Source organism: Gopherus evgoodei, chromosome 10 (genome assembly GCF_007399415.2).
Source record: "Gopherus evgoodei ecotype Sinaloan lineage chromosome 10, rGopEvg1_v1.p, whole genome shotgun sequence".
NCBI classification, from domain to species: Eukaryota; Metazoa; Chordata; order Testudines; family Testudinidae; genus Gopherus; species Gopherus evgoodei.
The window spans coordinates 38,984,540-39,056,379 of NC_044331.1; the positions used below are offsets into that span (position 1 = coordinate 38,984,540).

The window sequence follows — 71,840 nt, forward strand, 5'->3', positions numbered from 1 at the left end:
GGGAGCTGCACAGGGCAGGATGAGCTGCTGTGGCTCCCTGGGTGCCCCGTCCCTGAGATCAGATGCTGTGCTAACTTCACCATGGCCTGTTGGGCTGGCAGTGGTGACCATTGGTGTGTGATCAGACCTGAGGGTTTGCTGCTGCTGTTGCCACTCTACACCCCAAGAGGTGGATTTTGAGGTCCTGCAGTTTTCCACCTATCTCCTCCTCTACTGCAGCTGTTGGACCAGCAGGCTAGGGGGTGAGCCAAGCATGAAAGCAGTACTGTGTTGCCATTTAAAGTGTCATTTAACAACTTGGTTTGCCAAAAATGCTTGCTAACAATCCTGAATTCAATTTCAATATTTTTTTTTAAAAAAATCAATATCTTAGCCAAAAACAGAAAATTAAGTTGTTGACAATTATTTGTGACAAGTTTGGTATGGGGAAGGGAGTGGGCCAGTTTTCATCAGAGAAACAAAAAAATGTTGACTGACTTTTCTATAGCCCTGTTACTGCTAAATAGAGCCCTCCAACAATGTAATATGCTCTTCTTCTTACTAATGTATAGAGCAGGGGTCGGCAACCTATGGCACACGTGCCAAAGGTGGCACGCGAGCTGATTTTTGATGGCACGCAGCCATGGGCTGAGCGGCTCAGCCCGCCACTGCTCTGGGGTTCTGGCTGCTGCCCCATTGCCACCCGGGGTCCCAGCCACCGGCCCCACTCAGCACCCACTGCTGGCCTGGGGACCCCCAAGGAACTTCAGGCTGGCAGCAGGCTGAGCCACTGAGCCACTCAACCCACTGTTGGCCTGGAGTTCCAGTCACTCAGCTGGTAGGTGGGCTGAGCAGGACTAAATTCAACTAAATAGGAAAACAAGAGCAACTAATGACAAAGTGCAAGAACCTAGAGCAGTGGTCCCCAACCTTTTTCATCTGGTGGTCACCAGACGAAAGACCATGGCAGTGGAGGAGCATCTGCCGAAATGCCGCTGAAATTCTGTGGCATTTCAGCGGTGACGCCTCTGGATGACGCTGCTTATCGGCGGCAAGTGGTGTCATCCAGAGGCATCGCTGCTGAAATGCCACCAATTTCTGTGGCATTTCGGCGGATGCTTGTCTGTCTGCCAGTACGCAGGTGCACTGAGAGGCCTCTGCAGGCACCATGGCACCTGCGGGCACCATGTTGGGGACCCCTGACCTAGAGAGCCTCCTGAAGCACGGCAATTGTTTTGATTTAAATGGACTTGAACTGTATGAAGAATTGAGTACATTGTCCTCAATGTTGCCACATGCAAAATCGATAATGGACATTGTACAGTTTACTCATACCAGCAAACTTGTTGACATATATCCTAATGTGTACATTGTCACTCGTATTCTACTGACAGTTCTTGTAACAGTAGCATCAGGAGAACGGAGTTTCTGAGAACTAAAGCTCATTAAAAACTATCTCCGCTCTACAATGAGTCAGGAACACTTGACTGGTCTTGCTATTCTTGCAATCAAACAAGATATCACTTTGTCTTTGTCAGACAATGACATTCTTACTGATTTTGCAGCCAAAAAAGCCAGAACGATTGCTTTTAATTAAAAACTAATCCTTGTTTCAATACCTCTTCATAGAAATTTCCAATAAAATGTTGACAAATTAAAAAAATTATATTATTTGCATCATTCTGTCAAAACAGAATTTTTTCTATAGTGCTGCTTCTTTAGTGCTAGTCCATCAGCATTACAATGTGCTTCATTAAGTTAAATTGGTTTTAATAACATGCATGTGGCAAGTTTTCTAATAGTGTAAGCTTATGTTTGTGTTGCTAAGAGCAAGACAGGCACAGGGGCACCAGTTTAATAATCCCGCCTAGAGCACCATAAATCCTAAGGACGTCCCTGCCTGCTGCTGTTAACAGCCTCTCCCCCTGCTGGGGGACACCATCAGCCCTGCAACTAGTGTTTCACACTCAGATTACAGGAGCCCAGGATTCCTACCCTGATTTGTGAGGCTTTAGTCAACAACAACAAACTCTGCTGTTGCAGGCACAGAAGCTGCCCGAGGCAAGCAACAGTGGTTCGGGCCCAGAGTGCTTAGAGCCAATAAACACACCAGGGTGGAGAAGCAAGCAAAGTTTATTTGAGATCTCAAAGCGGTGCTGAGAGACTTGACATACCTCAGATCCAGCACCCCTACACAAGCGGCTTTTCCCTTTTTATAAGTTTTTTTTCTCTTTCTTCTTTCTCCACCCCCCTTCCTCCTTCCTCCCCCTGTAGCAATTACGTAAGCGCAGGTGCATTAAGTAATCTTGGCCGTGGCAGCTCGTTAGTTTTCCTTCTGCAAATTATCTTGTCCTTCTGCTAAAGGTGCACAGGCCTCATTATTTCTGCTTTAGACCAGTTAGAACTGTTGCAACTGATAACGGCTGTTACACCTGGCCTTTTAGGTCGATTAAAGTTCAAACATGGAGGGACTCTTGTCTGCTGAGGCCTAAAAACAGGAAGGCTCCATACCCTTGTGGCCTTCCACCCTTCCGAGTTACTTAGGGTTATGCTTAGTGACACCAACACTGCTGTTATAATCTCAGCATTCTCCCAGCGTTAAAGGTGGGCCTTTCAAAAGAAGTTTGACATCTAAATTCCCAGGGGTTAGGTGCCTAACTTGTTAGATGCTGCTGCAAATCCAACCCTAACAGTCAAATTGTCTGGCTGGTTGTCAAGCTAAGCTGCCTGTCACACCTTGCAAAAATGCCCCGTCTCACTACCTGGCCTGGGTCTCCATTTTGCCCTCTGTCTCCCCATTTTACCGTCCTATCCTGCCCCTCAGTTAACTTTTTATTTCTCCAATCCTGCTTCCCACTGTACCTTTGTCCTGTCTCCCCTCCCCCCACTAATGGGATATTAGCCAACTACCTGATTTTCCACCAGCGCCCTTCACTATCATTGCACCCTATACGTCTCTGCCTGGGCTCCAGCAGGAAAGCATAGAGAGCAGAGGGGGAAAGGCAGCCAATACAACCCCTGAAGCAGCACCTGAGGGCCCAGAGTAAACAGTTGCATGGGAGCTCCTGCTACCTGCCTGCATCTCTGCTAGATGGCCTGTAAAACAGCTGGGAAGCAAGCTGATGTGATGGAACTGCCCAGTCTGTGCGCGCCATGTGAAACACCAAGCCCTTGGCAGCTCTGCTTTAGCTCCAAGAGTAGGGGCTTGAAGCAGAAGGTCCTGAGCGCTGTTCCCCATGCTATGATTTAGCTGGGATGCATATGTGTAACAACTAGGGCTTTGTCAGAGTGCTTCTACAAACAGCTGTGTTTGTTTCACCTGGAGGGGAAGCAAAGCATCCTCAGGGTGGGAGACAGAGAAATAACCAAAGTCCAAAGGCCAGGTTCTGGTCAGGCAGAGTGGATTCATGCATGCCTGTATGCTTCTGGCTTGAAGACTGTGCCTGTCTAGGTCAGGGGAATGTGTTCTGGGCATGTTCCTTCCTAAGCTCTTTCCACACTCAAAATATTTTTTGTGTCTCTCTCTTTGTGGCAAACCTTCAACCTCAAAAGACCCGTCTGCTGGGAAACAATGATGCTTTTAATTGAAGCCAGGTGCAAGATGCGTGCGCATGTATGAGGTCACAGGCAGAAAATGTTGCCATAATGATTGTGGCCAAAGTGATTGGTAGTCTCCATTTAAGACAGGCCCAGGACTGGACTAGCAGGGAGCACTGCAGGTCAGGGCTGAGGTGCAGCAGCAAAGATGTGTAGATCAGATCTGAAACAGCACAGGGCTGCCATTCATCAATAAGCAGAAGTATACGTGGGACTCATGCCTGCAACAACAAAGGTGATGGAAGAGATGCTTACGTGTCAGCCACCTTCTTGGCCAACACAGTGTGCATAAATACCGCTAACAGCTACAGCCAAGGCTACAGAGCCAGGAGCTACAACAACTCATACCCTCTGCAGACCAGCCCAGAGGTGGACTTCTACCACAAGCTGACCGGGGGGTTATATTGCATGCTTCCGCTGCTTCAAAAAAGCACATCCCAAGTATCTGACACCCACAGCAGTTTGAATCCCAGCTGAGCCCCCACTTACAGCAACCTTGGCCAAGGCTCGAACAAGGCACTTCCAGAGCTAAAAGGCACATGCCGCTCCAGCCTGAGCTAAAGCTGTGTGTGTGAAACAGCCTTAATAACTCATGTCCTCTGTGGATCAGCATGGGGAGATTTGTATCACACACTCCCCATAGGGTTACACTTGCTCAGAAAGGTCTAGAGGACATGGTAGTTAAAATGCCAGTGGCTATGCTAGGGCTCTCACCAATGCTACCACTGGAGGGGCTGCAACAGTGGGAAATTTTAAACAAAACTGCTAGAGGGGAACAAAGCTTTATAGACTCAGCTTGCCCAGGACCTTGCTCATGCCAGGAAAATGTGGTTGCCTTCTGGCCCTCAAATTGTCCTTTCTCTGTGAAGATTGGAGGAAGGGTTTTCTGGTACCTGGCTGGGGTTTGGTAGGCTCACATTAGGTTCTTTCATTGACCCCAGGATATTTGAGGTACTGCTTCTTTCTGCCATACTGTCTGCTGGGGGGAGCTGAAGAAGGATTTTCTTTGGTCTATGGGTGAGACTGGCTCAGGCTGCTACTTCCTCCACAAATCTCTGGATTTCCTGCCACATTGGGCAAGTTTTCCTCTCAGGAATCATCCTGTCACTGGGGCAGACTCTTGCTGCTAAGGAAGGAAGTGAACTCTTCCATTAGTTATCAGAAGGCTTCATAGAAGCACTGTCTTAAAACCTACTATACGTTAGGAAGGGCAGGGCAGAAACCTCGAAGCATAGAGGTTAAGGGGCATAGGCTAAACTGTGTTAGGGCCTTGTAGGGGAATAGCTAGGGGGTAATTTAGCTACAAAACAAGATATCATAGCAGAGGTAGATGTGGTTCCAATTCATTGTGTAGGAGAGGGTCAGGGCTGAATTATATACGTGAAATTGCTTGGGCGGGCCCAGACTTGAATAACAATGAGCATTGTTATCATGGCTGGGGAGGGGGGCTTGTTCTTCAACTATCTACAGGGGCATCAGCCAGAATAAAAATAACTAATTGTCAGCTGATTTTGCCATCCTGGGTTCCTTTTTCTGGCCCCACTGTAACACCAGAACTTCAGACAAGACAAGACAAAGACTTTGGGACTGATTGTAACAGAATGGCTGAGGCTCCCCTCAAGTAAGCACAAAATATCAACTCCCGTGAAGGGGCTAAAACTGCCAGCAAAAAAAATTATGAATGTCAGACTGGACAATCCCTGTTGCTCAGCAATAGCACTAATTGATTCATGACTGTTTCCTCACAAACAGCGCTAGATCGAGTCACCCTAACTTCCCCTCGTCCTAGATCCCTCTCCCAGCACCTTGGTTTTTTTAAAGCTGCTTCCAGCTGTTACAAAGAACTTTTGGTTGAAATATTTCACTCATGGTATTTGGCTGACAATATTTTAAAGAACTGGGCCATTAGCTGTTGAACGATGCAGTGGATGGGGTGGATTAAACTGTATTAAATTGGTCAATGGAGAAAGAAGTGGTGTCACACAGACATTTTGCATCAAGCCCCCTGCTGGCCATGCTCTGTATGTTGTAAGATAAAACCCAGCAGGATATCATGTGAGGTAGATGACAGCTTGGGACTTTACTCTTGCTCCTATGCAGATGGTGGTTAGTATGTGTGCCCATCTGCCTGAACACCTCCAAGAAAAAGACATCAAACTCAACTGGGGTCTTTGTGGCTTCCAGTGAGGAGTCGATGTGATACGGTCGGATACCATCCTTTTCCACTTGGCATTGGCTTCAATGCCTTGTATGGAAGCAACATACACTGGTCCAGGTTCATCTTTTCCAAAGTATCTATTTCAGACTGCAGTCACCCTGAATGCAGGGAAAGGGTTGCTCTAAAATAAGCTCAGAGATTCACACACAGCTTTGATAATACTCTTTCATCCAGAACGCCTCAGCCACTCCAAAAACTTTTCATCACCTCCTTTCCCATTTCAGCACTACCTCATTTCAACCATTCTCCTTTATATTACACACTGCCTCATGGCTGACTGCTGAAATTTGGAAGGAAACCACAAATTGCTCCAGGGGGAAATGCAGTCTTTTAGAACAAGAACTCAAATGGAGGGCCCTGGTCACATACTCGTGCCTTCCACAAACCTTGCAGAATTTGAAAGGACAGTTTCTTTCATTCTACTTGTTTTCTATGGGATGACATTGGCCCAAGCAAGACTGACCTCTAATGCAACACCATTGGATGCCATAAGGAGAGAACAAAACAATTTTTGTCCCAGTCCCACCATTCAGTCACATCTGTGTCTTAGTGACAGATACACAAGAGAGAGATTTGTTGAACAGGGAAGACCAAGCAGTTGTTAGGGGTAAGTCAAATCAGTACAAACTGCTTGTCTATCTCCATATTGATGGTTCAAAGCTACGGCTAGCTTATGCCATTTCTTCCTAAAGCAGACGGTGAAGGCAAACCCTTATTTCAGATGCCCTAGCTCTGTTTCATCTGGAGTCAGACTACATCCTCTCTGCCCTGACACTCATTGCAGAGGGTCATTTAAGGGCTTGTCTACATTAGCAGTGCTCAACCTGGGGTCTGCAGCCCCCTGGGGGTCCACAAACCCTTTCAATGGGTCCATGGGGCCCCGCAGCTGAAGGCCCGAACCTCGGCACGTCTTGCAAGGCTGAAGCCAGGAGATGTGGGACTGAATCCTGGAGCCCCGAGCCCAGTGCTCTCTGTGGGGCAGAATCCCTGAGCCCATGGGCAGAGTTAGGGATATGGAGGGCATTGCCCACCCTCCCCCTCCCCAAAAAAACTGAAGCACAATAGCATGACAGTCCCAGGGGCAGCTCCACACCTCCCTCCCCACCCATCTCCTCACCCCACCCCTGGCCAGGTGAGGTGGGAAGCTGGAGCCAGGCAGTGCGGGGCAGCTGCTGCTCTGGCTGATGCCATGGAGCAGGCAGCAACAGCCTTCCCTGCTCTCTTGCTGGTGCCCTGGGTTGAAGCTGCTCTTCAGCTCCCAGCCCCACTTTGCTCCCACGGAGGCAGCAGGTAAGAGCTCCCCGAATGGGAGACCCGGCTCTGTGGCTGGCATACCTCTCTGGGAACAGGGACTGCACCCTGAGCTATCCCCTGCCTGCACACAGCCCCTAGTTACTCCCTCCCTGCACCCTGAGCTACTCCCTGCCTGCACACAGCCCCTAGCCACCCCTTCCCTGCACCCACAGCCATCCCCTGTATGCACACAGCCCCAGCTACCGCCCCCTCCTCCCACGCACACTAAGCTGTTTTCAAACTTTTTGAACTAAGCCCCCCTACCTTTGAGTTGTAATCTTTGGTTGAATGCCCCCCCCAACCCAGACAGGCTGGGAGGCCTGCTGAGGTGAGTCAAGGGGTAGAGGTGGCACTGCCTCCCTGGACCCCCCCCCATGCAGAGGTGGCTCAAGCCCCGCTGGACCCTGCCCCCCAAAGATAGAAGTTAAACTATGCCTATACCCAAGGCCCCAGTCCTGAGGCCCTCCCTCCACCCATCCCCACTGGGCCCTTGAGTTTTTATAGCATGTCAAAGGGGGCCTCAGAGAGATAAAGGTTGAGAACCCCCCATCTACATCTGTGGCCGATGTCTAAAGGGTCCACAAAAAGTTGGCATTAACATAGAACAGTGGTTTTCAACCTTAGACTATGACTAAGATCTCCAAGGGGTCCACACCTCCATTTGAAAATTTTTAGGGGTCTGCAAATGAAAAAAAAGTTGAAAAACACTGGTCTACATGTACAATTGGACCAGAGGCAGGCACCCTATGGCACATGTGCCGCCTTCAGCATGCGAGCTGATTTTCAGTGGCACACTGTAATGTAGACCAGACCTTTGTTTCCTATCTTTACCTGGTTATTGATCCGTGAGAGGACCTTCCCTCTTATCCCATTACTGCCTACTTTGTTTAAGAGCCATTGGTGAGGGACCTTGTCATTGCATCTGAATTTTATTAGTATGCTTTGATCTAGTCCTGTTTCAAAAAGGAGTTGAGGACTACCTCCAACTGTTAGCGCTCATCAGCTGGGTGCATACTGATGGCAGGCTAGAACATGGTAGCTTCACACCCTATCTCACTCTGGTCTAATATTTTGTGTCAACAAACCCTGAGCGCTCCTGCCAGGGCTTCTTTTATCCTTGATTCTTTGAGCAGCGTGGAGCTCAGAGAACACAGGGCTACTGCTTTCCTTCCTTCAACATTGGCAGTGAAGTCTTGATTTTTAGAGGCCAGTAAGGACAAGTGCAGCTGGTACAGGTGGGCGTGTCTCTCTCTCTCTCATAGGAAGAAAAGAAGGGCTGCACAGCCACATCCCAGAGATGAAGACTAATGTATTCAAGGAGCTGGGTCTACTCCTCCTCTGTGGAATAGGCCGAGGGAGGAAACATCTTTATTCAACTGTCAGACACATGGTCGGCAACCTTTCAGAAGAGGTGTGCCGAGTCTTAATTTATTCACTCTAATTTAAGGTTTCATATGCTAGTGATACATTTTAACGTTTTTATAAGGTCTCTTTCTATAAGTCTATAATATACAATTAAACTACTGTTGTATGTAAAGTAAATAAGGATTTTAAAAATGTTTAAGAAGCTTCATTTAAAATTAAATTAAAATGCAGAGCCCCCCAGACCGGTGGCCAGGACCTGGGCAGTGTGAGTGCCACTGAAAATCAGCTTGTATGCCGCCTTCAGCACGCGTGCCATAGGTTACCTAACCCCGTGTCAGAGAAAGACCCAGGGACAGATTCTGTGCTGCACATTCTGGGAGGCACCATGCAGATGGTTCAGCTCAAAGGGGTCGGGGGAGGCAAAAGCAGGGCTTTACCCAGGTGCATATGGGCTGTTCTCATGCTCCTCCTCCCAACCTTAGCACCCGCCAACACTGAAGGCAGTAAGGGAATGGTGGAGGGCCAGGGACAGTGAGGTTAGGTTAGCATATACTAGCTTGTACAATGTAGTAAGAGCTGAATTGGCATGTGTTTTTTGCAGAGTTCTGTTGGCTCAGGCTAAGGGCATGGCTACATTTGGAATTTCAAAGCGCTGCCCCGGCAGCGCTGCGGGAGCACTGCCGCAGCAGTGCTTTGTAGTCGGAGCGGCAGCGCTGGGAGAGAGCTCTGCCAGTGCTGCATGTAAACCACATTCCTTACGGGTGTAGCATGCAGCGCTGCCGCCCTGATTACACTGACGCTTTACAGCGCTGTATCTTGCAGCGCTCAGGGGGTGTTTTTTCACACCCCTGAGCACGAAAGTTGCAGCGCTGTAAAGTGTGAGTGTAGCCATAGCCTAAGCTACTTCCCACAATAACCTCCAAAGTACAACTCAGCATTTGGCATAAAAAGATAGGAAACTTGCCAAAAATCAAGATCGATTTGTTCTACATCTATTTGTTCTACATCTTAGTACGAACTAGGGAGACACCTTCATGGACCAACAGTTGGAATGCTAATATGCGAAACAGAGATAAGGAAGGTAAAAGTACAGAATAACATGTTAAGGGACTGGGATGAACTGATGGGGTGGATTTTAGTGACGTTGAGTTTTGTAACTTGTAAAATCATCCTGTCAATGGTCTAAGCTGAAACGTGTAACTGCATTAGATGGCTTCCCGCAGACTGGTATCATCTTGAACTTTTGTCCTGTACTGCATTACTGGGTTTTAGCCATAACCCTGACTGATATTGGTTATTTGATCTCTTGAATTGATTTCATTATCAAACCAAAGTGTCATCAAGCAATTGACTATACACTTGATCAACAGTGGCCTTGTGCTGTTCTTGTGTCAGGGGAATTCTCCCCTGGCCCCTTGTAGCACTTTTGCATCCCCTCTGTACCACTGGAGCAGCACATAGCTGGAGGCTGCATATGGAGTCCTGTGATATGGTCACCTCCTCCCCAGACCTCCCCTAAGAACACAGAGGTAAGGTCAACAGCTGTGGAGTAGCAGTGGTTGAGGTCCAGCAGGCCTAAGTGCAGTTTGATTCTGTGCAACAAATTTTTCCAAAAGGGGTGAAGGCAAAGTGCAAATATAAGAAAGACCCAGTCAATACTGAAAGGCAGAACAGGATATCATAGATCTGCCCCTGCTCCCACTGCAGTCAATAACAGAACACCCTTCTGCTTCAACAGAAGCAGGATAAAACTCCACAGGTGGCTTTGTTTGTTTATGTAAGACAGACAAATATCAGACACAGGGTCAAATTCTGCTCGTTTGGTCACAGGAGCAGTCCCACTGAAGCAAACAGGATTTAGCCTATGCCACATAGTCTAATTTATAAAGGCTCTGAACTGGGCTTCTGGGGATCTGGATATTATTTCTGGCTTTGTCACGGACAGACTTCTGGCAAGTTGTTTCCCCTCCCTGTTCCTGTTTCCCCTCCCACTCTTCATCTGTCATGTCTATTTAGATTGCAGGCTCTTCAGGGCAAGTGTCATTTCATACTCTGGGTACATTCTGTACCTTACACAACAGGGCCAAGAATAGATTGGGTACTACTGTAATAACATGGATAATGAGAAATCCAGAGTATTCAAAAACAAACCAAACACTTTAATCAGGGCGAGGCACCTCTTACGGTGATATTCTTACAAAATATTAAATAACGTGAAGGACTTTCTCCCATTTCGACTCTATACAAAAAAAATTACATTATTTACAAACACTGGTCTCCGAATAGCTTTACAATGCTACTGACAGACTGCACATGGCAAGAGTGTGCACAAACAGCACAGGGAACCCCTCCTTCCAAGTCGCCTGCGGGTTCAGTAGAAGCATTTTAAAAATCAAATGATACTCAATGCAACAGCAGCAGCAGCAGCAACTGCCTCCAGAAGCAGGAAAACACCATTTTGAAAAGACTAGTCCACTAGTTTTAGTTTTGTAGGTTGAAAATAAATACTTCCTGTAGTGGAGAAAAAAAATTCTCTTAACTTGTTCCTCAGCTCCCCCGACCAGCTGAAAATACCTGTGTGTAGAGTCTGTAAAAGCCTTTGCTCTTATACATCTCTACTGCACAATAATCAGTCCCATTTGGTTGCCTGGTGGAGCACAGATGTGTCAGTTCTTAGCCATTCATTTCAGCTGATGAGAGGGAGACTTCACTATTGTGTCCGGAATCATTACAGTGTTATAGGAAGTGAAATGATCGCTGTTCTGAAGACATATGAGGTCTCTCTCCTTCTCCCCCCGCATTTTATTGTTACATTAGGATAGTCCCCATTTCCTTGTCAAGTATAAAGGATATTCACCGGTATGTGCATTCCCTAAGAACTCCTTAAAAAGACAGCGAGGAGTGAGCATCCAGGACCTGCTTTGTAATCAGGTTTAAAAAAAGAAATCAGTCTTTAAAACCCACTGAGAATGTCTCTCAGCTACGACACAAGAATCGAGCTCCTAACCGGTGACACTATCTCACTTCACCTTGATTCTGCAAAGTTAACAGGGGAATCCAAAGGTTTAAATAAAACAAACAAACGAAAAAACAAAACCTCAAGGCAGCAGCTCCTTACAAAGGTAAGTTCATAACATTTTTAAAATGTTTTCATTTAAAACAACAAAATCAGTCCTGTAACTATGGAAGTCATAAGCCCGATGGTCTGTTTAATCTCTGTAGCCCTTCACAATTAAAAAGGACAGGGAGTTAAAGCAAGAAGCTATATTTAATGAATAAAGTATGTAAAAAGAAGGAGGGAGAAGCAAATGTTGGCTGAGCGGTGGGGAGCATTGCAATGAAGATGTAGATGGCAGTTCTTAGAGCAGCTCCCCTGATGGTTAGCTTTTCTTCCTTTAGGGGCAGAAAGTAAAGGTTCTCTCCATCCCCAAAAAACTCAAAACATTGAATCAAACAACCTCTTCCCCATTTAAAAAAAAAAGGGGGGGGGGTACTTCTGCTAAGCAGATCAGATACAGGTTAGCCACTCTTGGTTGAAAGGGGAAAGGTTTACAAGATTAGCAATGAAAAACAGAGCCAGTTGCTGCTCCTGTCCCAGCCAATCAGTGCTGTACATTCTGAAGTGTTCTTAAAAGTACCCATCAGCAAGCCCACACAAACTGCTCTGGAAGCAATGAGGCCACTAACATGAGTGGGCTTAGTCTGTCTCTTGTACAGCTTCCAGCTCCACAGAAAATGCACCTTTCAAAACCCATCATAGAATATTAAACTAAAAAGGAATATTAAAAAAAAAAGAAACTGTGTGTGTTGTGGGGAGGGGGAGATGTATAAGGACCAAATTCAGAACCAGTTTAGATCCTGTGCAAGATCAAACCATCTCCAAGAGGATTGCATAGAGTGCACAAAATCACAAATTTTGACTGTAAAGAGCCAGATCCTGCTCCATGGAAAGTCATGGCCTGACTCCCACTGACTCCGTGGCAGCAGAATCAAGCCCCATGTGTTCAACTGAAACTCAGCTTCAAGGATGTTGTGTCTCCAGCAGTCACCAGCTAGACCCAGGGGGGATTGCTCATAGGGTGCATTTTGAACAGGAACCTGCACAAACTGTAAGTCAGGTGAGTGTGAAAGAGCAGAAATACATTCTATCTGAAAACAGTGGCTGGGAGGCTGTGTAAAGAGAGAGATGATCCGACAAAAATCAAGTGGGAGCAAAGGAGATTAAAAGAAAAGGTGCCTACTGGAAGAATAGAGTGACACCACTTCCCTGCTGTACTCCTGAGCTACATGTGCTTGGTGTGGTGCCCTCTATAGGCTGCTGGGGTTGTGCACGTGGAGGGCCTGTCCCCTTTGAACACTGAAGGTGGCCTCCATGTGAGAGCCCAGCCTCCAGGAAGGAGACTGCTCTCCCCGGTTGGGGGATATCCATGCCAATAAGGAACGATGGGAGGTTATGGATTAGGGGAGAATGGTCAGTCTGGGGGAAATATTGCTTTGAATAGATGCAATTATTCCTCTCCCACTGAACCAAGTCCAGTGGCCTTCCATGTGGAATTTATCTTCTGAACTTCCTGCTACAGACACAAGGCACATTGGTGCTTTGATGTCCATTCAGAAGGTGCAGGGTGAGTGGGGGAGGAGAAAGGAATGAACTCATTTCGTTATGTGGCATTTCTCCCCATCGATACCTGGGTCCATTTAGTCTATTGACTGAGATGGGACCAGGGTGGGGAAGACAATAAACAAGCCCCAGAGCTTTTTACTCTGAGTTGGAGCCATTAGTGCTGTGAGCCACCAGCGATGGCCAAGGTCCACTTTCATTCATCCACTTTCAGCCAGCCTTTCTTGTAGTCCTGCAGGATCTCCAGGTAGTACTGCCACTCAGGCTCGCTGTCATACTTCACCTCATACACGGTCTTGAGGGGGTCCTTGTGATGCTTGTGGATCCTCAGCACCACCCCCTGGTACCAGGCCTCTGTTTTGTCATTCTCCTCATACAGATGTCTGATCCGCTTGCCCACCAGTTCTGGGTACCTGGATGGCGAGGTTGGACTCTCTGTCTCGTGCCTGAAGGTCTTGCTGAGGAGGGAGCAGCCTCGCCTTGAAGCTGGACCCCTCCCCCTCATCCTGCTAGTGTCATGGAGAAGAGTCCTCTGCACTCCCCGAAGGACTCTCTGGAATTTGATCCGGACCATTGAGTTCCGGAGGTGCAGAACCCTTGAGGTACTCCTGGTCTTCCTGGATGCCTTACTGGTCAGCTTCAGCTGAAGGGTTCTACAAGACTTTTGGGTTTGGAGAAGTTTCTTCTTGGCACAAGAGGGTGGTGGGAGTCCATTTGGTTTTGAATCCAGGGAGCTGGGAACAACTTGGGAAGATGGTCTCCCATCCTTGAGCAAAGTATCCCCTCCATCAGGAAGGGAGAAGCTTCCCTGAGGCTTTTCATCAAGCGGCTGGGTTTTCTCTGGTCCCAGGGCAGCAGTACCCTCCTGGAAAGGAGATCCCTGCTTAGATGAGATCAGAAACTTTCCTTTCCTGTGCTTTCCCTTGAACAAGTTGGCCGGCATTCCGGCTCTTGCGCTTATCAGGCCCCCAGTTGCTTTTTTCTTCACGTAATCCACTGCTACTCCTTTGCCTTCATCTGTCAGAGTCCCTGTGCTAGGTTCACCTAGGTGAGAAAGAGAGGACATGGTCAGTTAAGTTAGCACCTTCACCTGCTTAAAATAAAGCTCTTGTTGCACTGTGAGGACAATACGTGAGGACGACATCTGCAGGAACTGAAGCCATAGGCACACCATACAGTTTCAACCCTAGTCTACTAGCTAAAATGCAATGGGTTCCATTTCCTCCTCCTTTGGGGCTTACTTCCGGTGACCTGAAAGGGAGCCTGGTAAAGGTCCTTTCAGATCCAGCACCTGTAGAGATGGAGCACTCCCTGCTGTATTCCTCTGACAACAGTGCCTAGGAAAATTCCATTATGCTGATGAGGCAGAAGAGAGTATACCTTGGAACTGTGGTTACCCACCAGCTTATGACTAGGATGGAGAATTTGAATTGATGCCATTAGCTACCCGTGGAGGCTCCGCCACGTGTTTTAAATGGCTGTTATGGAAGTAGTCCTCCAGATTATACTGGTTCTGGCAACTATGTTTTATGGCCAAAAACCTGAGTTTCATTGGCTCCTGCCCCTGCCCCACCCCTCACGATTTAAACAAGACCAGCTTGTTTAAATCTCTCCAGTTGCTCTGAGTCAATTACCATAAAGTTAAAAGACCAGGGTAACTTTCAGAGCTTGGATAGGAAGCCACTTCTGCACTGATCCTCCCTGTTCTAGCCCCTGCTTTTGCCTAGAGCATAAGGAAATGGAAGCTGTCATGTACCGATGAGATCTGATCTAGGATATCAGAAATGTAGGGCTGGAAGGAACCTCAAGAAGTCATCTAGTTCATTTGCCCACACTGAGAAAGGGCTAAGTATACCTTGACCATCTCTGTTTGTCTAAATTGTTCTTAAAAACTTCCAGTGCTGGGGATTCCACAACTTCTACTGGTAACCTAGTCCAGTACTTGATGGTCTTCATGGTTAGAAAGTTTTTCCCACACAATCCAACCTAAATTTCCCTTGTTGCAAACTAAGCTGATTACTTCTTGTCCAACCATGGAAAACAATTGATCACCATCCTCTTTAAAACATGCTTCTCCAATCCCCCCTAGTCTTCTCTTCTGTAAACTAAACATGCCCCCATCTTTCAGCTTTTCCTCCTAGGTAGGGCCCTTCATTTTCGGTTTTTATTTTATTTAATTTTTCCCAGGAATTTATCAGTTTTCATTACAACAAAAAACAGGGAAAATTGGTGGAAAAAAAACTATTAATATTTTTTCTGGGTAAACATCAGGTTTTATTTTGGTGGACAGAAGGACGGGGGGTAAGTATTCAGTAGATTAATGCTTTGATGAATGGGATTCAATCTGGTTTGCTGCAGAGCTAAAAACAGAACTTAATACACAATGCCACCTCTGAGTTTAAGAAAACAATATCTTTCTAATACCAAAATAAAACTTTTCACTTGAATAAACAGTTGACTGTTGCAGACTTAGAACTGTTAGCCTATAAATATTTACATGTAATAATTGGGCCACACCATTTGCAGCGCACACACTCAACTTCATCCTTTTCTCTGGTGGTTTTTTTTAAACTTCTGAATATTTCCTTGTGTTCTGAAACACACTGATACAAGTTTTCGTTTCCTTCCCATCTTTTTGTCAGATCTTTAAACTGTTATCTGCTAACAGCTTGAAATGGGTACATGGTGGGTGTGAGATTCATCAGTACGTTCATATGCGCACATGCTTCAGAATTTGTGTACCTGCCTGTTTGTTTATTATGTGTCTCTTCTAGACTAATACATAGCCTTACTTCAACAGCCAGCTCTGCCTATACACATAGACTAATGTATTATCATACATATCTCATGCAATCTCTTGTATTTTCCTAATAAATCGAGTACTTTAATATAATAGAATGCTACAAAAGTAGGGTGAAAATTGGAAAAAAAAAACCAAAATACTTTTTATAAAACCCAGGATTTTTTCAGTAAAAATCAATCAGTTTAAACTGAAAACAAAGGGGCTTACTCATAGGCTACATTTTCCAAACCTCATATACATTTTTGTTACTCTCCTCTGGAGTCTCTTCAATTTGTTCACATCTTTCTCAAAGTGCATGCTCTAGATTGGAGCTGAGGCCTCACCAGTGCTGACTAAAGTGGAACAATTATAGGATATCAGGGTTGGAAGGGACCTCAGTAGGTCATCTAGTCCAACCCTTTGCTCAAAGCAGGAACAATCGCCAGACAGATTTTTGCCCCGAATGTCCCCCTTGAAGATTGAACTCACAACCCTAGGTTTCGCAGGCCAATGCTCAAACCTCTCCTGTGTCTTAGATACAACACTCTTGTGACCTTCTGGCCTGGGAAAGGAACTGAGCAGAGGAGGAGGGAGTGGTTAGTCTGGAGCTGGCTGGGGACGAGGAGTGAAGTGCAGACATGGGAGTCTGGCTCACTGCCCCCAGAATGAACCCGGCCAAGGGGTCCGGTTCGCTGTATCTACAAGCTCTGTTTTATACCCTGTTCCTGTCATCGAATAAACCTCTGTTTTACTGGCAAAAAATCATCCTAGAATCACAATTGCCTTTTTCACTGCAGCATCACATGGTTGACATTCAATCTGAGATACAGTATAACCCCCAGATCCTTTTCACAGCACTACTGCCTAGCCAGTTATTCCCCATTTTGTATTTATTTTATTTTTTTCCTTAAGTCTAGTACTTTGCACTCGTCTTCATTGCATTTCATCCTGTTGATTTCCGACCAATTTGTCAAGACCTGTCTGAATTTTAATCCTGTCCTCCAAAGTGCTAGCATCCCCTCCCAGCATAGCATCATCCACAAATTTTGTAAGCAGAGTCTCCACTCCATCAGTTATGTTGTGAATGAAGATATTGAGTAGTAACAGACCCGAGACACACCCTTTAAATACCTCACTAGGTGCATCCTCCCAGTTTAACAATGAACCATTGAGAATTACTCTTGGAGTAGGGCTTTCAGCCCTAAGCAATTTAAAAAAGGAATTAGCAAAGATAGCCAATGTTCTCATAGAAAGTGCCGGAACTACGATACACTTAACAACCAAATAGTGTCCAATTATTTTGGGTGGGATTTTCCAAGGAGCCTAAAGGATTTCGGCACCTAACTCCCTTAAGCTCCTTTGAAAGGGATTTGTTCTGGATGGGATTTTAAAGGCCTATTGAGAGGAGGAATAGGCAGGAGTTACTTTGTCAAGAATTATTCCTGTTTTGCCAACACACTCTAGGCCAGTCATTCCCTCTCTCGTCTCCCCCAGACAGACTAACATACACAAGGGCAGATGGTAATCTACTGTCCAGTATTGTGATGGAAGGCCAGTTGCTCAGACACCAGTGCCACTTCACCTCTGTGCCCCATAAGTAACTGGGTGTTCTCCCCAACAGCATGGTTTCAACTGTTTTTAATATATTAAAAACACACACAAAGAACAAATACCTACTTGGAGGCATGCTGGCCAGCTTGTGAACTTGGACCTGTAAGAAATAAAGTTATTGGTAATCATCTGAAGCGCAGCAAAGATGACACTATTCAAAGGCTACTAGGAAGGGGCAGTTGGAACTAATTACAGTAGGATCAGGGTCTCTACTTGGAAATAAAGAGAGACTTACGCTTATTTTTTTCAGGGTGCAAACTGATCTCCTGGGGAAATCGGAGTAATCTCTTTTTCCCTAACTATTTAGAGCCCTGCGCACCCTATTGTTAAGGCTGTAGAGAGATTTCACCAGGCCAGAGAAGCTGGGAATTCCTAGCATAATCTTGGTTGATTTGCATTGTGATTGATATGGAATTGAGGTTTCGATTCCACAAGGGACAGGGCACCTCCAAACCAGCACCTTCCAGGGCCAGGATCTAAAGCATGGTGATTCCATTGAGAATAAAATGGGAATTGTAACCTCATTGTGCCAGGGGTCTGGTTTAATATGCCTCCCATGTGGGTCACTCCAAAAAAATTGCAAGAGGCGCTTCCCTTGCAGAAACACAGGTTGGGTCTGGGTGCACATGCTGGGAACACACCATATTTCTGGTAATTAAAGGCTTTCAGTGGGAAAAAAATCCAGTTAGCGCTGCACAGAATCCCACCTACATGTTCCATATAGGGATCAGACCCTTTGTTTCTGGTCAAAGTTGGCCAACTGGGTCTGCCTACACCAGACACAGCAAACTAAGTTCCCAGAGAAGTGTCACCAATGACAACACAGTAACTTTTCCATTGACTTTTTCCATTGGGGGAAAAATGGGAAGGATAGGCCTCAACACCTCATCCCAAAACTAGGGCCTCTAATGATGCTGTGCTCCTCCAGTTACTGCCTTGCAACATCAGAGAGGCAAGCGCAAATGTTCTGTGGCAGATTTATCTTTAACACTCGAGAAGAGATGCTAATGCCAGTGAAGCCATCTTCAAAGACACCTAAATGTATAGAATAGAGGGGTAAGAGCAAAGACCTCCATTCTTCTCATTAATGGAACCTAGAGATGACCAAAGCCCCTGTTCAGCAAAGCACATCGATGGACTTTACATGCTTCACGTTAAATATGTACTTAATTGCTTTGCTGAACATGGCCCTAATGACCAGAAAGACATTTTAACCGCCACAAAAGCAGATGATTGTATAGTCACAGCGGTTAAAGGTCAAAATTTCTTTAGGCTCCTTTGCCCTGTTTTTATCCTAATCCTCTGTTGTTACAGGTTCATATGTGGACAGTTAGTAGCTCAGAGCATCTATTTACAGGGCTGTTTTTGGGTGGCATTTACAGACAAGGTATGCGAAAGAAATTCAGCCACTGAGAATTTAGCTGGAGAAGCTGTCCTTCGCACAGGGACAGAATACGTCCCTTTAAAATTAAGGGACAACCCAAGAGTGTAACCACCTCCTTATGTTAAAAAAATACAGTAAGGGAACACATCTATCTACAGCGCATAGGCAGATCAGGACAATACTTCTCACTTGTACAGTCTGCTACAGGTAAAATTGGAGCAGTTTGCTACTTCCTTATGCCCCGAGCTGTGACCACATGCCCCTCTCCAGATCATAGCAAGGTCTCTGTCAACACAACACAGGGCCCATATCCAAGCAGTGATAGAAGAAGCTGAAGAAAATCAAAAGGTGCTGCTGTGAGCATATATTGCCCAGTTTGGCCCACCCTACCCCCATGCTAAATAACTGCTCAGACCCAAAAGGTAAAGCTACTTTGTTTGGATCAGAACAAACAAACGTTCTGCTTCAGGTGCTGTTTGGTTTTAAAATTCAGTTAGTTTCTTAGGCTGTAGCGAATGCTGACTGAAATGCAGCAAACTATTCCCCTCCATGATCTGCACTGGGAAAAAGGGGCCTCTAAACTGACTGCCAAGCAGTGCCTTGACCTAGGATTCTCACACGTGCTCTGCAGCACTGATCTATCTACTTGCTGTCTAAAGACTACCCATCACCATGGTATCTGGTAGCAGTGAGCAAGAACATGAATGATTGGTTAGACTGATAGAGCTCAGGGTCGCGGTACCTTGTTTCATGGGGCAGAAAGAGAAGAGTGTTAAATGCCAGAGGTAGGATTAATGGCACTCCAAGCTACACGCATTTACCTACTGTGACACTAAGCACCCCTGTATTCACACCCTGCACACTGTTGTAATAACCTTTGTACAAAATATGCCTTGTGAGGTGTGAGGTTAAGAGTCTGCATTGTTAGAGATCAAGGGAAGATGTTTGCTCAGGTCTTGTGATGTAAGCAAACAAGTCTTGTCTATTGCTATAGTTTTAATTCAAAAGATCAAAAAAGGAATGTTAACATTTATGATGATACTTGAGTGAAATAGTATTATTGTCTATGTGTCTCTTTGAAGGTTGTGGTAACCTGTATCTGAACTGTTTAATGAATAAATTACTCTGTGCTTATTGTCAGGATGTTTGGGAGAAGGAGTTAAACCTATTATTTTCTTAGGCCAAAAGGCTGCTGGAAATGTATAAGAAGCCTGGGACATGATCCTGCTTCATCTCAGATCTGCTTTGGGTTTCAAGAGGGGGAAACCTTAAGCCACAAGGATTGAGATCCCCAGTCACTGACTGGAGCCACCCTGAATATGGACATTGGACTGTAACTTATGGACTATTTCTAAAAGGACTTTTGGCAATTACAAGCTCACCTCTGCTATGCATCTGAACCTCAAGAATTGACTTCAAGTCTATATGTATATTGATCTTTTAACCAACATTCTCTCTCTTTTCTATTTTAATAAATTTTAGCTTAGTTAATAAGAATTGGCTATAGTGTGTATTTTGGCTATAGCGTGTATTTTGGGTAAGATCTAAGTTATAATTGAACCTGGGTATGTGGCTAATCCTTTGGGATTGGAAGAACCTTTTCTTTTATATGATGAGATAAGATTTTCAGGAATCATCATCATATGACAGGTATGTCTGGATGGAGGCCTACGGCTGGGTACTTTAAGGGAACTGCGTGATTTGGACTTCTAAGTGACCAGTGAGGTACTATAGAAGCTGTTTTGTACTGGTTGGTAAATCTAAGTATTGAAATAACCACCAGCATTTGGGGTTTGTCTGCCCTGTTTGTTTGCCGTTCACTCTGATTGAGTGACCTCAGCTGGCTCCCACGGGCAGCACCGTCACAGTGGCATAGTTGTGCTAGGATCCACAGAACCAGGTCAATTAAACTTTGGGTCAGAACCCCACGCTATCCAAATTTGAAATTTTGGATTGAGAGTTCGGTTGGTTAAAGAGCAGTTGCAATGGATGAGCAAAGAGCATATGAGGGTCTTGACAAAAAAGCCCTGGAAGATTTGTGTTCAGAAAAGTGCATAAGATTTAGAAAGAAAGCTACAAATCAAGAACTGAGAGAGCTGTTAATGGCCAGTGATCAGGAGGAAGGAGCACAGCCCTTACCTGATACTACAGAACCTGCAGAAGCAATTGGAATGCAAAAGAGTAGCAGTTTATCTGTTGGGAGTGGCAATGTGCCTGATGAGAAAAGTTTGGATGAGCCTAGGCAGCCTTATGAGCTAATGGCTTTGTCTAGTCAGCAGTTTGGGAAGGCAGGGATAGTGGAAAATGAGTGTCCCTATCCCTTACCTGTTTCCTATGTGGAGAAATGTGACAGTGAAGGGAATGTGCCTGTGTCTGTCAGGGGTATTGATTTGCCTATGAAGAAAGCTACCTCGGTCTCCAAGCAGTTGTCTGTGTGCTGGGACAAGGAAAGTGAAATCCCAAGCTGGATGTCTGGTAAAGGAGAATGTGTCTCCGGCTCTTCTGTGTCTGTGGAGCAGACAGAAGGTGCCTTTCAGCCTGTGATGGCTGAAAATAGTGCAGTTGTCTCACAGTTGGTTCTGGATTCAACTAAAGACCAGGAAGGGAATGGTCCTAAGTTTGTGTCTGCTGGGGAGAATGGCACTGTAATTAGGTTAGTGTCTTAGCATCCAGTTAGTGTCTTAGCAAAATCCCAGAGACTAGACAATTCTGGTGCTTGTAGTTTGCCAGTTGCTAATGTGTAGTTGGAAAAGAGTGAAGCAACTCTGTCTGATCAGGGTGATACCCTAGCCAGGGCACAAGAACAGCAGAAAGGTTATTTGATTGTGTTACCTACTGATAGTTTGACAACTTGTAGCAAGAAGGAAAAGATTCCTAAACTTGTTCATGGCCAAGGGAAGGAGAATGCTTCTAACCTGTTATCTAGAAAGTCTATAAGTTTTCCTGAAAGGGGATTGTGTAGGAATCTGCCTGATGGGCCAAAGGTGATTCTGAATGTAAGTAAAACCCAGAAAAAGACGGTTATTCACCTTTGTAACTGTTGTTCTTCGAGATGTGTTGCTCATATCCATTTCAATTAGGTGTGCATGTGCTGCGTGCATGCTCGTCCGAAGATTTTTACTCTAGCAACACTCGGTGGGTCGGCTGGGCGCCCCCTGGAGTGACGCCGCTATGGCGCTGGATATATACCCCTGCTGACCCAACAGCCCTTCAGTTCCTTCTTGCCAGCTACTCCGACAGAGGGGAAGGAGGGCGGGTTTGGAATGGATACGAGCAACATATCTTGAAGAACAACAGTTACAAAGGTGAGTAACCGTCTTTTCTTCTCCGAGTGCTTGCTCATATTGATTCCAATTAGGTGATTCCCAAGCCTTATCTAGGCGGTGGCGTCGGAGCGAGATGTTGCAGAATGCAAAACTGCTGAGCCAAATGCTGCATCATCTCTGGACTGTTGAACCAATGCGTAATGTGTGGCAAAGGTGTGAATCGATGACCAGGTAGCTACCCGACATATTTCCTGGATCGGGACGTGGGCCAGGAGGGCAGCAGATGAAGCTTGCGCCCGAATAGAGTGGGCGGTGAGGTGGCTAGCCGGAACGTGAGCCAATTCATAGCATGTGCGAATGCAGGATATTACCCAAGATGAAATCCGTTGGGAAGAGACTGGTAAGCCTTTCATCCGGTCCACGACAGCTACAAAGCGCTGAGATGACCTTCGGAAAGGTTTGGTTCTCTCGATATAAAAGACTAGAGCACTGTGGATGTCCAGGGTGTGCAGGTGTTGTTCCTGACGCGATAAGTGCGGCTTCAGGAAGAAGACTGGGAGGAAGATGTCTTGGTTGACATGAAAGGTAGACACCATCTTAGGGAGGAAAGAGGCGTGCGGTTGCAGCTGTACCTTGTCCTTATGGAATACAGCATACGGGGGGTCTGCTGTCAAGCCCGAAGCTCAGATACTTGTCTCGCCGAAGTAATAGTGACGAGGAAAGCTGTCTTCCAGGAAAGGTACGGCAGCAAGCAGGTAGCCAGTGGTTCGAAAGGAACACCCATAAGCTTGGCTAGCACCAGGTTCAGATCCCAGGTAGGGGACGGGCGTCTAACTTGAGGATACAAACGTTCCAGTCCTTTGAGGAACCTTGAGACTATAGGGTGAGAGAAGATTGATCGGTCATTTTCCCCCGGATGGAAGGTGGAAATGGCTGCCAGGTGCACCTTTATGGAAAAGACCACTAGGCCCTGCTCTTTTAGGGACTGGAGGTAGTCCAGGACAGTGGGAACGGATACCTGCCTGGGGACTAAGTTACCCTGAGCGCACCAACAGGAGAAACGCTTCCACTTGGCGAGATATGTCATCTTAGTGGAAGGCTTTCTACTGCCCAAGAGCATGTGTTGGACCGAGGCAGAGCAACGCAATTCAGACTGACTCAACCATGCAGCAACCAAGCTGTGAGATGAAGGGACTGCAGGTCCGGATAGTGAAGCCTGCCGAAGTCCTGTGTTATGAGGTCCAGCCAGAGTGGCAGGGAAATTGAGTATGCCACTGAGAGGTCGAACAACGTTGGTGTACCAGTGTTGCCTCGGCCACACTGGAGCAATGAGGATTAGGTGGGCTCTGTCCCTGCGGAGCTTGAGTAGGACTCTGTGGATGGGTGGAAATGGTGGGAACGCATAAAGTAGATGCCTCTTCCATGGGATCAGGACTGCATCTGAGAGGGAGCCCGGGGAGTGTCCCTGGAAGGAGCAGAACATATGGCATTTCCTGTTCTCTCGGGAGGCAAATAGGTCTATGTGGGGAAACCCCCACTTCCGGAAAAACAGAATGGATGACGTCCGGGCGAATCGACCACTCGTGAGACAGGAAGGATCTTTTGAGGTGATCTGCCAGGGTGTTCTGGACTCCTGGGAGAAAAGACGCTACCAATTCAATGGAGTGGGCTATGCAAAAGTTCCAAAGGTGGATGGCTTCTTTGCAAAGGAGGGAGGGGCATCCTCCGGCCTGCTTGTTTATGTAAAACATGGCCGTTGTCCGTGAACACTGATACACAACGGCCTTGGAGATGGTCTCGAAACACCTGGCATGCTAGGCGAACTGCTCTCAGCTCCCGCACATTGATGTGTAAAGCCAGTTCTTGAGGCGACCAGAGGCCTTGAGTGCGGAGTCCCCGAGGTGTGCACCCCAACCTAGAGATGACGCGTCCGTGGTTAGGGCCATCGAGGGTTGAGCTAGGTGGAATGGCATCCCTGCACAGACTAGAGTGGGGTCTAGCCACCAGGTTAGGGAGCCCAGAACCTTTCTGGGGATAGTGAGCACTGAGTCCAGGCTGTCTCTGCGTGATTGGTACATTGAAGCAAGCCAGGCTTGGAAGGGACGGAGGCGTAGCCTGACATGCTTGGTCACGAAGGTGCAGGAGGCCATGTGACCTACTAGGCTGAGGCAGGTGCGCACCGACATTGTCGGGAAGGTTTGAAGACTTTGGATTAATGAAGCCATTGTCTGAAAATGCGACAGCGGGAGGCAGGCTCTGGCCACATTGGAGTCCAGAACCGCTCCAACGAAGTCTATTCTCTGCGATGGCACGAGGGTAGACTTTTCCATGTTGATCATGAGACCTAGGCTCCTAAAGAGGTCTCTGACGATGTGCAGGTGCTGTAATACTTGCCATTGGGAAGTCCCTCGAATGAGCCAATCATTGAGATATGGGTATACGTGTATTCGCCAACGGCGGAGGGAGGCGGTGACTACAGCCATGCACTTTGTGAAGACACGTGGAGCTGTAGAAAGGCCAAACGGAAATACAGTAAACTGAAAGTGTTGGTGGTTGACCACAAAAACAGAGGTACCATCTGTGTGGTGGGTAAATTGTGATGTGGAAATATGCGTCCTTCATATCGAAGGCAGCATACCAGTCCCCCGGATCCAGGGATGGGATAATGGTCCCCAGGGATACCATACGGAACTTCAGCTTTATCATGAATTTGTTGAGTTCTCGCAGGTCTAGGATCGGTCGTAGACCTCCCTTTGCCTTGGGGATTAAGAAGTAGCGAGAATAAAACCCCTTGCCTCTCATGTGCTTTGGCACCTCCTCTATGGCTCCCATGGCTAGGTGCGACTGGACCTCTTGTAGGAGGAATTGCTCATGAGATGGGTCCCTGAAGAGGGACAGGTAGGGAGGGTGGGAAGGCAGGGTTGAGGCAAACTGGAGGTGGTATCCCTCTTCCACCATGCGCAGGACCCAGCGATCTGAAGTTAGCTGGGACCAGGCAAGGAAGAATCGGGAGAGGCGGTTGAAAAAGAAAGGAGAAGGATCCAGTGGGGTAACTGGTGGGCCATCCTCGGGCATCCCATCAAAAGTTCTGCTTAGGCCCTGCTGGTGGTTTAGGAGGCGCCTGATTTTGAGCTCGAGGGCCCGACTGTCGCCAATGATTCCCCCTGCCACGCCTTCTAGTAACGTCCTGATGTGGCCTAGTCTGGGCGTAAGGACAGCGTAGCTGGGGCCAGAAGGTCCTGCGTTGGGTCACTGGCGTGTGCATACCCAGTGAGCATATTATAATGCGATTGTCCTTCAGTCTTGTCTGAGAAAAGGCCCTGGCCCTCAAAGGATAAATCCTGAATAGTTTGTTGCAATTCAGGAGGAAGGCCGGATACCTGGAGCCAGGAGATACGCCTCATCGTTACTCCTGATGCCAGAGTTCTGGCTGCAGAGTCCGCTGCATCCAGAGAGGCCTGGAGGGAGGTTCTCGCTATCTTTTTACCCTCCTCAAGTAGGGCTGTGAATTCTTGATGGGACTCTTGGGGAAGAAGCTCCGTAAACTTCCCCAGGGACACCCAAAGTGTTAAAGTTATACCTACTTAGGAGAGCTTGTTGGTTCGCCACCCTAAGCTGGAGGCCCCCGGCCGAGTATATTTTGCGGCCTAGTAGGTCCATACGCCTAGCCTCCTTTGACTTAGAAGCCGGGGCTGGCTGGCCATGATACTCCCATTCATTCACTGATTGGACAACTAGAGAGCAAGAAGGCGGGTGAGTATAGAGATATTTGTACCCCTTTGAGGGGACCATATATTTCCTCTCTACTCCCCTTGCTGTAGGTGGAATTGAAGCTGGGGATTGCCAAATGGTGTCCGCATTAGTTTGCATAGTGCAGATGAATGGAAGAACGACTCTAGTAGGTGCATCAGCTGATAGGATGTCCACGACCGGGTCCTCCATTACAGGGACCTCCTCCACCTGCAAGTTCATATTCTGAGCCACTCAGCGCAGAAGGTCCTGGTGGGCCCTAAGGTCAATTGGTGGAGGGCCTGAGGAGAATATCCCCGGCCACCGCCTCATCAGGTGAGGAGGAGGAGGAGGAGGAGGAGAGGCCCAGGACCAAAGGGTCCTGTGGTGGCTCCTGCACTTGATGGGCGTCATCTGCGTCTGGCGGAACCTTGGCGACTGCAGATGGTATTGGCGCCTCGTCTATGCCTGTGGGTGGGGGGCAGCTTACTGTTGCCTCTGGTGCCCGGTGCTCTGATGGGGCAGACCGTTGAGCCACTGATGGTGCACCTTGGCTTTGGTGGTATGCCCACGGTGTCCAGAAGGACCAGTGATGAGGCCCTTGCTCGTGGCTCTGTCTCTCCGAGAATATATGGCTGGGCACATCAGAGACTCGCCCCTGATGATAGGATGCTCTACCAGCCTGCGATGACACCGATGTGTGTCTGGAAGGCCACAGCCGTGCTGATAGGCCCTGAGGTGGTGCCACTGATCTCGACGCTCGGGCCCGGGGCGGTACTGGGGAGCGGTACCGGGAGCTATAACGGTACCGCGAGCGAGACCAGGACCTTCTACAGTATCAGTGCTGGGAGGTCAACCGAGATCTCGAGTCCCTTCGTCTGCAGCGACTGTGGGATACACGGTGCCGAGATTGGTACTGTGAGCCGGATCGGTACCAGGAGTATCTGTTCGGTGACTGAGATGCTGAACGGTGCCGCAAGTGCGACCGGTGCCGCGATGGAGAGTGGTGCTGGGACTGCGGGCGGTGCCAAGAGCAGGAACGGTGCGATTGAGAACATCTGCGAGACTGGGATCTTGAATGACGTCTCTCTGGTGGACCAACGGAAGGAGGCCTTACCATGGCCGGCTTGCCGATGGATTGTATGACCCACACCGGCAGTGCCGGGGGTTGAGGCCGTGTTGACTCCGTCATTGTGATGAGCTCCCTTGCCGTGGAGAAGGTCTCCGGCGTAGAAGGGAGGGCAAGCTCTCCCACAGCATGAGCCGGGGAGGTGTCGGGAACCAGACACAACAGCCTTTGTGGGACCGGAATCGATGGTGCCGAGCTTGGCAGAGCCGCAATCTGTGGAGTCGCAGTTGACAGTGCCGCGGCAGATAACAGTGCCGGACGAGCCGTCTTGGAAGAGCGCTCCTTCCGTGTAGCCGAAGTTGAGGCACTATGTTGCTTCCCAGGTCTCGAGGACAGGGAGCGGTGCCGAGCAGATGTCGGTGCTGAGCAGATGTCGGTGCCGGGACTCTCTTTCTAGGTACTGGAGCAGTCCGGTGCCGGAGGGGCGCTCCTTACCGAAGCAGTCTGTTGGGCGCTTGGCACCGACGCTGCAGGACTAAGTGCTGACTCCATGAGGAGCTGCTTCAGTTGAAAGCCCTGCTTCTTCTTCATCCTTGGTTTAAAGGACTTGCAAATGTGGCACTTATCAGGAAGGTGAGATTCCCCTAGGCACATGAGGCAGGAGTCGTGAGGATCCCCTACTGGCATCGGCTTTTGGCACGCCGAGCACGGTTTGAATCCCGGTGCCTTGGGCATGGGCCCGCACCAAGGAGGAGGAAAGGGGCTAATCCCCGATCCTCCCTGAACTATATACACTAACTATAAAGATAAGGACTAACTATAACTATAAGAACTCGAACTATAGACACAGTAACAGTAAAGAACTACGAGTAGCTAGGGATGTGGAGATCAGCAAAGCCACACTCCACAATTCCAACGACCGTCACGGGCGATAAGAAGGAACTGAAGGGCTGTTGGGTCGGCAGGGGTATATATCCGGCGCTATAGCGAAGCGACTCCAGGGGTCGCCCAGCCAACCCACCGAGTGTTGCTAGGGTAAAAATCTTCCGATGAGCGTGCACGCGGCATGCGCACACCTAATTGGAATCGATATGAACAAGCACTCGAAGAAGAGTCTGTTGTGGCTCAGGGAAGTGTTCCTTTAGAGCAAGCCCTGGGTGAAGAGGGTAAGAACAGAATTTCTGTGAGGGGCGAACTGTTGCTTAAAGAACCTGCTAAGGAAAAAAATCCTCATAGTAATCTGTGCAAGCAGTTTGGTACAACTGAAGGATGTGAAAGTGATTTAATCAAGGAAGTTTCAGTTCCTAACAGCCAGAAATTTTCTGTTGTGAATGGATCCACTGACTTTCCTTTTGAAAGATCCAGTGTGGATAGCTTTGAAAAAGGTCTCAGATGGAGTAAGAGCTGTTCAGAAAGTTGAGCAGCCCTATAACCAAGTGGCTGGGTTTGGCCAGCTTGTTGGAAAGACAATAGTGTTGGGACAGGACTGTCTCCATGCAAATTTTGTAAGTGAGCTGTCTGTGCTTCAGGGTCTGAGGAGAGATTTGGTTACTGGTGTTTCAAAGCAGAACAGTTTTATGGCCGAATGCTTGAGGATGCAGGGGAGAGTAAGCAGACTCTCACCCTCAGACTCTTTGGATTTGTGTGATATCTCTGTAAAACAGAGTCCAGTCTTGAAATTAGTAGCAGCTGAAAATCTAAAAGCTAGTGTCTGTATTAATGCAAATTACCTGGCTGGCAGGAAGAAGAAAGACTTGCTGATAGCTGTTAGCAAAGAGAGCCCACCCCAACAGCCAGTACATTCTGTTAAGCAAAAGAAATCAGGGTTTAATGCTTCAGGACAAGGAGAAAGGAAAGAACTTAATTTTGCAAAGGAAAGCCACAGGGTAACCCTAAAAGGCCCAAACCCCAAAGGTATTGAGCCAAAGGTGTGGCATAGCAAATATGATTGTAGATGGACACTTGCAATGGATTTGTTGTTATTGCTGATGGTAATGTTTGTAACTAATGTGTTGCTATTACCAAGAAATGTTCCTAATATTATGGAAAATCCCTTGAACATATTGAGAGTAATGCATAAAAACATATTTTATATTAAAAGGCCTTGCTATACTGATGTTTCACTATTAGTGCCTGTAAACAATATTGGAACTTTTCATGGGAGAAAAGACATTCCAAACCTGATGTGCTGTATGAAAAGGGAAACTGAGGCACACTACCAAATTGATTTTATGGCTAAATGCCAAGATTCCTGTACTATTAACAACATTAATATCTACCTTAACTTGATGTTAATTGGGTTCCAAACATTTGCCAAAGTTTGTATGGCTAAAGTAGCTATGTTCTTTAGCTCTTGGCAAGATCACATGAGACATACAGGAACCCTGCTGCAAGAGCAGATCCAATCCACTATTGTTCTAACCAAGTTTTACCTTAAGTTCATAAAAAAATTCAATCATGTTATTGAACATGAGTTGGGTAAACCATATCTGTTATATAGTGACAGGGCTTCTAACCCAGTACAAGCTGTAATGAGACAGAACCCAGGATGGGGAGCTTTTGGGATGCAGTCAGTGATGTTTATGTCATCCCTTCCTGCATCAATTTTGCGTTGGGGGTGTGACGTTATGAGTGTGATATAATATCTCATTGAATGACGACAGGGCCAGAAAGAGTTAATTAACTCACCTCACCAACTGACCTGACCCACGGGTGAACCTTAAGGACTGGTTAGGAAGATATGTAAATGAATAGAGCTTTGAAATGCAAGTCTGCATTGTTGGAGATCTCAAGGGTAGATGTTTGCTCAGGTCTTGTAATGTAAGCAAACAAGTCTTGTCTATTGCTATAGTTTTAATTCAAAGATCAAAAAAGGAATATTAACATTTATGATGATACTTGAGTGAAATAGTATTATTGTCTATGTGTCTCTTTGAAGGTTGTGGTAACCTGTATCTGAACTGTTTAATGAATAAATTACTCTGTGCTAATTGCCAGGATGTTTGGGAGAAGGAGTTAAGCCTATTGTTTTCTTAGGCCAAAAGGCTGCTGGAAATGTATAAGAAGCTTGGGACATGATCCTGCTTCATCTCAGATCTGCTTTGGGTTTCAAGAGGGGGAAACCTTAAGCCACAAGGATTGAGATCCCCAGTCACTGACTGGAGCCACCCTGAATATGTACATTGGACTGTAACCTATGGACTATTTCTAAAAGGACTTTTAGCAACTACAAGCACACCTCTGCTATGCATCTGAACCTCAAGAATTGAATTCAAGTCTATATGTATATTGATCTTTTAACCAACACTCTCTCTCTTTTTTAATAAATTTTAGCTTAGTTAACAAGAATTGGCTATAGCGTGTATTTTGGGTAAGATCTAAGTTATAATTGAACCTGGGTATGTGGCTAATCCTTTGGGATTGGAAGAACCTTTTCTTTTATATGATGAGATAAGATTTTCAGGAATCATTGTCATATGACAGGTATGTCTGGATGGAGGCCTACGGCTGGGTACTTTAAGGGAACTGCGTGGTTTGGACTTCTAAGTGACCAGTGAGATACTATAGAAGCTTTTCTATACTGGTTGGTAAATCTAAGTATTGAAATAACCACCAGTGTTTGGGGTTTGTCTGCCCCGTTTTGTTTGCCGTTCACCCTGATTGAGTAACCTCAGCTGGCTCCCACGGGCAGCACCGTCACAAAGTATTATTTGAAATCTAAACACACTGATCATTAATATCCTTGTGCAATGTGTAGTGTGTATTAAGGGTGAAATTATGACTCAGGTGTATGTAAACCAGTTTTGCCAGGAAGAGTTGGTAAACAGGTCTGCCCTAGACAAAAAGGAATGTCTTTTCCCCACCTGGGGATTACTTCTCAAGTACTTTGGAAGTCAATGAGAATGTATTTACATATCACAGAACCAAACTCATCAAGCTAACAAGAGGTGGAGGCAAACCTCACACTAACAGGTGAGGGAGAAGACAGCCTGGTGTCTACACCCAGCAGGAGACAGACACTGGGTCTGGGTTTTACTTTTCAAAGAATACACTGCAAAGCTTCTCTGGTCTATAAAGATGGGTCGGGGGGCACTGAACCTCTAGTGATAAGCAACTGAATCATCAATTGTTTACAATATTACTGTGTTATAACATATTGAGTGAGAACTTCTGAAAACTAAGGACACACGGTGATCAATATCATTATGAATTGTATGTATTAATCCTACATAGGGAATCATGGGTGTTCATGGATATTAGGCTGTACAGTCTGCCCAGACAGGAGGGAATGTCACGGCTATCTATGTGTCTCCAAAGAGATTAAGCAAGGTGTGACTAAAAACAATGGAAGCTCTATTTACATAGAAACTAGCCAGGGGGATGGGAAGATGGCAGGAAGGAAAAATAGGAGGAGGTCATCCTGCCCCTTGAAACAAAAAGGCATTGGAACATTGGAAGATATAAGCAAAGGCTTGAAGCCATCTTTGGCATCCATGGCTAGACAGGCACAAGGGAACAAAGCCCTCGCAAGCTGAGAAAGATGGGTCCTTCAACCAAAGGGACCGAATATAGGACAGAAACTTGCTTATGCAAAGATCTTTCACCTAAGATGACAAGGGACGCCAGAACCTTGTACTTTTGTGGAAGGTCCTGAGGGAAAGGCAGCCATGACTAGGAAAAAGAATAACTAGTGAGAGAAACCATCTTGAACAAAGCAGATAGATTAAGCAGTTAGATTAAGTTTAGACTTTTAGATGTGTGTTTTCACTTTTGTTTTACTTGTAACCTTTTCTAGCTTTATTCTTTTTACTTGGCATCACTTATGTCCTATTGTTAATAAAAAGATTTTATTCTTACCATAAACCAGCTCTGTGCTGTGTTTGAACAGAAGGGTGTACTTACCCCCAAGTTAAGTTAATAAGTTCCGATGTGTTTGTCTTTAGTGGAACAAATGAACCATATTATTCAGGAGAGGTCTGAACATTGCAGAGCACATGATTTTGGGCAAATTTGGGATTGGGAGTGTGTTGAGGTCATCTTGCTGGATGTAACCAAGGCTGGTGAAAACCAGAATGGGGCTTTAGACTGGCTGCTGAGGTCAGAGCTGCTGAACCAGGGCCATCTAAGCACAGAGACACTCAAGATGTAACCTACATGGTGGCAGGCTGGTTGTGAGTGGCCCAGGCTGGAAGCTACAGTAGCAAAACATTGTGAGGCACCGAGTGTTACAGGCCAAATGGTGATAACTCCTCACTGGTCTGGATTGCACTCCTGAGCCCTGACCAGACCATCATATACTGCAGTACAGGTGAGAGTTCATGGAGCTCTGTGACAAGGATCGGACAGCTGCAGGCTTGATATTTCTTTTGAGAGAGATTCTACTGTAAAGATCACTCCACCTCCCCATGAGGCATCTACCACACCCTTCATTTTCTACCATCCTGCCAATCCTATGACATTTTTGGCAGCAGAAGAGCTGTTCTCTTGAGGCATGTCACTGTGTCCAGAGAAACATCAGAAGGTAAGGCCAGGTGCTCGTAGGCCCTTCTGGCCAGGCTGTGTGTGCAGAATTCAACATGTTATACAAGGGACTAGTTTATCCATCAAACATACCCCTGCCTGCTCTGTCCCCTTTCTGCCTATGCCAGTCCCCTTTCTGTCTATGCCATACACGCTGGCCCCCTTTCATTCTCAGCTCCCTTCCCTCCCTTGCTAGCAGGGTACTGGGGCAGCTGGCTGCAACATCATCTTCCATGCAAGAACCAGCTGGGAAAACTGGCTGGCTGCCTTCAATTCCTTTGACACAACAGCCCCTGGGTGAGGTCAGGAGCAGAACTGGCAATGGAATCCCAACATGATGCATGACATTCTGAGCAGGCCTGAAGACAGACGTGAGGGGATGGCCACATTCACAAGCATCACAGGAGACACCCAACACTTGACCAACTGAGGTAAATCATTAGAGGGTGGGATAAGAATTTGGCCCACAGCCATTCCAGACCCATCCATCTCATTGAGTGGCAGCATGGCATGCCCAAAGCCTGTCACTAATGATAGCATGTGTCAACTGAAAGGAGAATCAGACCTCATTAATATCGTCCGGCCTCCTGAAATTGTAGTTTGGGACCCTCCACCCATTGAAATGCTAAAATAGGGGCATAGCTGGTCATGGCTGAATACTACCCAAAAGCCATGATTGCCTCCCACACAATTTAAATTTTAAAAGGTTTAAGAGGGAACTCTAAAAAACTTCCCATTTAGAGTTTTTTCAGCCTCATCCATGCTATGGTTGAAAGTGGGCTTAGATGGGGCCTTAAAGAAGAAGATAAAATAGATCAAAAGAACCGCTGAAAGTTCCTATCTGTCAATTTTTTGGTGGCTTAGAACCTTTAAGAAATTTTGTGTGTCAGTTTTCCAAGAGGACTCTGCACGGCCCTAACTCAATCTGGAGAACTTTTGGAAATCTCACCATATATCTTTTTCTACCTCATATTATTCCCTTTTCTATCTGTCCTCCTCTATCCCTTGCTCTCCTTTTCTTCCACTTATCTCTCATCTATCCTTCGCCTCTTCCTCTTCACTTATTGCTCTTTTCAATATGCTTGTAAACATGTTAATGCTTATTAACTCATGTCTCCAAAATGGACAAAACACAGGGAGTGGAAGAGGAAGTAAATGTCTCCCCCAGCCCCAACCCCTCCCCCTCCCCGTCAATTGCTGCCAGTGATTATCCAACTTCTGTTGTCTCCTTAAGGAACACAAAATGGCGTTAGACTAGCCACTCCGTGCTTCAGAGAGCACCCAGTAGCAGAGTGCAGTGCTCTGTCTCAGATGCATTGCACAGCCTATTGTATTCAATGGAATACTGCAACCCAGCAGCTCGGTACAGAACAATCATTTCCTGACATCACTCCAGGCAGTTATGAATTCCTGACATGAGTTTCACCCTTGCCAACAGGCTAGGCCACAGGAGTCTGGTGCCAAGAGGTTATGCAATGCACCCTTGCGTTAGCCTCTGGGAAGCCTTCTGGACCCAGAGAGTAGCTGGATCTTTACAGTAACATATACAGCTAGATACTTTGCAAGCCCACACAAGGAACACTTAATCACAGCTGCAAGTAATCCACTGTAGACCGAGGTGAAGGCTTTCAAGAGTGACTAATGATTCTGGGTGCCTTTTTCTTTTTGAGTACCCACACTGAGACCCAATTTTCAGAAACTGCCCTCAGTCTAAAAGTCAATTCCCCTTTATGGCATGCCAAGATAGGTACCACAAAATGGTGGCACACAAAGTCACTAGTCATTTTGGAAAGCCTGGGCGTAACAGAGCCACAACAACATTGAGGCCAGCTTCTATAAATAACCTTGTATCTCTCCCAGAAAGCTGCATTTCCTTATTTCTTCACCCACAGTTCCAACTTATCTCTGCATCAACAGACACTGGTCTCCATTCTAATCCACCTGCATCGGATGTGTTGGCCAAGTGGGAGATTTTACAATTCAGGAACTGTGAGACTGTAACATAATGCATTCCCCCAGGAAATGATCATACACCGGCTGGTGACCCAACACCACTGGATGAGTCAGATGGAGGGGGAGGCAGGCTGCTTGGAAAGGAGGGTACGTCAATTGACCTTGGTGGGCTAGTTAGCAGTGATGGGAAGGGGAATGCAGGAGAGAGACAGGATCAATGTTCTTTTGAGTACATTAGACTTTCAGCTACACAATAAAATGCCCATTACTGGACATGTACAGCTGACCCTTCTCTTGGAGAGCTACTAACATATGGAAAATGTCCCACTGACAGAACAATCTAAGGGGTGGGAAAGGGCTTACTGGAGATTTAGCACCACTTACCAAGATAGTGCTTGACACAGTCATGCCAGTGGAGATTCAGAAGGTCTGGGTAGATGTCAGGCAGCTGTTTCAGGGCGAGCAGCTTCAGCATCCTGGAAGTACAACATTTAAGCTCTAAGTCCCTCAAAAGCTTCTCCTCAGACAGGGTGGTTGGGCGCAGCTCCACCTTGTGCTCCTGCAGCACATGGTCCACAGATGCTCCAGAAAGCTTGGGGAACAGTTTCTCCTTCACCACATGAATGGGAATGAAGATGGCACCTGCTCGAACCACATGTGGGAAGGGACACTTGCGAGTGAACATGAAGGTCTCCAACTGAGACAGCAGCTTGCTGAGGAGCATGCTGATATCCTGGAAACCCAGCCAGATCTCCTTGCCTTTGGAGGCTTTCTGAGCTTCCAGGATCCGGGAACCATTCTTGGGTTTGAGGGGAGATTTTGAGCTATCTTTCTGCTCTCCATCCAGCTCCACCCTCCTCAGCCACTGCTTGAGGAGCTCCGGAGATGTTCCGGACACAAAATATGAAATCCTGTTGCAGAGAGATATGTGCAATGCAGTGAAATATTGGCTGGATGAAGTCTGCTGGACAGGGGGTTCACAGTTGCTGGGCAGCGAGACGTTGGCCTCACCCAGTGCCGGGGAGGCCTCTGGGGCACTGGGGGACAGAGACTTTGAAATGTCGGGAAGTTTCAGATAAAGGCATGTCATCTGCAAGGGCTGGATGTTGGCCTGGGTGGCTGCTGGGAGGCCCTGCATCGCTGCTGGGGGGCTGTTGGCTTGGACGGGTGCTGGAGGGCCGTGTGTCACTGCCAGGGGGATGTTGGCTTGGATGGGTGCTGGGGAACTGTTGGCCTGGGTGGCTGCAAGGGGACCCTGTGTCACTGTCGGGGGGATGTTGGCCTGGGCAGCTGCCGGAGGAACCTGTGCGGGTGCCAGGGGACTATTGGCCTGGGAAGCTGCCGGAGGAACCTGTGCGGGTGCCAGGGGACTATTGGCCTGGGAAGCTGCCGGGGGGCCGTGCGTGGCTGCCGGTGGGCTGTTGGCCTGGGCAGCTGCCGGGGAGCTTTTGGCCTGTATTGGGGGCACCGCTCGTGTTGGGATAGATTTAGAGATTTTGTATTTTTTGAACATGAAGGCTGTCGAGCTCTGGAAGTTGCTCTTGTCCCCGGAGCTATTTTCCACTGACAAAGGCAAGGCCTGGGTCTTGGAACTCTCGAACACCCTCTTCTTTTTGAGTGGTCCCTCTTTCGCCTCCTCCTCACCACATTCTCCTTTAGGAGTCACCTCGGTCTGTCCAGCTGGGCTCAGAGGATCATTGGCCTTCACTAGCTCTTTTTTCAAGCTAAGGTCTAGCACTACATCATCTTGCGCAAGTTCCCTGTTCCCAGTGGCAGCTGGAGCGCTGCTGCTGCTGCTGCTGCTGCTCTGTGGCTCACTTCTTGCTGGCAGGCTGCGTGGCAGAATCTTTGGCTTATAGATCTCACAAGTCCTGCTGTTACAGCTTCCATCCTGCTGTATCGCACTGAGGTTTTCACCCATCCCCATCTCTGCTTTTAGGGCCTCAGTTGCTTCTTTCCCAAGAGGCTTTTCTAATGAATCCTTGGCAGAAGGTGGCTCTGAGACAGCCTTACAGTCTCCACTTGCCAGGCTGTTTTGGAAGGGAGACTCTTCCTCTTGGTGATCTTTTGAGAAGGGAATCTCTGCTGATCCTTTGGACCCTTCTATGTAGTCCCGGTAAGGTGCCAGGCTAAAGACATTGTTGATAACTGGCATAGGTGGGGAGGAGGGAGGAGAACCTGCATCTCTCAGACTTTTCAGTCCCTCCTCAGAAGAAGTTATCTGGGGTGAGGAAACAAGCCTGCCTTTGACATTGGGGGCTTCTCCTTTTTTGTCGTGGTGGTATGGAACTGGACTATCAGTAATGACAATGGGAGCTCCTAACTGAGCTTCATGAATCCCTGCGTTTCTGTGCATAGGCTCTTTCATGGATAAGCTGGACCTTCTTTCCGAGTGGGATTGTTCCTTTCCATGCAGGCTGGGTTGTTCTATCTGACACAGGCCTGACCCATAGCCTGGCTCTCCTTTAGGTAGTGCTTCAGTGAGCCTTTTGGAGCTGTTGGGTAGCCTATCTAGAGCACCAATCAGTTGGAAAGCACCATGCTGGTTAGCAACCTCTTTGCTTCTGGGATTCTCCCTCATTGACTGAGTCTCATGAGAAGTAGCTACTCTGCTATCAATGTGCCCATCATGACCCGCATCTGTATTGGCTAAGGAGGCATTGTACAAAGCTATGTCAGAAGGTGCAAAAACAAAACTGGGGTTCTGCTGCGGATAGTCCACTTTGCAGCTAGAATTCTGCTGCAGCTCTGGTTCGCTAGAAGAAACTCCAGGCTTCAAAGCTGGAGAGGCCACTGGAATTAGACCAGCTGGGCTATACAAATAGCTCTCCAGAGGGCTAGCGTAATAGCCTCTCGGGGAATGATGCCTCAGGTAAGTGCTAGAAAAGGGCCGAGGTTCCCCGCTTCCTGGAAAGTTAGTTCTTTTGTAGTCACCTGCAGTTGGCAAGGTCGACAGAGTGCCATTCTGTTCCTCAGCATGAGGTGCCTCAGGATAAAGAAACGTTTGCTTGTGTGAGGTCAGTGGGTAGTGAGACACTGAGTAGCAAGCTGGAGATCTATCCCGATAGGCTGCTGTTTGGGAACGGGCTAGTGGGCTGGCAGCGGCAGGCTGTAGCTTGGACCATGTATGCTGGGATAAGCTGCTGCCATGTACATCTTTGACCCTTTTCTGGTTGTTGTACACAGCTGGGTAGTTTGCTTCAAGAAAGGAGGTGCTTTGATGTACTCTGTATTTCTCAAACGCTGCATGGTAAGGTGGAAAGCCTACAGAGGCTGCTACCATCTCTTTAGTAGGAATCCCTGTGCCTTGGTGTAACTGCAGGAAGCTGGGATCAGGATGATGGGCTCTCTTGGGTAAAGCAGTCCCACAAGACTGGTCTTTTGCATGGACATAGTACCCTGAGGGTACTGGGGTTGGTACAGTCCATTCCACTTCCGACGGCCTCTTCTGCATACTCTCCATCTGAGTTTGTAAGGACATAGAAGCCCTGGGGTCCACATAGCAAACAGGGCTTCTATAAACTGGCTTGGGCACTGCCAAGGTAGCATACCCTGTAGATGCTTGAGCAACTGTTTTGTTTAGAAGCCCAGATTTTTGCACTGGGAAAGCATGGCCCTGTGCCTGCTGCATATGATTTGCCCACTTCTCCTGAACAACTGAGTGGTCTCGGACCATGCTGTCCTTCCCTTTGTCAGCACCAGAGCTCCGGAGTCTTACCGCCAGGCTCTCAGCTTCTCGTCCATACAGCAGGCAGTTCATCAGCGCACCATCTGTCCTCATGTGTTGGCTGGCAGCATTACCTGGATATTGCATGTAAGATGCAGCTGGACTCCAGTGGGTCAGAGACTCGATCCCATTGGGGCTTTGCAGCGGATAAGCAAAGTAGGTTCCCTTGTAGCTAAAATGGTTTTCAGAGCCATGACTAGGCAAGGGGCTTGATTTACAGAAGCCCGTGGGGAGGACACAATTTGGCTCTGTCTCCAGCCGAGGTAACTTGTTGTAGGCCACAGAGTCCAGGTCCTCTAAGTGTCGTTTCCCAGCCATTATAAGTCACTCTCCACCTCGTGTCCTGGCTGCACAATAGGGGATTCACTCTGACTTGCCTGAAAGAGAAGAAAAAGGAAAACAGTGATTTTAGCAAAAGTGGCCAAAACCAAGTCACACAGAAACTTGCCACGCAAAATGTCCTGCCATGTGATTTTTCACTGATAACAACTGGGGAGAACCAGGGGTGTAAAATTAAGACAGCAGGCTAGTTTCATAACACACACAATGCATCTGCCAACACTGTGGCACGATACTAAGCAAAGATGCATTGAAGAGGTCTTCCCAAATGGAGACGTTTGAGCATGAAATTGGGGGCAGTGAGACTTGTGCTGCTTGTGGCATTATTTTGGTGATAATTAAACTGAACTCCTTTGTGTGTATAACTATCGGTACTGCGAGGGCAATGCAGCATAATCCCATGATTTCAAATTCAATGGATGTTACTTTTGATTGGTCAGTTTTTGCTCATTGGCTGGAGGAATTGCTATACCTCATTTTACATTTTTTTGGTAGGCAATAGCTTTGTTATTAAGTCACATATAATGCTCAAAATTTTTATGGCAGTCCAATGCAAATGATACACAATAAATCAAAAGTCTTCACAAGTAGGTTTGAGCATTGGCCTGCTAAACCCAGGGCTGTGAATTCAATCCCTGAGGGGGTCATTTAGGGAACTGGGTTTAAAAAAAAAAAAAAAAAGTCTGGGAATTGGTCCTGCTTTGAGCAGGGGGTTGGACTAGATGACCTCCTGAGGTCCCTTCCAACCCTGATATTCTATGATTCTGTGTAGTAACCTTATAGAATCTTTATCTGGAAAGATGATTTTGCTGTCAGTATGGAAGCCACAGATCTTGTAATATAGGCCTTGGCTAAATGCCAATCAAATTTTTCATGCCTACATGGTATTGCCAATCCCAATCATTCAAAAATCATGGTCTAGACAGGCCTCACAAAATACTGAGATTTGTAGAAAATACATTTTAAGTTTGTCTTCTACTTTGCAAACCTTTAAAGGTCACTTTTTTCATGCTTTTCTCTGCAACCATGAGGACTATTGACTGTTTAAATGAAAGCTGAGATTTTCATGTAATCCCATGATTCCAAAAACTGGGGTTTTATGAGCAAACACCAAATATGTAAAACCTTGGATAAACTTGTGAGGCTTGGCAGTGTTAGGGGTTTTAATAGCCACTATAGTTCTTTTATATGTTAACTACAATCCTTTTTATGTTGTGCATTTGTATAATTTAGTCTCTGTATCTATTCAACTGAAGAGTTCTCTGTACTTAACTTGAACCTCATTGACAAAATGAAGGAAAAGGCATGTACTCATAAGGAAATGTGTATGGACCTTTGAACTCCCTTGCGCTAGTCTAGATGTCCAGGAAGGAACCCCTGGCACTAACTAAGGATGCCTCATACTACAAAAGTGTGCTATAACGAACATAAATTTAAGCATCCATCATCAATTACCTTGCTAAGGCCCTACTTGAATTGTGGGATGATTGTCAAATAATTGCAGCTGAGTTGCAGACCAGACACGCGGGACGGGGGCGCGCAGTGGAAGGAAATCACAGAAAAGTAATAATGGATCTTTATTAATTGCAGTGATTTGGAAAAGCCAGAGTAGACCTATTTGCTTAAGAAAAAATTGCTGGAACAATATAAAACACTCAAGTATTATGTTACACCTGGATGGTGGGGGGGTGGGGAGGGGGAAAGAGGGGCGTTTGTTTTTGAATAACCTAACATTTTGCTGCAACTGACAGCCTGAGCCCCAGCCACTATCAGCTTGCATAAATTGATTCTACTGTACTGGGGGAGGGAAGGGGGATTTGCAAACCTCAAAGTGTATGCAAAATTGTAGACTGTGCAAAGTAAGCTAATTAAAACCAAAATTGTGGTGGAAGCCTAATATTGTGGGAGCCACAATATCACAAATTAAGTAGGGCCTTACTTATAATACAATTAAAATTCTGTGATTGATAAAATGTATTTGTTATTGCAGATGTTTTCTGTGATTGATGAAAACATTACCCATGGAAAGATGTTTTTAAACTCATTAAAAATTGCTTGTTTCCACAGCTGTTAATAATAAAAACTGGATTAGAAAGTCCTTTCGCTTATCAATCATATAAACTGAGATACCATAAAAAAAATATCCATCAAGTACTGAGGTAAATTGAGATACTGAAGAGAGAAGAAACACTAGGATACATTATGGGAAAGTAGCTTTTCTCTCCTCAAAGGAATTTTCTTTGTCCTAAACAAATATATAAAGAATGAATTTGGGAAAGTTAGTTGGAAGCAAAGTGAGTTACAAACTTCTCCGCTTTCACATTGGTAATGTATGTCTTTCCATCTGTAGTCTGCATAGTGCGTATTCAGTACCGATCAACTGTATTAAATAAAAATTGACCTGAGTTAAGGTATTTGCTATCACTCCTTATAAATCCAAACACGCAATAGCAGCGTGCGATGGTTCAGCCATGATTCAATCTAACGTTTGGGAGGAGGAGTGTAAACAGTTGAGCCATTTCTTTTAAATGATTTAAAATGTTTTCTCAGAAGTATTTCTAGGCCAATCTTTTTTAATCCTCCAAACATTTTGGGGAATTTATATTATGCAACTGTATTGTCTTTGTACACTTGCATATATTACTCTTGGAATTCAATTAAGTGTAGCATAGGTAATTGGGTTAATTAACCTTAAAGTTTACCATACTCATTTTAAACCAAATGTTATAAACCAGATATTCTTTAATATGACCAGTCTCAATTTCTTATTTTGAGCTAGTGCCTGAGATGTTGGCAATGTTATTGTGCTATCACGGTTTACTGGCTGAGAACAAACCGAGACCCTACACTCAGTTAAGGCTTTGTCTACAGTAGACAATTTTGTCGGCAAAAGGCAGCTTTTGTCAATAAAACAGCGGAGGTGTGCAAGCTACAATGCTCTTCCTGCCAACAAAAATGCTCCTGTTTTGCCACCAAAAAAAAACCACCTTGACAAGAGGCATAGAGCTTTTTGCAGCAAAATTAGATCAACAAAGCGTCAGTGTAGACCAGTGCCTCACAAACTTTTGCACTGGTGACCCCTTTCACACTGCAAGCCTGAGTCAACCCCCCTTATAAATTAAAAACACTTTTTTATATATTTAACACCATTATAAATGCTGGAGGCAAAGTGGGGTTTGGGGTGGAGGTTGACAGCTCACGACCCCCTGTGTAATCACCTCTTGACCCCCTGAGGGGTCCCAACCCACAGTCTGAGAACCTGTGGTGTAGATGCTGCGTTCTTTATGTCACCATAACTGGCCTCCAGGTATGCCACAATGTCCATCGTGACTGCTCTGCTCACTGTTTTGAACTCCATTGCCTTGAATCCATCTACACAAGCATGTGCTCCTCCCCTTTCAAAGCCCCAAGAAGTTTTGAAACTGCTCCACATGGAGAGTTTATATAGCTGCTGCCCAGCTGGGCATGCCAGCAGCAAACATACTCCTGCCTGGACTACAGGGGAGGAGACAGATCTCCCACAACCTCCTCTCGCCATAGACCCGGGAGAACTCAGAGGGAATCAAATTAAACACAGAATCCTGCTCTCTCTGGCCCTAGGACCACAGCGGCAGGCAGGCAGGGCAGGCTGCTGCTGGGAAGGGTGGGAAGAGACTCCTGCTGTGCAGAGCCAGGGAGTGAGGCAGAGGCTGATGTTGGGGTGTCCCCCTCCACCCACCCGTGTACTGGTCTCAGCTGAGATGGGGAGCTGGAGGACACCAGCTGTCTGTGCACCAGCTTCTGCCTCAGATTGGTTGCTTCTTGGTGACTGTCTCAACTTGAAGAGACAGTGTCCTGACACACACACACACACTCTCCTCCCAACACACACTGTCTGTCACTCACTCTGCCCCCATTTTCCTCCCCACCCCCCATATATCTGTGGACTTCTTGTGTTAGTGTTCAGCAATGTCAGTTCATGCCTTTCATATGGCTCAATGTATTCATTTGTTACAATGGGTTATCATTCCAGCAGAGGGAGCTATACGACCATCATAGCAATGGCTGCAGGACATCTGGAAATGCCACTTAATGTCAAGACCATACTGATGAATTTCTTTCCTTTTATTATCTGGGGCTGAGTTTTTTTCTTGGCAAGATCTAGAGCTCACAGAACGTGACTGGGAGGGAAACATGGAGGAAATAGAAAGCGGGGATGAAATAAAGGTCTTGTCTACACAGGAGAAATTGACCAGCATAGCTATTCTGGCATAATTCCCCCCTCTGGACATGATATTCCAGAACTAAAAAAAGGGAATTTATTCCAAATAATCTGCTTTATGAGTGGAGTACTTATTCCAAAATAAACTCACTTTTACTTCAGACTAGAGCATCCACACAGGGAGCTATTGCACATGATCACTATTCCTCCTCCCCCTGCCATACCCATCCTGGAGCAGGACACAAATCCACAGGATTTAAAAGTAAAAGAGTTTGGGGAGGGGGGGAAGAGATGGAAGAGGAAGAGAGAGGGTGAGTAAATCTCTCTCTCTCATAGTAAAGGCAGCAGGAACTGCCACAGCATGAGCATGGGCTTTACAGTTTGGTTTCTTCCTTTCACTAGGAAGCTGTGTGCAGCACCCGCTTCCTCAGGAGAATAATAGGCGATTGTTAGTCTGAGGCCGGACCCACACATCTGTATCAGATTATGAACTCCCTTTGTGTGCTCTATGCCCCAGGCAGCCAATTGTACTGAGTTCCAGAATGCCGCACTGCCCAGGAAAGATGCTTGACACCTCATGGAGGGCTATCACTGAGAAGCCATCACAGAGCCACTGACTTTGATTGGCTGAATGGCTGGCCCACCGCCAAGGGAACAATGGATTTTCTGCACAGGGGCCCACAGGTGGAGAGAGAGTGGAGAAAAAGGCAGCTAGAGTTTTCCATCTGAGCATGTGGCAAAGGGACAGAGACTTTATTTGGGAGCAAGTCTCTGCTCTGAGCACAGGGAGCCACATGGGAGCAGGACAGGCAGGAGAGACTCTCTAGGGTTGCCAGGTATCTAGTTTTCAACTGGAAAGTCTGGTCGAAAAGGGGACCTGTCAGATGTACTGACTGGACACCAAGAGTCCAGTTACTACAGGTGGGGGGAGGCACCAGGTCATCAACCCGTACCAGACTCTGCTCAGCCAGGGCTGCCTCCTACCTGCATCTCATGGCCAGGCAGACAGCAGGCTCCACATCAGGCTGCAGCTCCTGTCCCAGCCCTGGAGCAGAGGAAGCCCAGCTGGGACGATGAGGGAGAGTAATGAGCCTTGAGCGAGGGGGAAAGAGGTGGAGCAGGGGTGAGGCCTGTTTTCAGCAAATAGAAAGTTGGCAACCCTAGACTCTGCCCAGCCTGAGACACGGACAAACCTGAGAGTCACAGAAGGGGAGAGATCAGACATGAGGAGGGGGCAGCTCAGGAGCTTTGTTCTTTTCAGAGGTCTGTAGCTTTTGAGTGCTTTTACAGGCAAGAAGATTGTGGCTAAGAAATTCCATTGCTACACCTACGTTCCCTGCCACATTATCTCTGAAGGATCGGACGAGAAGCCCAGAGAGCCCACAGCCTAGCTGAAACTCTGTGGGACACTTAGGAGGTCTCAGACACTGGTTTTGGAGTCGCCCACCCTACCTCCTAAGGAGGCAGACGGGGGGCTGAACCCAGGAGTGCGCATTATAGGCCCAGAGCTACAAACAGTGACAGGACTCTGCCCAGACCCACCTGGCTTAGAAGCACTTGAGATCCAGCGATGGGCCCACTCACAACTGACTGGTGACCATCTAGAGAAGTACCAGGCCAGCCTGCAACACCCAGATTACAGTCACCTCAGTCCTCCCAGAGAGGCCAGGCTGGCATTTACATGGCACTGCAGCAAGAAGACTCATGCACCTGCCCTTATGTAGTTCCCGAGTATAGTAACATGGAGTGACTCTGACAGCAGAGTCACATGAGCGTCTCCTCACTCTTCCTGTTTCTGACAGGTTTGTTTACCTCACCTTTCCCCTCTGTTACAGAGGTGCTCTCACAGGAAGCTGGTACTTGGGAATTGGGTGAGAATGTGATCAGGAGGCTCCTTGGCAATTTACCTTTAACCTCCTTTAATTAAAAAAAAGAAAAAACAAAAACAACAAAAAACCCACCACCTTAATGATGCTGGCTGTTTACAGTGCTAAAGTCCTCAACGAAAGAATACTCAAGTGCCAGATGACCTGTGATACCTTCCACACCCCCAGTCCCGGAAGTCTTCTACTGCCCCTGAGAGAGGAGGCACTGATAAAGTCAGATGTCAGTTAGATAACATGTTGCCGCTGCAAGGTCTTTACAAACACCAATTCAGCTTCACAACACCCTTGTTATCAGACCTTGTGTGCCGATGGAGAAACTGAGTCATTGAGAAATAGGAAGTGAGTGGCCTAAAGTCACAATGCAGTTACTAGGCAGAGCTGGGATCAGAACCAAGTGATGCCTCCTAACCACTAGACACTACTACTTCATGGATTAGCAAGATGAACAATAAGCAGGTCTGACAGGAGACAGCAGCTTTTCTGACTTTGCGAATATTGGATACCATCTTGTTGCCCAAGTGTGGTTAAGAGATTCAAATTTCAAAATGCAGACCCCCCCCCGATATGAATGTACTCAGTTGGAGTATCAGAGTTCTGGAAGAGGAGTTTGTGTTGAAATCCATCTATAGTGACCACTCAGGAGCAAATTCTGTAGCTGAGGTTGTAGAGAGATTCCATTTATCTTTCCTTCCTGTTTTCACATAGTCATGATGCATCATCTGGAAATTTGAGGTGAAGAACAGAGTGCGGATCCTAAGATTTTGAGGTGTTCCTGTGGGTTTTTCCTACAACTCTGTTTTCTGGAAATTCCAAACTTTTTAAATTAAAATTATGCAACCAAGCAGTAAACACAATTCAACTGTGTGACCATCACGCCATCTTCAAACCACACAGAAGCTAATTTCTTGGCACAATAAGATCCTGACAACACTTTTGTAATTTTAGCAGGCAGGGCCCAACTCACATATGTAATCCTCACAATGAAGACAGCTGGCTGCTGTGGTTAACCCAGCCTTGCAGAAAACTATAACAGAAGGGAAAACAAACCCTTTTCCACCTCCCGTTCTCCTTGATGGACGTATTAATGTCAAAACCTAAGCTATTCTAATGCTAAATACTATTTTTGAAGTGATCAGACTAAGCACAACAAATTTCTTTAACCAAAAAACCAAACCCCAACCCCACAATAAATTAAGTGCAAAATACAACATTACTGCAATAGTTAAGTTTATTAATTTAAATGCACAAAGGACTTTTTCCTCTCCCCAATTCCTAATGAGTTTGTGTTCCAGCATACAGGGTTTTTTTGGTAGACTGAATCACAGTATTTCAATTTGATTATATTTACTTTACGGCTGCTGCAAACTTGGTAGTTGTTAACAGGCACTGAACTACCAGTGTCTAACTCATTATGAGGAGACACTTTGAAACAATATTCTTGAAGCTTGAACTGAGAGATGTTTCTCCCTCCCCCTCTCCCGAGGAGGGTTAAAAGGACTAGAGGGAAAAGGCTAGGTTTTCTAGTCCCATCATTCCTGCCATCCCATGCCACTCAGTGTATTGACACTCTGGGCCAGATTCATTAATAGCATTGTGGGTAAATATTTTTCACTTAAGAACAAATCCCATATAAACAGCCCATTTGATATTTAATCTTTGCTTGAACTTTGTAATCTATTGCTAAGGCTATTTGTCAATTTCCATTATTAATAAAGCACTCCAGGATGAAAAAACTGAGTAAGTGCTAGGTGTTGCTAAAAGCATTTTGCGTGCACAATAAGTAATATATGAACACACTGCTATTTGAGGTAGGGTGCGGGGGAGAAACCTTTTTTCTTTTCCTTGTACATAGTTCAGCTGCCTCCACTGGGACTATAGCGTTAGGCCCAGATCCTGCCTTACACATACAAGTAGTGGATGGAACTACTTAAATGAGAAAGGTTTATAAACTTGTGGTCTTAAGAGTTACATGACTGATAAGCACCTGGCACAGATAAAGCTACAAAAACAAAAGCTATTGTCTCATCGTACCATCCTTTGCGTGTAGGAAGCGGAGGCAAGGGAAATGCCTGAATGAATTTCAAACACGTGCAGAGTCCTTTCTGAGCGATTTTGAAACCTCTCACAAATAATGACTGGGGGAAAGAGGTGGGTGGATTAAATAGATTTATTCTTGTTTTCAGATGGGTTTTTCCCAGAAGCTGGGGGGGGGGCGGGGGAATGAGATGAAAAGAAATGCTCTTTTTTATACTGGGGAAATGTGAACAAAATCATATTTATTACAAGAACTGATTGGTCACAATCTGCTTTATCTGGCACATTTCTGAGATTTTTAAAGGGTACGGGTGAGGATCCCACCTCACCGCGTTCTCCCAAAATGAGAGGAATTCAATGAAACCATCCAGGACATGTCTATCAGGGCTTCCATCCCCAGCCACAGAGCCTGCTCAGGAGGTTTCATAAATTTGTTTTTGTTTTGACAACTCAGAACAAGTACAACTGTGTCTATCATTTCAGCCCTCAGGGGCCAAGCCATCACGTGGCCGCTACACCACACAGTACAGCTGCCCTGCCTTTCCTCCACATGATTAGATGCCCAACAACTCAGGAACAATATAGCAACAATGAGAAGTGTAAGTCTCTCAGTTCAGCCACTCTCCTACCCCCATGTGGTATGAGGAGGTAATCACCAACTCTCAGCCAATCCAAAAGAGACAGGTAGCAACAAGCCAAGAGATCTCTAGCCATTTTTTTAAACTCCCATCCATGCGCCAGTTGTCTAGATCTAAGGGCAGGAGTCCTATAGTCATATCACACTTATGCTCCTCTAGCAGCCCCATGAAGCAGCTGCTCTCACTCTATAGTGTACAGGGGTATCAGTAGCTGGCCAGGGGATTAGGTGAATCATAATTACATTCTCATTCCTCATCTCTCACCATCCATTAAAAGAGATTTATTCAGTCCCTCCCAGCCAGGTCCTCCTCAGTTCTAGATTCCTTATAAGCAGCTTTGCCATCTACTGCAGAACCTCCTTTGAAGCTCCATCTGTGATGCTGGGTCCCATGAAGCACATGGGAAAAGACACAAGAGATTCTGGGGCAGGGACAAGGCATGGATGGCAAGATAGAGGAAGGGGTAGCAAAGCTGCTTTTAATGCATGCAAATGGCACTGGACTGGCAGCTGAGACAACTCTACAGTCCACATCAGTGACTAGATGATAAGAGCTTTAGCCAACACCACAGGCCAGATTTGAACTGGCAGCCTAAATTGATCCTATTGCCAGGTCCTGGATCCCTTTATAACCTGCAAATACATATTTTATAAGACAATGGGCACTGTTTTGAATAACACTGGTGGCAGCTATCATGTGAAAACAAAACTGACACCATATGAAACAAGCAGCCTGCGAAGGCGGAGTCAGATTTTTCAGTCTTAAAGTGTTTTAAAATGTTGCCCACAAGCTACTGAAATTCTCTCTACAATTATGAGAGTTTCTGCCCAGTTGCAATGCTGATTTCATGATCTCAGAGACCCTGGGCCCCAACAAAGGAGATTGGCTTCCAGTAACCTCTCCAGCAGCCTTTGACTTAGGGTTCAAGCCAGCACTGAGGTCAGTGGCAGGATCAAGTATGGAAGATGTCACAGTTCAAGCCCTTACTCACATTGCACAGCTTATTCTCCTGAAGAAGCCCCTCACTATTGGATCTTTCAAATGGGGAGGGAGAGTAAAGCCAAGTTTTCCCTTTACACAGCTTCTTAAACATCAACTCAAGACAAGTGAATTTGGTACTCACTCACTCCCACCCCTACCTGCAGGTGTGCATCATTTTTATTGCAAATAGGAGAATTATTTCTAAGAGCACTTGAAGAGTACCATAAGTGGGGAAGAATGCTCTATGCCTGGGTATAGAGCTGGTCCAATAAGGCAGGAGAACAATCAAGTGTACTCTGTATCCAAAAAGAGATAGTACTATCTGAATGCTTGTAGCAAATAAGCTATAAAGATAGGGGATTTGTTTGCAGGTGCTCTCCTATGCACAGATCTGGTTCAAACATACCAGTTTAATTTAAGATATAACAAGCCGAGACGTACACATTTTAGAGCTGGTGGCTGCTTACAGGCTGACACAAACACAAATCACTAAATATTTTAAGTCTAACTATACTTGCTCTAACGATCCATTAAAGAATTAAGAAAAGCTGTAGCTGAAACATAACCAAAAGTTCATGCATGTGTGCATGTACTATTATCAAATGCTGTTTATTCAATACACACATTCACACAAATGGCATTTCCTAGGTTCTGCCCACTGAGCCCCTTTGTTGATGCAAGTACTATAGTTACCATAAAAATAAACCTTATAGTACTTACTTAGATCTGTTCATCAATGCCTGTTGATTTAAATGAGAGTTGAATACAATCGCTGAAAACAGCATTTGGCCCAGCATATACATTGTACATAAACCACAGGAACCTAAACTCTCCACAAACGGGTAAGAAGCTGTAACTGAAGCCTGAAGAGCTCATTATTCTCCTAATCATACAACAACAAACAGATGATCTGTGGTAATTAATAAAAACCCAGTACAGTCAAGGGGGGAGGGGCTTGGGGAAAACTCACTATATTATAAAATATATAACCCTTCTGTCAGAGGGGCAGATTATAACCAGCCCTTTTTACAAAAGATTATATTGCCAGTTGCTGAAAGTTATTCTCATGGCCACAGGCCAGGCTCCAGTCCAGTCATTTTATCAGTTAAGGAGTGATAAAATTGAAGGGAAATGAGAAACAATAAATACCACTAGTGAATCGGGTTTAAACAGATTATAGAAGAATCTAGACACCGAAAATTTTAATTTGAGAACTCTTCCTCTCCAGAAGTTATGCTTGCGCACATGCTGGGGCACCTCAGGACAACAGAAAAACGGCATTTTTTTTAAATAAAAGATTAGGATTCTTTTTTAAAATGGAGAGTTTTCTTAAAAACAAGTGGTTCCAGACTGTAAGAAAAAGAAGGAACTTGCCAAGAGACATCATAGAATCATTTTGTGAAGCACATTTTTGGCATTAGCCCAAATCCACCAAGTAGACTAAACAACTAGCTAAAAGCCTTGGTAATACTCAAGAAAGGGGGGGATGGTCAAGGAATTCTTCTCTCAGATCCCCACCCAGGCCTCTGCACAGTCGATGCTGAGTCTCCTACACAGAGGGAGGAACCACATTTACCTCTCCAGTTTCTATTCCTCCAGTAATCTGATGCAATAACAGATCTTTCAGTTCCTCTCCGCTCCCTGCCTCACACGACAAACTACGCGGTGCTTTTTAAGGGGGGTGCTGGAGAGACGAAGCAATTTTGCAGAGTGACTTGTTCTGCCGCCAGCCCAGAGGGCAGACACAGGCTGCGGGGCTGGCAGTGCCCTCTCCTCTGAGCACGGGGACAGCCAGGGATGGCCAAATAAGAGACTGAAATGTCTCGCCTCGCCCCCAGCACGTTGTCCTGACTTAACCGACTGGCTGCTGTGACTAGAGGGCGGCTGGGCTTACCCGTGGCTGCTGGTGCCGGGACCGGCTGCTCCCCGCAGGTAAACTGGCCCTCTCCAGGCGCATGGTCCAGAGCCAGTGGGGGGCTCCGGCGGAGGAAGGGGCTCTTTGCGCTGGGCAGGGCAGTGAAGCCGGGCGCTCAGCAGCCACGTCTGGGTACCTCTCTTCCCAAATCCCGCCGTGCGCTCCCAGCCACGCCGCATCCACCTCCGAGCAAGGGAGCGCTGGTCCCAGCCCCACTCCGTCCGCGTGAGAGCGATCGGGGCAGGCAGGCATCCAGGGCTGTAAATTCAGCCCTGACACGCTTTTCCTCCCGGGCTGCTCCGGATCAAGAGGGGAAGAACAACACTCCACCGCAGGAACGGGTTTGGAGCCGCTGCCGGCCAGAGCTGAGAACCCGCTGCATTGTGAATGTGAAGAGGAAGTTAGTCAGTGGGAGGAAGGGGAAGGGGGTAGGAGGATAAGGGGGGCCCTAGGGAGAGGGTGGGGAAGAGGGAGGAGTTGAAAGGGAAAGAAGTGCTGGCAGGAGCTGAGCCGGGACTCAGTTTGAGGGCAGCCTGCCTGGGCTGAGATTGTGACCCAGCCTGGGCGTGGGATTGAAGAGACTCGCGAAGTGTTTCGCGGCCACATGGAGACTTTGCCTCCGCTCACCGTGACGGCCACTGCCCTGAAGTCGCTGGCCAGGCTCAAGCCAAAGCTGCACAGCATGAGTTGATGAGCGAGGCAGAGCCATGGCGTGAGCAGCCCATGAGCCTGGCCAACTCCAGTGGAGTGGCACTGAGACGTCCTACCTCCCACTCAAGCCTGGGGCCCTCTGGTGGGGCCTGGGCCCACTGCTCTGTCTAGGTATGTACCCTTCTGCCACTAATTCCTCCCTGCTGGAGAATTGAATCAGTCTAGGTATCTGACTAGTTGCATAGGGGGATGGGGCTGATTTGATGTCTTTCCCTTCAGAGGAGGATGCTGGTGCTCAACAAGCTGGTCCTGGCCATGCTCGGTCAGCGATTCAGCAGCCAAGCCCACCCCATTCACCCTGGCCCACCTCTGGAAGGATTTTTCTGCATGGAGCTACACTGAGTCTCTGCAGGTGTCCTGAGCCTCCCCTGTGGGGAAAGCAGCCAGGGCTGGGTCTGCATCCACAGCCAGGTCTACCTTCCACCTTCAGACTCCGAACAGTCTTCTCTGCAGTGCAGGTAGAGTGTGCAGACACATGCCTTCCTCCACTGCCTCAGAGACCAGCAGCTCTGCTATCTCCACCTGAGACATCTTCCCTGAGATCTTCTTGACTGAGACCTCCTCAGGAGCTGGAAGCTAGTGTCAGCACCTAGGACCATAGCAACTGTAGAGGGGGAGGATCTCCATGCCAAACCTCTGCTACACAACCCCCATCTACGTGTGCAAGTGACACAGTTACCCTTGGTGTGCCAGAGGTTGGTCCTGACTGGCACCCCCAGACTGTGACCTTCTGAACTACGCTCAGAGCGGCTGGGTGGACCCTGCAGCAGTTGGCCAGTGCATGGGGTTCTCCACCACATGCATCCATCATGTGACCCAGAAGGCAAGGGCAGACTTGACTCATGCTTCTCTTGCTTTCCTCAAACAAGCATTGCAGGAGGGTGCTTTCCACCCACCCCTCACCCTCTGAAACATGCCATCAGGCCCATGCCCCATAAGGCCCCCAGCACACCATATGAGCTGGCTGCACAATATGCAGCCGTTCTACCTCCAAACCAGGCCCAGAAAGCATCTGTGCATGCTCATGCTTCACATCATCCATTTCCTTGCCTTCATGTCCTGCCCTGACACCAGGTTCTGCCATGTATAGATAGTGAGGAACCTAGCAGACCAGCCTGTATTCCACAGCTCACTGAGGATATTTGTTGGTGGCTCCTCCACAGAGCTATGAGCATGGGCATGTAACCTGGCACAGTCCATGAAGTCGTCTGACTCCTGTCCTTTTTGTGATGAGAGGTAGATCCTGGCGCATATCTGTGTAGAATGCATTAGGTTACAGCCCTTCTTCTGGCTCCTTCAAAACCTTTTACTGGGATCCTTGCTGCACTTCTCCCCACATCTCCTGATCTACACCCACCTGGTCCATGGCCCCACAAAGTCACGGGAGCACCTCATCAACTTCCTCCTGGTGCTGGCCAAGATGCCATCCATCATACTCAGAGAAGGAAGCTGGATGGGGGAGTGGCTGGTGACTGTAGGGTTTATTTCCATTCCCTTGTTGGGTCAGGTCTCCAAGCAGTTTCTGTAGGTGGTGTCCATGTACACCTTAAATGCCTTTGAGGAGCAGTGGGTGTTGTCAGGGGGATCTCTGCTTAGTGTCCTCCTCTAGATCCCTTTATTTTTTATCTTTGACCTCCCCTCCATTAGTCAGGGTGTCTCCCTCCCCATTTGTTGTTCCCAGAAATAATTTGTGGTCTAGTTTAAGGGGTAGGCCTAGGCCTACCTGCCCGAGTACTACAAATAGTACTAGCGCTTCAACCCACCAATGACTAGATATTTAGCTAACGATTAAAGCACCATTTAACTTCAGCTGGAGATTTGTGGTTGCGGACCGGAGTCAGATGAAGGGCAACACTTGAGCTGTACCTGGAATAAAACACTGCAATGAAGACAAGTTGTAGAACCTCTCTGAAGTGAGGAAACCTCCCTTCCATGCTAGTGAGAGCTGGTGGAGTTTGGGGTTGGGCTAGGATTGTTTTTCTTTTGAAGAGTGATCTCACCGTAGAGTGAACTAACTTTTATCTCGGGGCACACACAGAAATGGCCCTAGAACATCAGCAGGAAGTGGGCTGAGCAGGGGCATCAGTTTCTGAGAATTTAAACTGTCACTCAAAAAAACCCTCTGAATGTGAACCATACAGTGTGTCTTCCTGAGTCAGAAGATTGACTCAAATTATAATTCATATATTTCTTAGATCTATTTTCTATTCATCTCAGTCACATGTTGACTCTGGAGCCTACTTCTTGTGTAACTATTTCATGTCATATATTAACAGAAACATCCAGCTATTCCAGGACTGTGTATAGAGTTTGTTGATTTTGGAAAGAGCTCAGTTAGAACAAACACACACTTCCACTCTGTCCAACCCCGCCAAATTGATTTCTGGGCATGGGTTTACACCACAGCAGGAACTAATGCAGTTTATTTCTGATAAGTACAGTAATGTAGTTACACACAGGGAAAACAATCCTTCCTGCCCCGCAAGCGGAGCTATAAATGGAAAGATAACTAAATAGAGGCCAAAGATCATTCTCCCTTCTCCCCCAACCCCCAAGGAAATATTTGTGTTTTAAAACACTCTCAGACATGAGACTACTTATTTTGTCTTTAGCTAGTGGGCGGAAAGAGTTGCGTCATTGTGATGCTACTTCCTGACATTGCATCAGCCCATGATAAGGTCTTGTCCTTGCCTAGTGGTGCAACATCCTATTAGGAGCCAAGAGGTCATGTGCTGGCATTGCAGGGGAGCCCTAAATAAACTGAAGACTTGTAGCTGACCTAAGTGGGCAGACCCGTGAAATCTAGGACTTTTCTTTTGAAGTCCTAAGCAGCCTGCAATATTTATTGAGAAGGAGCTCAGAATAATCTCACCTCCCAGAACCTTTTTACAGTTGTGCAGATTATTATATATTAGGACAAGGGTTGGTTTTTTGGAAATGTTGAGTGCACACAGCTCATATTGAAGTTAATGGCACTCTCAGTGTCCCTTCAAATCAGGCCTTTAAACTCTGCAGTTAAACTAGGTGGGAAGTTAGGGCAATATCACTTTTCAAATAGACATTAAAGGCCTGATTCTTCACTGCCTTGCTTAATTCACCTCCATGCAGAGGACACCCAACCTGATATGGCAACTATTTACATGCACTTTGCACAAGAAAAGTTGACTACACAAAGTCCAAGGCTCTGGAGCATCAGGCCTTAAGTGCATTTCTTGCTATTGATATTTAGCCCTTACCTCTTCAAAGGGCTGTGCAAACATTACCTAACCAACAATTAACCCTCACCATACTCCAGGAAGTATTGTCAGTTTACAGAAGGAGACATTAAGGTTAAGTGACTTTCCCAATACTACACAGTAAGCCAGTGGAAAGGCAGGATTAGAACTCACAGCTGCCACTCAGCCATGCTGTGTCTTTCTCATCATATAGAACAGTAAAGAGTGGATGGTAAATTGTCATGAGAGAATATTTCATTGCTAGATGATAAAACTGCCACATACACACCCAGGGTCTTACTTCATTTCACCTACCTTATGTAGAAACTCCACCAGCTGCTACTAGGTCAGGTCTAGAACAGCATTAAGGGAGAGCTGCCTACTAGTCAGCTCCTTCTCTTTTATGTGCTGCCTCCTGGCTTCTCCTCTCATATACACTGCAGGAGTCAAGCTCTACTCCTGTAGAGTGACAAAGCACAAAGAAAAGAAGGCCATTACCAGTTAACCAGCAGCAGTAGCTCTTCCTTAAATTGGAAGAAGGGGCAGGAGCCATGGTTTGTTGCATGTCCAACCCCTGCTCAACCGGGGATAGGCTGAGTACAACAATACAAGTGTGTTGCAACTGATTGGTTACACAGACTAGCGTTAAACTAGTGTCATTCTCATGTGGGAACACTGTTAAATCAATTTGGGTGTGGCTAAAATTGATGTAATTTACTTAATTTAAGGGCCTTAAATTAAGGGATTTAATTACATTGATTTAGTAACTGATTTAGTTGAATCTGCAATTTCTATGTGTAGACCAACCCTAAAACAATCAACAGTGAAAAAATTAGCCATGTTGGCATTCACCATTCCAGCATCAGGTTTCTGAGTTAACACTCCATTGTGATGAATGAGATCAGTTCACACTTCTTTCAGACCTATTGTTATATCTGTTCTAAGCAGAGAAACTCAGTAGTGTCTCATTTCTCTAGCTCCCCCATTCCCTCTCCACTTCCCTTGGGGTCCAAGAGGAGAAGTGAGGGAAAGAAGAAAAGTGGCTGACACTAGCTAAATTATTAACCTCTGAATGGGGATTATATGAAAAATACCTTGTTTTCAGGGTCTATATTATTTTTTGGCTATTGATTCAATATAGCATTATTGTAGCTAGAAATTACTGCATTTAAAAAAATGAAAATTGGTTCTTTGAAGGAATTCAAGAGTTGGAGGGGTGGGGGGGTTCCATTTCTTTTGGAATTTTTTCAACCCAACAAAATGTTTTGATAAGCATAGAAAGTTTTCATTGTGTGTATTTCTTGAAATTATTTTTCCTCACTTTCCAGTGGGAGAAATTTTTTTAAAAAAACAAAACTTCCATGAAACAAAAATGTGATTGGAAATTAAATGACATATTTTGTTTTAGTCAAAAATTCCATGAAAAACTTCAGATAAAATGAATTTTTATCTCATTCAAACTTTTTCCACAGAATATACTTACCTTATTTGGCCAGTCGAATTGTGGCCCATCAACTTTTATTGAGGATATTGCTGTTGTTATAGATCAGTAATGAGGAGGGAGAGGAGAAAAGAGTGTACACAAAGGTGTCAAGTAAAGTGCTTGTTATTACTTAATGCAAATCTAAGTTTAAATTTGCTCATGAAGACGGTTTAATGTGTTTGATCTGTATTCCCACCGTTTTTGTGGTTTTGTATTTAATTCTACGATTTATGTGTACTGAAAATCCTCTTGTGTGTCAGGAGTCAGACGTGGGAGGTAGGAGGTGGAAATATTGTACTTAAATGCCAAACTCTTCTCACAATCCCAGAGTAGTTGAGTGTTTCTGCTAAAGTTATCATCAGTGGAATAGTTAACAAAATTGACATTTAAATTCTCCCAACTACATTTCAGATTTAACATCCTATTGAGATGATTGAAGCTGTTCAAACCTTTTATACCCCCTTTCAGCAAATAACAGAATGTGCTTAAAGTTAAATATATGCTTAAGTACTTTCTTGAATTGAGGCCTAAAAACTGTTGAGTCCTTCTATCTGCAGACTCAGGGGGGTTGTTTAAACTTTTATTTTTTTCAACATATTTAGTTAATATGTATGACGGTAAGGTCTGATTGTGATAATGAAAATGGAATAGTTTGGAAGAGTCTGCATAGACTCTCAGCTCTCCCTAGATATGCCAGAGGTAATTTTTACCACCCAGTTGTGTTTTCTTGCAATTAGAAAATTACATAATTTTACACTGATGTCTTTGTTGACTTTTAATACACAGATATGTATATTTGGATTCACACCCAACAAGTAGGAAGGTGATAAGGTTTCTTATTTGCACGTACTGATATCATCAGAGTTTACTGTAATTTAATTATGGCACAAAATTTCACTTTTATTTAGTATGACAGATAAGAATCCATATATATTTGAGATGTATAATAATACCTCATTTAAGCTTATTTGCGACCATGAATGCACTCCACTAAACAAGATGAAAGCACAAAATATTCTTCCGCCAGTTAGAAAATGTACTCAGAAACCAAATCTCTTTAAAACATCTACCATGAATTATAGATCCACTCCACACACTCAAAAGCCTCTTCTGAGAGAGACGTAAATAGTGGTGTCCCCCAGGGGTCTCTACTGGGCTTAGTCCTATTCAAAATATTAATAAATGATCTGGAAAAAGGGATAAACAATGAGGTGGAAAAATTTGCAGATGATACAAAACTACTCAAGATAGTTAAGTCCCAGGCAGATTTCAAAAAGCTACAAAAGGATCTCTCAAAATTGGGTGACTAGGCAACAAAATGGCAGATGAAATTTAATGTGGATAAATGCAAAGTAATGCACATTGGTAAACATAATCCCAACAATACATATAAAATGATGTGGTCTAAATTAGCTGTTACTACTCAAGAAAAAGATCTTTCTTTTGGGTTTGTTTAGTCTGGAAAAGAGAAGACTGAGAGGGGACTGTGATGGGTTGGGTCACAGAAACCCCCTTGGGACCACCCGATGTGTTGAGTCTACCTCGCTTGGGACTTCAGTACCCTGCCTTGTTGAGCCAGACACACTAGCCTGCTACAAACACAGACCCAGGTCTGAACCACATCCCTCAAAAGCTGCAGATTTAACTGAAAACAGCTTAAGAAGTGATCCTGTCTCCAGCAGCCAGATACCCAGTTCTCAATGGGGTCCAAACTACAAATAAATCTGTTTTACTCTAATAAATTGTTTTAGTACTAAATTGTTTTACTAATAATAAATTGTTCATCCTCTATAACACTGATAGAGAGATATGCACAGTTGTTTGCTCCCAAGGTATTAATATTTGCTCTGGGTTAATTAATAAGCAAAAAGTGATTATATTAAATATAAAAAGTAGAATTTAAGTGGTTCCAGGTAATAACAGATAGACCAAAGTAAGTTAACAAGCAAAATAAAATAAAACATACAAGTCTAAGCCTAATACATTAAGAAACTGATTACAGATAAAATCTCACCCTCAGAGATGTTCCAATAAGCTTTTTTCACAGACTAGACTCCTTCCTAGTCTGGGTCCAGCAATCACTCACACCCCCGTAGTTACTATCCTTTGTTCCTGTTTCAGGCATCTCTTTGAGGTGGAGAGACTATCCCTTGAGCTAGTTGAAGACAAAATGGAGGGGGTTTTAGGGCCTTTTATATTCTCTCTCTTGTGGGAGGAAACCCCTTTGTTCCCCTGACCAAGATCACAGCCACAAGATGGAGTCTGTAGCGACCTAGGCAAGTCACCTGTCTATGAATGAGTCAGCTTTTTGCAGGCCGACGCCATTGTTTACATGTTAGTTTATGTTACCCTAAATTCAGCCAGCTAGTAAGCTTAGGGAGGACTAATGACCCACCAGAGTCTGGCAGAAAGCAGCACGTTTATTATACTGATAGCTAAGCTCAAAAGAAGGGTGGCGGGGGTCACACTCACACAGGCATACTCACGCTCCCAGGACAGGCAGGCACTGGAGATGTCAGAATCCTTCAAGGTAAGTGTCCCACAGCGCAACGATGGACGGTGCAATGTGGCGAACCACTGGTAAGGCGGTCTGAGCAAAGGGCCTTTATGGGAGATACAATCTTGTAAGTGCATTCCAGAACACATGACCCCTTCCCCTTTTAAGGATCTGCTCCTCATGGCCTGCAACTAGAGGTGACTTGGCCGTGTCTGGTTGGTCACACTCCACCTTAGGCAGTGTCCATGAAGTGTCCATGCATTGGGTGTGTGATCGCTGCCTAATTAGAGTTCCAGACACCTTGTGATCTTCTGATCTTCCAGCTGTTCAAGCAACCCATTCATCCCACAAGCATTCCAGGAGGAGGAGGGGGAGGGAGAAAGTCACTTCATAGGTATTCAAAGAGGGAGAAGAGACAAAAGGGAGGGGGGGAAGGCGTAACAGACCTTTTGATCATACAGGTTATACATAGCATATAGATCACGGCTGCTCCTATAACAGTTTGAACATTCCCAGGAAAGCTCAGATGTGGATTGGCGTCTCCCACAGTCCATTGTCAGTTAAGTGTTACTTGACTGGGTACTTACTGAGAATAGTCCTTTCTCAAGAAGCTGACCAAATACTTCACTGAGGCTACTTAGAATCAAACAAGCACATAGCCAATATTCATAACTTCAAATACAAAAATCATATTCACATACAGACAGCATTCAACCCCCTGTTACCCGTGATCCTTATTCGCACCCCTGTCCCCTGACCACCAGCCTGAACTCCCCTGCCCTCAAGCCAACCCCTCCTCTCCCTGCTCCCTTACCATGCTGCCTGGAGCACCAGTGTCTGGCGGCACTACAGCTGCACCGCCCGGCTGGAGCCAGGCCATGCTGCCACCTCCACCACCACACAGCACAGAGAACCGGGTCAGGCCAGGATCTACAGCTGCACTGCCCCAGGAGCTCACAGCACCATTACCCAGAGCACTGCACCGGCGGTGTGGTGCACTGAGGCTGCAGGGGAGGGAGACAGCGGGGGAGAGGCTGGTGGCTAGCCTCCCAGGCCAGGAGCTCAAGCTGTGGGCCGAATGTGGCCTGCAGGCCATAGTTTGCCCATCTCTGGTCTAGATAATACTTAGTTCTACCATGAGTGTAGGGGACTGGACTAGATGACCTCTCAAGGTCCCTTCCAGTTCTATGATTCTATGATCTTGGAGTCATAGTGGACAGTTCTCTGAAAACATCTACTCAATGTGCAGCAGCAGTCAAAAAAGTGAATGGAATGTTGGGAATCATTAAGAAAGGGATAGCTAATAAGACAGAAAATATCATACTGCCTCTATATAAATCCATGTTGTCCCACATCTTGAATACTGCATGTAGATAGGGCCGGCGCTTCCATTTAGGTGACCTAGGTGGTTGCCTAGGGTGCCAGGATTTGGGGAGGTGGCATTTTGCAGCCCTCGGCGGCAATTCGGTGGCAGGGGGGTCCTTCCATGCTCCAGGTCTTTGGCAGTAATTCAGCGGCAGATCCTTCACTCTTTCCAGAACCCGCCGCTGAAGTGCCCCGAAGACCAGGAGCGTGGAAGGACCCCTCCACCGCAGAATTGCCGCCAACGACTGGGAGCATGGAAGGACCCCTGCCTAGGGCGCCAAAACCCTGACACCGCTCCTGCATGCAGATGTGGTCACCCCATCTTAAAAAAGATATATTGGAATTGGAAAAGGTTCAGAAAAGGGCAACAAAAATGAATAGGGGTATGGAACAGCTGCGAGTCATATGAGGAGAGATTAATAAGACTGGGAGTTTTCAGCTTGGAAAAGAGACAACTAAGGCAGGATATGATAGAGGTCTATAAAATCATGACCAGTGTGAAGAAAGTAAGTAAGGAAGTGTTATTTACTCCTTCTCATAACACAAGAACTAGGGGGTCACCAAATGAAATTAATAGGCAGCAGGTTTAAAACAAAGAAAAGGTATTTTTCACACAGTGCACAGTCAACCTGTGGAACTCCTTGCCAGAGTATGTTGTGAAGGCCAAGACTTTAACAGAGTTCAAAAAAGAACTAGATAAGTTCATGGAGGATAGATCCATCAATGGCTATTAGCCAGGATGGGCAGGAATGGTGTCCCTAGCCTCTGTTTGCCAGAATCTGGGTCTGGGCGACAGGGAATGGATCACTTGATGATTACCTGTTCTGTTCATTCCCTCTGGGGCAGCTGGCATTGGTCACTGTTAGAAGACCATACTGGGCTAGATGGACCTTTGGTCTGACCCAGTATGGCTGTTCTTATGCATGTGTCAGATTCCTGGGGAAACTGAGCTATGTCAACAACTGTTCACTATCGCTGTTAGTATTATTTTCAAAGAATCAGCCAGTTTTTAAGTGGAGATCCCAGCATGCCTTTCTGCAGTGAGAAGTGACTGTGTGAAAACAGCATTATGGTGTATTCCATGCTTTTGTCTCTTGGTGATTCCCTAGAAAATTTGTCCTTGGAGCAGTATATTTTTATGAATAGTTCCAGTTATAAATTTACATTTATTTCCAGCTATTTATGTAGTACCCCCTTTTATAACAGTATTAAGACTTTATTTAAATAGTTCAACTTTTTCCTCATTTTTAGTAGCTTTTCTTAGAGTAGATTTATTTTCCATGTGTTGAATAATAATTTTTTCTTATAAAGAAATTTTGAGGTCCTTCCTAAAGCCTCCCCAGATTTCCAGAGATGCAGTTTTGTTTTGACTTTTTCTAAAATAAATATTTGTTGTCATAAAATTTCCTCCCAAGACACAAAATCATTAAGACCTATTACAGTCACTGTTATTGTGGGTTCCTGTACCTAACCCGCCATTCTAATATCTGACGCATCTTTTCTTTTCTGTCAGTGTTTATACAAATAAATGCATGCTTTTTAGGCAGTGATCCAGCAAGGCAGACTGATATAGTGACAGATTCAAACTTCTCCAGAGTTCAGAGGTATTTGGATCTCAGAGTTTGATTCAGGACTATGATTCATTATCACATCCCCTCGGATTAGCTCATCTGGATCCGCCACACCCATTCATTCTAGTTATGACCATAGCAACACGTTTGAATTCTTGAATGAGAGTAATGTGAGCTCAAAATTGTATCTATTTTTTTTGAATTGATTAAGAGCCTGATTCTGTCCTGACTCCAGTGCAAATCTGAGGATATTGAGCATCTGGCAGGGGAAGCTCAGCACCTTTATCCTTGAATGTTCCACACACAGACTTTCAGTTACATCATTTAGTGAACAGTTAACATTCAAGGCTACCTGGATGATCTTATTTCAGTTTAAACCAGGTTTTCAGTTTAGTTTAAGTTGACGAGGCACAGGTTTAAGCTTAAACCAAAAATAAGCCATTCTTAAACAGAAGTGTCCACAAAGGCATCTGCACTGCTTTCACTAAATCAGCATTCATGCCCCTCTGTAATGACTTCGTTGTTCTTTCCTTTTCAAGATCCTCCATGATATATCTGAGTGCTGGTCTACACTAACGCTGTAAGTCAATGCAAGCGAAGCTACTTGAGTTACGTACAATCGACTTACTGTGGTGTCTACATTGCACTATGTCAACGGGAGAGCATTTCCCATCAACATGGCTTCCATCTTTCGGGGAGAAGGAGTACAGAGGTTGAAGGGAGAGCACTCTCCCATCAACTTAGGGTGTCTTCACCAGATCCGCTAAATCGACATCGCTGCATCGATCACAGCAGTGCCAAGTTAGCTGGTAGTGTAGACATGGCCTGAGAAACTGCTCCTCCTTCTCTAAAGCTATGTCATCACTGCCAAAAAGGTGTGGGGGCAGGGGAAGTAAGTTACAGATAGATCACTGACGCTCCTTGGTTATCTCACTGTAAAGTCTTAGTGAAGACAAAGCACCTGTACTGTTTATAGTGCAGTAGCTAGGCAAGGGTACTGGATTCACCTCAACCTAGTTTACCTCCTGGTACACCTTCAGAGCCTTGTCTCCACCATGATTTTACAGCAGGATAGTTAATGTGTGATTGTTGTCTAGCCCATGGTGAAAACACGTCTTTTTTAAGCAGAGGAGGCAAAGCCTAAGAGTTTGTCTGCATTAGTGCTTTTTGCATGGGGCTGTAGCTGTATTGATGCACACCCCCAGTGTAGATGCTCTGCATAGCGGGGCTTCCTCCAGTATGACAAACAGGTTTGGTCAAACCAGTGTGAACCCCACTTTAAACCAATGCAATGCATCTACATTGGGGATAGCACTGGGAGAGCTACATCCAAAAATACCTAGTGTAGGCAGGCCAAGTAACTGACGTGTGACTGGGCTAAAAGCAGCAGGAGACGTGTGGGTTGTCAAATTGTGGTGGTATGGTTTCCACATTTCTTTCTGAGGCTTCTCAGCCACTGCAGCAATCATTCCTATCTTCAGCTTCATCACTTGAGTGACTTTATCTGTGATTTGCTGTCTTTAGGCTTTCTGTGAGCACTCAGGAACCACGCTGGCTTCAGATTTCTGGCACGTGACCTCCGTTCCTTCTGAACTGCTGCTCTGTCTTAGTCTCCATTGTACCTCTGACTCTGTTTATTTTTTCAGTCCTGACCAACCACTTGTCCTCTAGAGACAACTTCCTACTACTTGGAGTAAGATATTTATAAGCTGTGTGTGACACAGGAACCTCTTGGTACCAAATCGCACAGGGCATGGGGGTGGGAGGACGTAGGGGTTTACAGGAATCACCTGGGCCTGTCTACATAATAGTGCACCAAAGAGTGGCATGTGAGGTCTCTACCAACAGCCAGTACTGCACTGCTCATTCTAGTCATTGCAAAATGTCTGTACCTATATACACTGGAAATTATGTTCTTAAAGTTTTGAAGTTAAAGGCAAATCACCAGGCAGAGACCAGCCTTGGATGGATTCTGTTCAGGCAGGGGATAGGCGACACTTCTCTCTGTCTAGGCAGGCGTGTACTGTGCATCTCACTATTTCAGCCTATCTGCACGTGGACCCAGATGCTAATTAAAAGACAAGGAGGCCACAGGGAAGATCAATCAAAAGGATGTGTCTTCTTTATGAATAAAGATCAAATGACTGTTGTGATATATCTAGGATTGCAAAGAGGCACAGGAGATCTTTCTACTGAGAAGACAGGAGGATAATGTGACGTCTCATGAATGGAAGATAGCAACCAAACCTGGCTGTAATGTATTGGAAGGATTTTGGGTGAGTGTGACATATACAGGATACACTCTAGACTACTGAGTAGCTGTGTCCCTTGCCCTCTCACCTGGGGTGCCCTTTATGCTGCTTTGCTGTTGTTCCACTCATGGATTGCTCACAAACAGCCTCTAGCATGTAAGTCACTTCCAGCTATGTCAGTGCACTGCAAACTACCAGTCACAGTCAGGCTTTTACCAGCTTGAAATATATTGCAGGGCGACATCAGCACACTCCCTCATTTCCCCCCCGAAGTGTGCGTCATGCACTGCAAGGCCTTATCCTGGACAATACAAGTGCAGATCATGTTCACCATTTTATTAACGAGATTTGTGCATATTCTTTCTGTTATCCCAAGTGGAGTTTCCCCAGATACTTCCATTCAAACACGCTAGGTTAGATAAAACAATAAAACAAGCTTATTAACTACAAAGAGATTGTGAACTGTGTCCGTTGGCCCACTGAGCCGCTAGGGGGTGGTGGGGAGATATGGCATCACTGGCCGGCCTGGGTCACGCTTCTGTCATTGGGGAATTAGTGGCGGGAAGAGCACCGGGAAAAGTCTATAGCGCCCCTCAGGCAGGGGAGAGCTGGCAAAAAGGCTGAGGCGCTGTCCGGATTCTGTTCCTGAGGCAGGTCAGGCATGATGGGGAATGCAGGCCCACTCTATACCACTGCGTTCCAGCCCAGGGCCCTGACAGTGGCGGGACCCTCGCCTCGCCACTGGGTCAGCGGGGGTCCTTCCACAAAATAGACTCAGTGTGGTGCAGTTCTGTCTCTGGGCTACCTCCTACCCAGTTGCTCGTACGAGTCCCTCTGGTCCCAGTTCGTCCGGGTAGTCAGCCGCTGGCAGCTCCAGCTCTCCTTGTGGCTCAGGCTCCTCCCAGTACTCGGCTGCAGGCAGCTCCAGCTCCCACTCCGCCTCAGGCTCCTCCAGTCCCTCCCAGTACTCAGCTGCTGGCAGCTCCAGCTCCCACTCCGACTCCTCCAGCTCCTCGGCCGCAGGCAGCTCCAGCTCCTACTCCCACTCTCACTCCTCTAGTCCCTCCGGGTACTTGGCAGTGGGCAGCTTCAGCTCCCCCTCTGCCTCAGGTCCAGAGCCTCCCCTGGCATGGCAGCAGGGTCCGAAGGGAGCAGCCCACGGTCTGCATCTGCCTCCCTCCCTGGTGCTGCCCTGACTGGGCTAAGCGCCCCGCCCTTTGTACTTCCTGTCCCACCCCTCCCCTTCCGGGGGGTGGAGTAAGCTTGGCCTGGCCCGTCCACGCAGGCTGAGAGAGCGGCTCTTTGCCCTCAGGTTTGGAGGGAAGCCACCCTGGCTCCCTACAGAGATTTTAAGTGAACACAAGTAATGAGGCCTAAATGTCAGAATTGGTTACAAGTAAAATAAAAACAAAACACAATCAGTGTCTAACTTAACAAACTGGGGTAAACGGAAAGCAAAGTTTCTCTCTCAGCAATTCTCCTGGTGGAAGGAAGTTCAGCCAGGATTCCGCCCTTCCAGTCCAACGCTGCTTCTTTTGTTCCTTGGGTGTTGTGAGTGCCGTGGCAGAGAAAAGGGAGGGATCATTTGGGGTGTTTGCCCCTCCTTTTTATAGTCCTCTCCCTTCTTTGAGAAACATCTCCAGCTAGGAACATGGTGACCGACAGACCATGTGGCTGGGAACCTCATGCTATTTCTGTGCTTAGATGTAGATTTTTTGCCCATGTCCCTTTTTCTGCCAGTGAATAGCCACTTAGAAGGTGATGGCCCATTTGACCTTGTTCACACCTGGCTGAGGCATCAGTTTATCCTTTGTCTCTGAGGAACTGGTTTGACCACTCCCAGGATTTGGAATGTGTTTTAATAACTGTGGTTGTATAAAAGAAAGGTCACCATGTTTACACTGACGTATCACACTGTTGTGATAAATCTTGTACAAAGTATGCCACTTTAGCATTGGAAAAGTTCTAATCTGCTAAGCACGACTATCCTCTCTCTATGCATGTATTGTCATTGTATGTTAAGTTATGAAATGTTGCTAGGTGTTTGTATCTCAAACCTGTTGTGTTTCTGGATAACACTCCCAACACAGATTTACATAAAGGCTAGCCAGGCTGCTTGATAGCCCATTAAGGACAATCAGCTTTTCCAGGGATCCCTCCCGAGGTCTCTTTAGGCAGCACATTGGCAATGAATTCCTCATGACTCAGCAAGGCACAGGTGACCCAGGACTCCATGTCTGTACCAGTAACTTTCCATGCACCTGGATTAAGAAGTATAAATTGCAGACGATGACATCGTTCTTAGTTTTCAATCCTGCTCCATTTTTCTGGACTCTGATTTACAAACAAGCAGGAAGATTTAAACAAAGGACTGATCTTTTTGGGCGATCCAGAAACACTTATTGCAAGTTAGCAGAGTTACTGTCACTGCTATTATACTGACCTACAGACTCTGAAATTGATTGTAATGTATATGATTCCTTTAACCATTTAATAATGCTCTGTCTTTAAAAAACAAACAGACAAACAAAAACATTAGTTAGTTTACTAAAGTTTGGCTGCAGTGTGGTATTTTGTAATATCCTGAAAGTACATGTTGACCTGGGAGTGAATGTATGATTCTTTGGGATTGGAATGTATGGTAGAGTTTGGTTTTAATAAACTTTCATCACTAACTCCAGTTGTCTGGGTGGTAACCAGGGGCTGGAGTGAGTAGAGGACTGTTGTGTGTCTCTCTGTGAACTAGTGTAGTTCTACAAGAGCTCACTGTTCTTATTGGCTTGATCTTAGAATAGAATATACCACCAGTTTCGGAGTGTGTCTGCCCTGTTTCCTATAGTCTGTCCTGAATCTGGAATTCTCAGCTGTGACCTGAATCAGCAAAAGTGTGACAGTAATGCCATACAGTGAAATCTTATAACTTTACGTACAATGTTGCCACACATTTTACTAGGACAATAATGATCAGCAAATTATGAGTATTCAAATGATACCTCACAAGGCATACTTTGCACAAAGATTATTACAAGAGTGTGCAAAGAGTGACTACGGAGGCACAGACTGTCACAGTGAACTTTTGCACTGTATGACAGGATAGTGCCTTGTTAGTTAAGTTTAGGCTCCAGAAAGCATGTTATGATTTTATTTTATATGTAACCATTTCTTTCTGTTACTTCTACTTGCTTAGTCACAAACCTCTGTTCTTTGTTAAAAAAAACTTCTTGTTTTTACTACAAACGTATCTAAGATATATACAGATTTCTGAAATACTTCCAGTTCCATGTACAGGGTCAGGAAGACAGGCAGAACTACAGGATCTTAATGTATGGATGAGTCTATAATATTGGTCATCAGGAACTGGGGAATATTTTGGGAAAGGAGGAACCTCTCCAGCAAGGATGGGCTCCATCTAAATCAGAATGGAATCAGACTGATGGCATGTCAAATTAAAAAGATTACAGATAATTTTTTTAAACTAGGAGCTGGGGGAAAGCTGACTGGTGCAGAGGAGCACACGGTGTGGGCAGACATGTCCCCTAGGGGTGAATTTATTAAAGAGGGAACTCTAAGGATAGGAAATAAGTTGGCAAAAGTAGAGGTAGGAGCTAGTGAGGAACAGTCAAACGTAAGAGTCCCATTTAATATAATACAGGAAGGCAAGCAACTGAATATTGATAAAATGTACACAGCTTATATACAAATGCTAGAAGTCTAGATACTAAGATGGGTGAACTAGAGTACCTTGCATTAAATGAGGATATTGATATAATAGGCATTGTAGAAACCTGATGGAACTTGATGGTAATCAATGGGACATGAAAGTACCAGAGAACCAAACATATAGGAATGATAGAGTAGGTTGTGCTGCTGGGAGACTGGCATTATATGTGAAAGAAAGCATAGAGTCATAGAAAGTGCAAATATCAGAAGAACCAAACTGTACCATAGAATCTGTGAGGATAGAAATTCCATATTTATACAATAAGAGTGTAGCAGCAGGAATATGCTACCAACCACCTGACCAGTATGGTGACAATAACTGTGAAATGCATGGGAAGATTAGAGAGACTTCAAAGGCAGAAAATGCAACAACAATGGGTGATTTCAACTATCCTCCTACTGACTGGGTACATGTCACCTCAGGATGGGATGAAGAGATAAAATTTCTTGATACCATAAATGACTATTTCTTGATGCAGCTTGTCATGGGACGCAAAAGTAGAGAGGCAATTCTTGATTTAGTCCTAAGTGGAACACAAGATCAAATCCAAGAGGTGAACATAGCTGAACCACTCAATAATAGTGACCTTAATGTAACTAAATGTAACATCCTTTTAGGGGGAACAATGCCAAAGAAACCCATCACTGTAGCATTTAACTTCAAAAAGGGAAATTGTACAAAAATGAGGAAGCTAGTTAAACAGAAATTAAAAGGAACAGTCACAAGGGTGAAATGCCTGCAAACTGCATGGAGACTATTTAAAAACTCCATCATAAAGGCTCAGACTAAATGTGTACAAACAAATAAAGAGTACAAAAAAGCCAGCAGAGGTTATTATTACTAATTTATTTATTCAACATTAATGAATTCAGCACTGCACAGCACAAGCAGCATGAGCAGTTCCAGCCCCCAGATGTCTATATGCCAAGACAGACAGACACGCCATAGACAGGATGGACTGAGAAGCCCAAGGAGTGAATAAGTAGGATGTTTAGACAAACAAACACACACACAGGCTGGCAGGACTTCAGAGATCTGGTTTCAATTCTTGGTCTGTCATAGACTGCCTGTGTGACCTTGGGCAAGTCACTTCATCTCTCTATGCTTCAGTTCTCCATCTAGGGATAATAATATTTCCTTTCTCCCACTGTGTGTCTGTCTTGTCTGTTTAGATTGTAAGCTCTTTGGGGGCAGGGACTGTCTCTTTCTGGGAGTGTCTATAGTGCCTTGCACAATGGGGCTGCAATTGTGGTTGGTACCTTTATGCAGTACTGCAATAATAATTAAATTATAATACAAATTCCTTTCTAATATCAGAGGGGTAGCCGTGTTAGTCTGGATCTGTAAAAGCAGCAAAGAATCCTGTAGCACCTTATAGACTAACAGAAATTTTGGAGCATGAGCTTTCGTGGGTGAGCTTTCTAATGATGCTCTTGGCATAGTGGAGGAGCAGTGGATGCAAGAACAGTTGGGTTTGACCGCTCAGGTCATTCATTCATTGTCATAGTAACAAGATGACAATATGACTGGTAAAACTAATAAAAATTTGATCTGTGTCACCTTTGGTTATTAAGCTGTACTGTCCCTCGCCCCTCCCATCCCCCGCAAAAGGTGCTGCAATCCAAAATCCCTTGCTCCAAACACACTCAGAGAGCTGGAACCGGAGCCAAACAGCATGGCTTGGGTCCATCTACCTCTGTTTTTAACATGTGCATTTCAGTTGCAGTCATGTACCTAATGGCCATGTGTCCCCATCACAAAACCCACCACAAGTGATTCTGATGGTCCCCATTTACTGCAGTGGCTGGGCTGGCATTTCGCGACCATCAGTAACTGGTGATTAAAGCTGCGGTGTGATGAGGCATTGGACAGGGCCAGCCCCATGGATGCAGGACCCCCCCATTGCTCCTAGCCCCCATAGGCTCTCCATTCCTCCTTTGACCCTAACCCTTGCACTCCCCCCCTTCTCCCCTAGCCCCCACACTGCCCCCTTCACAGCCCTCCTGCACTCACATGGTGAAACTGACCTGGATGCATGGAGCAATTGGCATGGCTGCTCTCTCTCCTCCCCCTCCCGCCCAGATGCTGCTCCTACACGCACCCCTAGGGTGCTGTGAGGGGAGAGCAAGGAGTAAGGTCAAGGCTCCCTGCATCCTGGTCACTTTCCCCACTTGGGCTGTGGGGGGAGGGCAGAGCACAGCAGCTCCTGTTGCTTGCCTCACTGCACAGCCCGGGTGGGGAAAGTGACATGGATAACAGAGCACTTGGTGTTGCTCCTCATTCCCCCCCTCACAGTCCCCTAGGGGGCATGAAGGAACAGTAGGGCAGAGGTGGGCAAACTATAGCCTGCGGGCCTCATCTGGCCCACAGGATGGTCCGGCCCAGCCCTTGAGCTCCCAGCCAGGGAGGCTAGCACCCGCCCCTCCCCCACTGCTGCCCCCCACACATGCAGCCTCAGCTCTCTGTGCCACCAGTGCTCTGGGTGGCATGGCTGTGAGTTTCTGACGGACAGCGTGGCTGTGAAACTGCATGGCGCATGGCTGGCTCTGGCTGGGCAGCATGGCTGCCAGTCCTGCTGCTCTGAGCAGCATGGTAAGGGGGTTGGGAGTGGGGGGGTTGGATAAGGGGCAGGGGGTTCCAGGGGGCAGTCAGAGGACAGGGAGAAAGAGGCGGTTGGATGGGCCAGAGGTTCTGGGAGGAGCAGTCAGGGATGATGAATGGGAGGGTTGGATAGGCGTGGGAATCCCGGGGGGGGGGGGGGGACTGTCAGTGGGCAGAGGTGTGGATAGGGGTCAGGAGACAGGGAATGGGGTAGATGGATAGGCGTGGGAATTCTCAGGTACTGTCAGGGGGCAGTGGTGTCGATAGGGGTTGGGGCAGTCAGGGGACAGGGAGTGGGGGGTTGGATGGGTCTGGAGTTCTGAGGTGGGCAGGCAGGGGGCGGGAAGTGGGAGGGGGCGGATAGGGGGTGGGGGCCATGCTGTTTGGGGAGGCACAGCCTTCCCTACCCAGCCCTTCATAATGTTTTGGAACCCCAATGTGGCCCTCAGACCAAAAAGTTTGTCCATCCCTGCATTACGGGTGTGAGCTGTATCTGCGTGGCAACAGTCTCCTGCATGTTCCTCTACTGGGAAGAAATCTGGGTGTCCTGTTCCCCAGGGAGCAGTCTCTGACATTACACCAGCATCATGCACCTCTGTGCTGGTGCACAGCACCTGCTGGACCATCTCTAAGGCTGGCCCTGACTTGGAGGGTGCGTGTTAGAGTGTCTGGAGGGTAGGGAGAGTTACCTCACACTGATTTCCCAACAGGGCCATGCTCAACTGCCTACAAGAATGTGAATTGGTAACTCTGCTGGACACTAAAGAACATGGCCTTAGAGACACTGGTTTTATGGCTCATTACAACAATTCATAACACACTCTGCTGCCTGCTAATCCTTTATTACTCACTTAATTAAGCCTTTTATCCTTAACAATCTATCCCACCTTGGCTTCAGCTCAGACACTGTCTGGTTGCCAGTCCCAGACCTGAGGCAGAGCTCTGTGAAGCTCGAAAGCTTGTCCCTTCCCCCGTTGGTCCAATAGGAGATATTGCCTCACTCGCCTTGCTGATTTGTTTACTCATTGCTGAAACGACAGTTATTTCTCCTCCCAAATTTTCTAAGGAGGAGAAAAGAGGAAAAAACCCACAAATGATTCTGACCTGCTCGATTTTAGCATTAAATCTGAGGGCAGGAATTGGGGACTGCCCACCTTGCGCAGGGCTATTGTTTCAGGCTGGCATTTTCAAAGGGACCTAATGGAGTTATGTGCCCAATTTCCCATAGACACTTAATGGGCTTGGCGTAGCTAACGCCCACAGGCACCTTTTTGAAAGTCCCTGCTTCAGTCTTTGCAGATTCAGGAAGTGCCTGATCCAAAGACCATTGAAGCCAATGGATTTTGAATGGGTTCTGGATCAGGCTGTAAATCATGGACTTTAAGGCCAGAAGGGGACCATCATAATCATCTAGTCTGAGTTCCTGCACATTGCAGGCCACAGAACCTCACCTACCCACTCTTATAATAGACCCATAACTTCTGGCTGAGTTACTGACATCCTCAACTCTTGATTCATAGACCGCAAGTCAGCACAGCATCATATTATACTGGAAGGTCTCTATGCAGAAGGGCTTTTTTTTTTTTTTCCTTTCTTCTTCTTCCTTCATTTAGATTTAAATTCTTCAGAAAACTGCAGATTTTTCATAACCTGCCCCAACCTGCACAGAATGCCCAGCAATCCTGCCCAGGCAGATTCCTGGTGCCCTTAGAGTCTGTAGGTTTGGGGAGCGGGCAACTATACACCTTGTCTGCACTGCTGCAGGAGGCAAAATACTGGAACTTTGCCAGCTGCCTTAATGACATCTCATCAGTAACCTTGAGCTGAGAGAGGGAGAGAGGCTGAGATCCTCCCCCTTAGGCATCTCCTGGAGGGATTGTACTTGTTCACTACTGTTAGTGAGACACCGCTACCAGCAAGGAGAGAGCGAGAAGGGGGGTTCTCCTTTGAGCTGCAAAGGATTCATTGTGGTCACACGAAAGGAATGAAGACAGCAGCCAGCTGTCAAAAGGCTGGTGTACTGTACAGTACAGGTGAGTCTCCCCCCCACCTCCCTGTGATCACACTGACGCACACATTGCTGCCAGGTCCCTGTCAGCGAAGGTGAGCATACATCCCATTTTGGCTGGGACAGTCCCTTTTTAAAGCCTTGTCCCGGCCATCCCAAGTTTTTAGGCAAAAGTGGACATTTGTCCTGTTTGCCAGAAAAGTGGGGTGCGGTACATAGGAATGTGCAGGGGCTGAACGGAGATGCCAGCTCCGTGCAGGGGGAGGCACGGCTGGGGACAGGGGTGGCAGGAAGGGTTTCATGTGGCA

At 46.3% G+C, this 71,840-nt stretch overlaps 1 protein-coding gene and 1 long non-coding RNA gene across 5 annotated transcripts; one reads left to right on the forward strand and one right to left on the reverse strand.

The window, feature by feature from the left end:
- Positions 1-10,590: 10,590 nt before the first annotated feature.
- On the reverse strand, positions 10,591-51,014 carry C10H15orf39 (chromosome 10 C15orf39 homolog). 4 transcript variants are annotated; one of them, XM_030577506.1, is made up of 4 exons: positions 50,088-51,014; positions 35,739-38,491; positions 34,772-35,690; positions 10,591-14,117 (listed from the first exon to the last, which is right to left on the reverse strand). In XM_030577506.1, exons 2-4 carry the CDS (start codon positions 38,430-38,432, stop codon positions 13,270-13,272), a joined length of 4,461 nt encoding a protein of 1,486 aa, XP_030433366.1. In that variant the 5' UTR covers positions 38,433-38,491; positions 50,088-51,014; the 3' UTR covers positions 10,591-13,269. The 4 variants fall into 4 exon arrangements, with proteins under 4 accessions (XP_030433366.1, XP_030433364.1, XP_030433365.1 ...); XM_030577507.1 differs by adding an exon at positions 17,533-17,566 and having other exon boundaries at positions 14,029-14,117; positions 34,772-38,491; XM_030577504.1 differs by having other exon boundaries at positions 34,772-38,491; positions 50,088-51,013.
- LOC115658485 lies at positions 50,039-56,277 on the forward strand. The gene is made up of 2 exons (XR_004002304.1): positions 50,039-50,125; positions 51,039-56,277. It is a non-coding gene; the product is annotated as an uncharacterized LOC115658485 (long non-coding RNA).
- Positions 56,278-71,840: the final 15,563 nt, after the last annotated feature.

What these genes read in the sequence shown, in the direction of transcription:
- C10H15orf39 (XM_030577504.1), bottom strand. Translation starts at nt 38,432, where the DNA reads ATGGCTGGGAAACGACACTTAGAGGACCTGGACTCTGTGGCCTACAAC. An exon ending in CTGTGTCAAGCACTATCTTG is followed by an intron (nt 14,118 to 34,771) that starts GTAAGTGGTGCT and finishes TTTCTCACCTAG; the next exon opens with GTGAACCTAGCACAGGGACT.